Source organism: Pongo abelii, chromosome 13 (genome assembly GCF_028885655.2).
Source record: "Pongo abelii isolate AG06213 chromosome 13, NHGRI_mPonAbe1-v2.0_pri, whole genome shotgun sequence".
Lineage (NCBI taxonomy): Eukaryota > Metazoa > Chordata > Mammalia > Primates > Hominidae > Pongo > Pongo abelii.
The window spans coordinates 120622483-120694154 of record NC_071998.2 but is presented as its reverse complement, the minus strand read 5'-3'; the positions used below and the strand labels follow the sequence as shown (position 1 = coordinate 120694154).

The 71672-nt window shown below is 51.4% G+C and overlaps 1 long non-coding RNA gene and 1 other non-coding gene across 2 annotated transcripts; both read right to left on the bottom strand.

Moving 5' to 3' along the window:
• Nucleotides 1-29805: 29805 nt before the first annotated feature.
• On the bottom strand, nt 29806-49193 carry LOC112134969 (uncharacterized). The gene is made up of 3 exons (XR_008510152.2): nt 48529-49193; nt 46596-46721; nt 29806-29929 (listed from the first exon to the last, which is right to left on the bottom strand). It is a non-coding gene; the product is annotated as an uncharacterized LOC112134969 (long non-coding RNA).
• A 12768-nt stretch (nt 49194-61961) lies between these two features.
• LINC02913 (long intergenic non-protein coding RNA 2913) lies at nt 61962-64921 on the bottom strand. The gene has a single exon (XR_008510151.1). It is a non-coding gene; the product is annotated as a long intergenic non-protein coding RNA 2913 (transcript).
• Between the last annotated feature and the right edge of the window lie 6751 nt (nt 64922-71672).

The following is a 71672-nucleotide window of genomic DNA, read 5'->3' as shown; positions in this document are numbered from 1 at the left end:
CTTTCCTTTTCCTCAGGCGCTTCTCTGAAGGATGGAAAAATCGATGCCCGCAGAAGCACAGGTGCAGGGAAGGTACGGACAGTGCTGGGGAGAAGACCAAGGGCAGGGGAGAGCCAGACGCCGGGGTCCAGGCCGGCTGGGCTGCAGCTGGCTTTCTCACCTCCCGGAACCACCTCAGAGGCAGGCGTGGTCAGTCCGACCGCCAGCGCTGTTTTGTCTTTTAATATTTTGCCCTGATGACAAGAGCTGTATGTGCTCATTGTAGAAAATAAAAATCACTGAATCCATCCCCAGAGGTAACCTCCCTGCTAACATGCACAGTAAATCCTTCCAGCCTTTTTTTCTCTGCACACTGAATGTGGTTTTTATTTTTGCAAAAATGGTACGTGCTCGACTGCTTTTTCCACCCAACACTATGCCACCGACATCCTTCTGTGTAAAGACCTGTCGTCAGCATCTTGGTATCTGGAGGCTGCACCATGATCTGTCTTGTTGGATGGTAAAGGCATAGCACAAGCGTTAGGGTCAGAATCTTGGCCCCTTGCTATGTGATCTTGGACTGGTGGCTACACTCTCTGACCTCAGTGTGGTCCTCTTCTGGGAGATGGGGTTACTAAAGCCTGCCTTTTAGCACTGTGGTGAGAATTACGTGAGAAAACGGGCAAGAAGCACTCCTTTCATGTGGAGTCTGTCAAAAGCACACTATTGGCTGTGGCTATGATTATTTTTAATCTTTATGATTATACAGGTAAACCATTGTTTACTCAACCCGTCCTATTATTGAACATATAGGTTGTTTACTCAATTTGCTTTAAAGAAGAAGGCTGCGGTGAATGTCCTTGCTAAGGGATCTTTGACAAATTCTCAATTACTAATCTTGAGAAATTTCTAGAAGGAAAGAGATGCACGTTTTAGGGCCTGTGCTACATTCTGCCAAATTACCCTCCAAAATGTCCCGATGACACTCTGTATTGGCTTCCTAGGGCTGTCGGACAAATGACCACACACTCGATGGCTTAAAACAACAGAAATTCATTCTCTCACAGCTCTGGAGGCTCAAAGCCCAACATCAAGCTGTCGTCAAGGCTGCATTCCCTCCCAAGATTAGAGGGAAGAATGCTTCTTTGCATTTTCCAGCTTTTCTCAGGGCTGGTATTCCTGACTGGTGGACTCATCACTCCAATCTCCTCCTCTATCTGTCTGTCTGTCTTCTCCCCGAGTGTCTTATTCCAGGATAGCCTCCTCGTTTCAAGATCTTTAACTTGGCCAGGCAAGGTGGCTGACACGTGTAATCCCAGCACTTTGATAGGTGGGAGGATTGCTAGAGCTCAGGAGTTTGAGAACAGCCCGGACAACACAGTGAGCCATTTTTGGTGCCCCCATCTCTACAAAATATAGAAAAACTAGCTGGACATAGTGGCACACATCTGCTTTCCCAGCTACTCAGGAGGCTGAAGTGGGAGGATTGCTTTGGCCCAGGAGTTTGAGGCTGCAGTGAGCTATGATTGTATCACTGCACTCCAGCCTGGGTGACAGAGTGAGAACCTGACTCAAAAAAAAAAATCCTGGCTGGGCGTGGTGGCTCACACACTTTGGGAGGCTGAGGCAGGTGGATCACCTGAGGTCAGGAGTTTGAGATCAGCCTAGCCAACATGGTGAAACTCCATCTCTACTAAAAGTACAAAAAATTAGCCGGATGTGGCGGCGCACGCCTACAGTCCCAGCTACTCAGGAGGCTGAGACACGAGAATCACTTAAGCCCAGGAGATGAAGGTTGCAGTGAGCTGAGATCGTGCCATTGCACTCCAGCCTGGGCAAAAAGAGCAAAACTCCATCTCAAAATAAATAAATAAATAAATAATTCTTACCTTAATTACATTGACAAAATATACCTTTTTTCAAATAAGACAGCAGGCGCGGTGGCTCCTGCCTATAATCCCAGCACTTTGGGTGGCCAAGATGGGAGGATTGTTTGAGGTCAGGAGTTTGAGACCAAGGGAAGAGGGATTCTGTAGAACCCCTTTTCCTTCACCACACAGGATATTTTAATCTTTTTGAAATTTTTGGCCAGTTTGATAGGGTAAAAGGATAACTTGTTTTAACATGTATTTCTTTCGTTATTAGTGAAGATGAACCTACTCTCCTTTGCTTGTTGGCTTTTTTTATTTCTTATTTTGTGAATTACTAATTCATGTCCTTTGCATATGTCCCTGTTAGGTATTCATTGTCTTCTAATGGACATGTGAGAGCTCTTTGTAGATGCAGGATATTGAGCCTTTATCATCTCTTGTAAATATCTTCTTAATTGGTCACTTACTTTTTAGGGCTTTTTTTCATAGTTCTTCCATGTACATAACTTTTAAACTTTTTTGTAGCAAAGCTTCAGGAGGATTTTACCATCCATTGAATAATTAAACAGGCCTTTCCCATCACATTCTTTTCATCTAGCACTTTTGTAGTTCCACTTTTATATTTGAGTTTTCGTTTTGTCTGCAATTTATTTTAGTTATGGTGTATGTTAAGGCTAACGGCCTCCCTCCGCCCCCAGATATTGAACAGTTGTCTTAATATCGTTTAATAAATAGCTCATCTTTTCCCTACTGATTTTAAATGATGCCTTTATCATCTATTAAATTTGACTAACCTAACCTAGCAGACTGAGCTAATGTTGACACTGCTCCTGCTGAGGAATATGGACAAAATTTAACAACAACAACAACAAAAATAATTGATCTTGAAAGAAAAAATGGGAGATCACCCAGTACTGGAGTTTGGGAGGAGGCAACTGGAGCAAGAAGCCATTTTGTAGCTGAGAACCCAACAAAAAGGCAAGATCCTCGCTGAACAGGAGCTCACAGCTAAAAATGCAAACCGCAGGATGAACTGATCCTCAACAGGGAGTGTCAGCAGACAAAACAAGAAGAGGATTAGACAACCAAGAAATTGGGATAAGAGCACACTCCGAAAGAGACTACAAAACAAGTGTGCTTTAAATTATTAAAAGAAAAAAAATAAGAAAATGAAAAGACACCATGAAAAAAGAGGCAGCCAGGCTCAGTGGCCCACGCCTATAATTCCAGCACTTTGGGAGGCCAAGGCAGGCGGATCATTTGAGGTCAGGAGTTCAAGACCAGCCTGGCCAACATGACGAAACCCTGTCTCTATAAAAATATAAAAATTAGCCAGGCATGGTGGTAAGCGCCTGTAGTCCCAGTGGCCACTCAGGGGTCTGAGTTGGGAGGATGGCTTGAGCCTGGGAGGCAGAGGTTGCAGTGAGCCGAGATCACGCCACTGTACTCTAGCCTGGGTGATAGAGCCAGACCTTGTCTCAAAAAAAGAAAACAAAAGAAAAGAAAACAACACAAACAAAAATAAGAGGCAAAGTTGAAGGAAAAACAAAGATCTTCTTGAAAGGAAAACTGTAGCCACTGAAAATAAATTTCAATGGGTTGGTTAAATAGCAGATAAGACACAGCTGAAGAAGTGTTCATGAACTGAAAGACAGAACTGAGGAAATTACCCAGAATGTAGCCCACAAAGATAAAGAGGGCCAGGTGGAGTGACTTATGCCTATAATACCAGCACTTTGGGAAGTCAAGGCAGGAGGATCACTTGAGACCAGGAATTTGAGACCAACCTGGGCAACATAGCAAGACTCCCTGTCTCTACAAAAAAATTTTTTAAATTAGCTGCGTTTGGTGGCACATGCCTTTAGTCCTAGCTACTGGGGAGGCTTGAGGCAGGAGGATTGCTTGAGCCTAGAAGTTCAAGGTTACAGTGAGCTGTGATCGCACCACTGCACACCCACCTGGGCAACAGAGTGAAACACTGCCTCTAAAAATATATTTTTTAAAGAAACAAAGATAAAGAGAGAAATAATAAAAATAGAAACACATTGAAAAGAATAAAAGAGTCCAACGTATGGCTTAGAGAAGACCCGGAAAGAGATAGATTATGAGGAGGATGGAAAAGAGATCATATTCAGCATGACAATGTCTGAGAATATTCCAGAATTGATGAAAGACACAATTCCTCAAATTTAAGAAGTGCATCAGGCTGGGCACGGTGGCTCACACCTGTAATCCCAACACTTTGGGAGGATGAGGTGGGAAGATAGCTTGAGCCCAAGAGTTTGAGACCAGTCCTGGCAACATGGTGAGACCTCGTCTCTGCAAAAAATTAAAAAGTTAGCCAAGAGCAGTGGCAAAAAAAAAAAAATGTATCAACCACAAGAAGGATAAATAATAGTGAACCTACACCCAATTATCTATACCAAATATGTAATCCTAAAGACAAAGAAAATGACTTAAACCAGAAAAGAAGAAGAGATTACCTAACAGCATCCATAATAAAGACATATAATGGTGTTCTGAGTACTTTACACATTGACTCTTTAAGTCCTCAAAACAACACTATTAGTGTTATTTTAATTTTATTTTATTTATTGAGACAGGGTCTCACTCTATCACCCAGGCTGGAGTGCAGTGGCGTGATCACAGGTCACCACAGCCTTGACCACCCAGGTTCAGGTGATCCTTCCACCTCCTCCCAAGTAGCTGGGACCACTGGTGGCATGCACCACCAGGCCCGGCTAGTTTTTGTATTTTTTGTAGAGTTAGGGTTTCACCATGTTGGCCAGGCTGGTCTTGAACTCCTGACCTCAAGTGATCCACCTGCCTTGGCCTCCCAAAGTGCTGGGATTACAAGCTTGAGCCACCGCACCCAGCCAACTATTAATGTTATTATCCACATTTTAAAGATGAAAAAATCAAGGGACAAAAAGCTTAAGTAATCTTTATTAGTTAATGCTACTTAATTTTTGTTACAATAATGACCCCTGAAGAATTTGGCCAGGCGTGGTAGCTCATGCCTGTAATCCCAACACTTGTGGGGCATAGGCAGGCAGATTGCTTGAGCTCAGGAGTTCGAGACCAGCCTGGGCAACATGATGAAACCTCATCTCTACAGAAAATACAAAAATTAGCAGGGTGTGGTGACATACACCTGTGGTCCCAGCTACTTGGGAGGCTGAAGTGGGAGGATTGCTTGAGCCCAGAAGGTCGAGGCTGTAGGGATCTGTATTGCACCACTGCACTCTAGCCTGAGCCAACAGAATGAGATCCTGTCTGAAAAAAAAAAAAAAATCGGCCAGGCACAATGGCTCGTGCCTGTAATCCCAGCACTTTGGGAGGCTGAGGTGGGCGGATCACAAGGTCAGGAGTTTGAGACCAGCCTAGCCAATTTGGTAAAACCTATCTTTACTAAAAATACAAAAATTAGCTGGGCATGGTTGCGGGCGCCTGTAGTCCCAGCTACTTGGGAAGCTGAGGCAGGAGAATCACTTGAACCCAGGAGGCGGAGGTTGCAGTGAACCAAGATCGCAGCACTGTACCGCAGCCTAGGCGACAAAGCAAGATTCTGTCTCAAAAACAAAAACAAAACAAAACAAAAATCACACATCCCTATGACTGCTACTCAACCCCTTAAGAGGATACTCTTGCCACAGAGTGAGAAGCTGAGTCCTTTTCCACCCCCTTTGAATCTGGAATGGCCTTGAGATCTCACCAATGGAGGGTAGCAGAGATGATATTATGCCTCTTCCAAAGCCAGGCCTTAAGAAGCTGCAAGGCTTCTACCTTTGCTATCTTAGAACAAACAATTACACGACAAGAAGCCCAGTGTAGGCAGGGCACAGTGGCTCACACTTGTAATCCAAGCACTTTGGGAGGTCAAGGCAGGTGGATTGCTTGAGTCCAGGAGTTCAAGACCAGCCTGGGCAACATGGCAAGACATCGTCTCTACTAAAAATAAAATAAAATCATCAGTCAAACCTGGTAGCATACACCTGTGGTCCCAGCTATTTGGGAGGCTGAGGCGGGAGGATCACTTGAGCCCTAGAGGCAGAGGTTGCAGTGAACTGTGATTGCACCACCACACTCCAGCTTGGGCAACAGAGTGAGACCGTGTCTCAAAAAATAAAAAATAAATAAAAAATAAAAAGAAGCCCAGTGTAGATTCTGGTGGAAGGGAACCACCCATGAGATGGCCAATACCACCTGCCAGGCATAGCAGTGAGTTCATCTAGAACCTTCCACCCCAGGTGTTATGGGCTGAATTACATCATCTCCTGCCCCCCTGCCTCGCCACAAATTCACATGTTGAAGTCCTAACCCCGGTACTTCAGAATGTGATTTTATTTGGATCGAGGGCCTTTTTTTTTTTTTAGACGGAGTCTCACTCTGTCACTCAGGCTGGAGTGCAGTGGCATGATCTTGGCTCACTGCAACCTCTACTTCCCGGGTTCAAGCAATTCTCCTGCCTCAGCCTCCCGAGTAGCTGGGATTATAGATGCGTGCCACCATGCCCGGCTATTTTTTTGTATTTTTAGTAGAGATGGAGTTTCACCATGTTAGCCAGGATGGTCTCAATCTCCTGACCTTGTGATCCGCCCGCCTCGGCCTCCCGAAGTGCTGGGATTACAGGCGTGAGCCACCATGCCCAGCCGATTGAGGGCTTTTAAAGACATAATTAAGGTAAAACGAGGTCATATAGGTGGGCCCTAAGCTAATATGACTAATATTAGGGCCGGGCGCAGTGGCTCAGGCCTGTAATCCCAGCACTTTGGGAGGCTGAGGCGGGTGAATCACAAGGACGAGGTCAGGAGATCGAGACCATCCTGGCTAACACGGTGAAATCCCGTCTCCACTAAAAATACAAAAAATTAGCTGGGCATGGTGGCAGGTGCCTGTAGTCCCAGCTACTTGGGAGGCTGAGGCAGGAGAATGGTGTAAACCCGGGAGGTGGAGCTTGCAGTGAGCCGAGATGGCGCCACTGCACTCCAGCCTGGGTGACAGAGCAAGACTCTATCTCAAAAAAAAAAAAGAAGAAGAGATTAGGACACAGGCAAGCAGTGTGCAGACGCTGAAAGAAGGGGGCATCTGTAAGCCAAGGAAAGAAGAAACGAACCATGCCAATATCTTGACCTGGGACTTCTATCGTCTAGAATTGTGAGAAAATACCTTTCTGTTATTTATTTATTTATTTTATTTATATTGAGACAGAGTCTTGCTCTATCGCCCAGACTGCAGTGCAGTGGTACGATCACGGCTTATGGCAACCTCCACCTCCTGGGGCTCAAGTGATTCTCCCACCTCAGCTTCTTGAGTAGCTGGGACCATAGGTGCATGCCACCACTCCTGGCTAGGTTTTATTTTGTATTTTTGTAGAGACTGGGTTTCACCATGTTGCCCAGGCTGGTCTCAAACTCCTGGGCTTAAGCGATCTTCTTGCCTCAGCCTCCCAAAGTGCTGGGATTACAGGTGTGAGCCACCGTGCCCAGCAGCTTTCTGTTTTTAACCCACCCAGCCTGTGGTATCTTGTTAAGGCAGCCCTAGCAAACGAATATATCATTCAAACCCCAGGTGAGAGCAGCCACATGAAAGACCACAGGCAAGACTAGCAGAAGAACTGCCCAGCTGAGCCCAATCCAAATTGCAGAATTGTGTCTGTAGATAACCAGGCACAAATTCACAAAATGATGAATGGCAGGGCCAGGACTTGGACCCAGGCAGCTCAGGACTCCAGGACACATGGCTTCACCACTGGCACAAAGCCCACAAGGAAACAGCAAAGCCCATCAGCAATGACAGAGGACAAAAATGTAATGATCATCTCTTCAAGAGGACGAAAGAAAATATTTGTCAACCAAAACTGTCTTTCAGCTCAACTGTCTTTCAAGAGCAAGGGCAAAATAAAGACATTTCAGACAAAGACTGAGGAACTTTACCACTCACAGCTCTTTGCTGAAAGAGCTTTTGAAAGATGACCTAAGGAAGAAGGGAATCAACCCTGTACCAAGCACATTCTGCAAGAAGCAATGAATGGAGATATGGAAACATGGGTAAAATCTAAATAAGAGCTGGCCATAAAATCAGCAATCATAATGACCAATGGTGGATTAAAACAAGGTGGAACTGCTGGGCACAGTAGCACATGCCTGTAGTCCCAGCTCCTCAGGAGGCTGAGCAGGAGGATCATTTGAGGCCAGGAGCTCTGGGCTGAAGTGGCCTATGCCAGTTGGGTGCTGGCGCTAAGCTCTGCATCAATATGATGACCTCCCAAGAGGCCACCAGATTACCCAAAGAGGGGCGAACTGGCCCAGGTTGGAAACAGAGCAGGTAAAAATTCCTGTGCTAATCAGTATTGGGATGCAGTCTATGAATAGCTATTGCACTCCAGCCTGGGCAACATAGCAAGTCCCTGTTTCTAAAAAAAATAAAGAAAGAAAGAAAAAGTGGAACTAAATATTAGGCAATCATAATATGCTGTTTGGAAGGTGTGATTGGAGTTAAATCACTCCAAGATCTTGTACTATCTAGCAGGAGGGTGAAAAACAGTGATTTTGATTATAAGTCAATTTTTTTTTTTTAGACAGAGTTTTGCTCTGGTTGCCCAAGTTGGAGTGCAATGGCGTGATCTTGGCTGACTGCAACCTCCACCTCCCAGGCTCAAGCAATTCTTCTGCCTCAGGCTCCCGAGTAGCTGGGATTACAGGCATCCACCACCACGCCCGGCTAATTTTTTGTATTTTTAGTAGAGACGGGGTTTCTCCATGTTGGTCAGGCTGGTCTCCAACTCCTGACCTCAGGCGATCTGCCTGCCTTGGCCTCCCAAAGTGCTGGGATTACAGGTGTGAGCCACTGTGCCCAGCTAAAGATTATAAACAAATTTTATGCATGATAAAAACCTAAAGATAATCTCTAAAAGGCATAAATGGAATGTGTAACTTTCAAACCAATAAAGGGAAAAGGTGAGAAATAAAGAAACACAATCAATCTGATAGCAAAAAAGAGAAGGGAGGGAGAGGGGAAAGCTGTGGGTGTTTTGTATGTTGATTTTACAACTGACTACTTTGGTAGAACGCTTTCATTATTTAACAGTTTTTCATTTGCTTCCCTTGGATTTTCAAGTGGACAATTATAATATCCACAAGTAAGGATAATTTGTCTCCTTTTTAGCGGTTGTCCTTTAATTTGTGTTTCTTGTCTTATTGCATTGTCCAGAACTTTCAGAGCAATATAACATTATAGAGCATATATGAAGCATCCTTGCCACGTTCAAGACATTGCAAGAATGCTTCCAGTACTTTTTAAATTTTATTTTATTATTTATTTATTTATTTATTTTGAGATGGAGTCTCGCTCTGTCGCCCAGGCTGGAGTGCAGTGGTGCAATCTTGGCTCACTGCAACCTCCGCCTACCTGGTTCAAGCAATTCTTCTGCCTCAGCCTCCCGAGTAGCTGGGACTACAGGCATGTGCCACCACGCCCAGCTAATTTTTGTATTTTTAGTAGAGATGGGGTCTCACTATGTTGACGATCTCTTGATCTCATGATCCACCCACCTCAGCCTCCCAAAGTGCTGGGATTACAGGCGTGAGCCACCGCACCCGGCTGCTTCCAGTATTTTAATGTTAAATGAGATGTTGACTCTTGGCCTGAGATAGATGTTCTTTGTCATTGAATTATTCAGGATAAGCTAGATTGTGCTGCAGTAACAAATAATGTCAAAACCTCACGGCTTGAGAGAAGTTTATTTCCTGCTCATACCAAGTCGCCTGTGGCTCCAGGCGGACAGCTGTGATGGGGTCAGCACGGTACCTCTGCATAGCAGGTGGCCTTGTGCTTGCTGAGGCACGGGAAGTAGAGTTGGAGACTCATACCGGCAATTCAGTGCTTCTACTTAGAAGTGGCATACGTGACTTCCACTCACATTTTATTGGATAAAGCAAGTCACACAGCCCTGCCTAACCCCCACGGGAAGTGTGGGCCCAGCCTGGAAGGAGGAATGGAAAGGTTGGCGAACACACAGATGTTGCCACACTCATGGAATCTTACACTTGGGACCCTGAAAGACCCTAAAAGTCAACTCGAGAAGTCATTAGGCCTTGGCAGTCTGATTGGTAGCAGCGGAGGCTAAAGATGAGGGGAAGTTGTGCATTCACAGGCACTGGGGGCTTCTGTTGCTGTTGGAGTCTGGCTGTGCAGTTGTTTCCCTCTTTAATTCTGGGGCGGGGGGAGGGGTGGTCTCTGAATCCTCATAATGAATTTTCCCCTTTCCTGAACTCATTTGAGTAGATTTCTTTTACTTGTGACCCAAAGAGTCTCAATCAGGGTAATTTGCCGGTATTTTATTAAGGACTTGTGTCATGTTCCTAAGCAAGACTGGTCTGTAGTTTTGTGTTATCTGCCAACCTTTTAGGGTTATACTACATTCTGTTGTTGTTGTTGTTTGAGACAGAGTGTTGCTCTGTTGCCCAGGCTGGAGTGCAGTGGTGATCTCTCAGCTCACTGCAACATCCACCTCCTGGGTTCGAGTGCCTCCGCCTCCCGAGTAGCTGGGACTACAGGCGTGCACCACCACGCCTGGCTAATTTTTGTATTTTTTTTGTAGAGATGGGGTTTCTCCAAGTTGCCCAGGCTGGTCTCAAACTCCTGACCTCAGGTGATCCACACGCCTCAGCCTCCCAAAGTGCTGGGATTACAGGCGTGGGCCACCAACACCCAGCCACTACATTCTTAAGATGGCTGGGGAGGCTTTCCATCTTTCCTGTGTCCCAAAACATAACATTTGAAAGAACTTACTAGTAAAAGTGTCAGGACCCAACACTTTTCTAGGAAGTCTAGGAAGTAGCTCTTTCTCTACCTTTTCTTTTCTTTTTCTTTTTTAAAAATTTATTTAATTATTTTATTTTGAGATAGAGTCTTGCTCTGTTACCTAGGCCGTCCAGACTGGAGTGCAGTGGTGCAATCTCAGCTCACTGCGGCCTCGACCTCCCAGACTCAAGCAATTCTCTTACCTCAGCTTCCAGAGTAGCTGGGACTACAGGTGTGTGCCATCACACCTGGCTAATTTTGTTCATTTTTTGTAGAAATGGGATCTCACTATGTTTACAGGTTGGTCTCGAACTCCTGGACTCAAGGGATCCTCCCCCCTTGGCCTCTCAAAATATAGGGATTACAGGAATAAGCCACCAAGCCCAGCCCTACCTTTCCAATTTATCCTGCAGTAATAGGTTTTTTTGGTTTTCTCCTACTTGTGGAATCAGTTTTGGTTATATGTATTTTCTTATTAAAATATCTATTTGTTCATATTTCCACATTTATTATTACAGCTTTGCTTATTATAATTTAATTTTTAGAATTTCCTTTTTTGCCTTTATTGTTTTGCATTTGTTTCTCTCTGCTTATTTTCTTTGGATCTGCTAGAAGTTTACCTAATTTATTAGACTTTCAAAACACCAAGTCATATAATTATTTTTATTTCTAGCGTTTTTCTCTTTTCTAATATATTAGATTCTTCTTTTTATCTTTATCGATTCCTTCTTTCTCCTTTCTTTAGCTTTATTTTGTTCTTTTTTCTAATTTCTCCAGTTGAATCTTAATTTATTGACTTTCATAATTTCTTATTTAAGAAATTCATAACATTGACTATGAATTTCCTCCTTGTAACATTTTAGCCATTTTCCCATATGTTTGGATATGTGGTATTTGCAGTGTAACAGTTTGTCATGTAGGTTTTATTTAAAGTTATTTACGAAAGTGGTTTTTAATTTTCACATGGTTGGCTTTTTAATTTAAACTTTTGTTAATAATTTCTAGCTTAATTGCACTGTGGCTAAAGAATGAAGCTCTCACTGTATCTGCTTTGGGGGTTCTATTGAGTTTTTCTTTGTGGCCTAATATATGATCAATTTTTATAAATGTTTGATGGGCTCTGGCAAAGAAATGAGTACCTTTTATTTGTAGGGTACTAAGTTCAATTATTAAATCAATCTTATTCATTATATTATTCTGATCCTACATAAATTGTGGGGGAGGTACTATTTAAATATGTAAAAGAGGCTGGGTGCGGAGACTCACGCCTATACTCCCAGCAGTTTGGGAGGCTGAGGTGGGCAGATCATATGAAGAAGCCAGGAGTTCGAGACCAGCCTGGCCAACGTGGCGAAACCCGTCTCCACCAAAAATACAAAAACTAGCCGAGTGTAGTGGCACATGCCTGTAGTCCCAGCTACTCAGGAGACTGAGGCAGGAGAATTGCTTGAACCCAGGAGGCAGAGGTTGCAGTGAGCTGAGATCACGCCACTGCACTCCAGCCTGGGCAACAGAGTGAGACTCTGTCTCAAAAAAAAGACTAAATATGTCAAAGACAGACATGTGTTAAAGACTCTTCCTCGCACCACAGTTTTTTCTTTGACCTTGTATGTGTGTCTAAGATATCACTCTCCCTGGTTGGAGCCAGTGCTGTGTAGGACATAAAGTATCACGACAATCAGATATTTCCTGTGGCTTGTCCCCTCTATCAATACAAAGGACCTCGTGTCCCATCTCATGATTTTTGCCTGTGATTCTTTATCTGATATAAGTATTATTAGCTTTGCTTTTATTCAACTTGAATTTGCCTCACATACCTTTCTTCAGTCTTTTGTATTTTTAACCTCTTTATGTCCTTTGGTTTTCTGGGTTTTTTTTTGTTTTGTTTTGTTTTGTTTTTGAGACGGAGTCTCAGCCTGTCGCCCAGGCTGGAATGCAGTGGCGCGATCTCGGCTCACTGCAACCTCCGCCTCCCAGGTTCAAGCAATTTTGTGCCTCAGCCTCCCGAGTAGCTGGGATTACAGGTGCCTGCCACCATGCCCGGCTAGTTTTTGTATTTTTAGTAGAGACGGGGTTTCACCATCCTGGCCAGGCTGGTCTTGAACTCCTGACCTTGTGATCCACCCGTCTCGGCCTCCCAAAGTGCTGGGATTACAGGCGTGAGCCACAGCACCCGGCCTGATTTTATTTCTTGTAATCATCAAATAGTTAGAATTTGATCTAAGTTTTTGTTTTATCCAATCTGAGAGTCTTGGATATTTTCCTAGGAAAACACAATGCATTTACATTCATTATTAACATCGACACGCTGGATCTTATGATTCTGCGTCTCCTGATAGTGGCTTCCTTTTGTTTTCTGCATTTTGTTCTGCAGTTTTTTACTTTAGTCTTCCCCCAGATGTTTTGTTGTTGTTGTTATTGTTGTTGTTTTTGTTGTTGAGAGGGAGCCTCACTCTGTCACCCAGGCTGGAGTACAGTGGCCTGATTTCAGCTCACTGCAACCTCCACCTCCCGGGTTCAAGCAATTCTCCTGCCTCAGCCTCCCGAGTAGCTTGGACTACAGGCACATGCCACCACTCCCAGCTAATTTTGGTATTTTTAAAAGATGGGGTTTTATCATGTTGGCCAGGCTGTTCTTGAACTCCTGAACTCAAGTGATCTGCCTGCCTCGGCCTCCCAAAGTGCTGGGATCACAGGCATGAGCTACCGTGCCCAGCCCCCCTAGCCTTTTTTTAGCAGGTATTTCCTTTCTAATTTCACTAGAAGTCATCTTTACATTGTAGAAAGTCTCTCTTTGTTGCTGCCTGGTCATCTGACTAGAGCTGGAAACAGCACCTGCGGAGCTGCTCTTCTTTATGGTGGTGAACAGGTCCCGCCGCTCTCTGGTCTATGTTTACGTGATTTAAAGCCTTAGATCCAGATGGTTAAATCATGATTTTCACATTATATGATTTTATAGTTAAAAAATTTTTTTGACATTTTATGCAGTCTGGAAACAATATTTACAGTCATTAATTAGCCTCGCTGCTTTTTAACTGGTTCCAGTGCTAATAGCCAAGCTTTTTTCCCCCCTCTCTGGACAATATTCTCAAATAAGTTTTCCACGTCCAAGCTTTTTAAGCCACAGGGTTATCATTCTTCAATTCCCAGCTGAAGGAGACGTCCCTTTCTGTAATAAGTGTATTTTCCTCAAACTTCACAAACATGACTCCCTGATCAGTTAGCAAGTAATAGGACACAATCTAAACTACCCTGGCTTTTGTTCTATTCTAAATACAGATGCTCCTCGACTTTTTGTTGTTGTTGTTGTTGTTGTTGTTGTTGTTCTTTGGGACAGTCTCGCTCTGTCATCCAGGCTGGAGTACAGTGGTGCGATCTCAGCTCACTGCAACCTCCGCCTCCCAGGTTCAAGTGCAAGCGATTCTCCTGCCTCAGCTTCCGAAGTAGCTGGGATTACAGGCATGCACCACCATGCCCAGCTAATTTTAAAAATTATTTTTGTAGAGATGGTCTTGCTATGTTGCCTAGGCTGGTCTTGAACTCCTATGCTCATGCAATCCTCCCACCTTGGCATCCTGAGTAGCTGAGACCACAGGTGTGCGCCACCATGCCTAGCTAATTGGCATTATGGGGTCTTGTTATGTTGCCCAGGCTGAGATCAAGTGATCCTCCTGCCTAGACCTCCCAAAATGCTGAGATTATAGGCATGAGCCACTACGCACGGCCCCAAGATCTTTTGTAGTCCTCTTACATCTTGAAATTTTTCCCCCAAATGTCTGCATTCCATGCTAGACTGAAACCTCCTTGAAGGCAGGGTTTGTTTACCATAGTTATTTCCAGTGCCTGGCACACACTAGGTGCCCAGTAACTATTTGCTAAATGAACTGGTGACTGTTTACAGCCCTTGTGGTATGTATAGGGCTCAGATATGTTGTATTCAAGACTTTATTCTCCTCTGCCCACATTTCACTATACATTTTTGAAGCCTTCCTGATCACATGATTACTTTCATCTTTGTTTGGAGGTATGTTAAGAAAGAGTTTAATTCAATATATTACTTTTGTTTGTTTATTTGTTTTTTGTTTTGAGACAGAGCTGTGCTCTGTCACCCAGGCTGGAATGCAGTGGCACGATCTCAGCTCACTGCAACCTCCGCCTCCCGGGTTCAACCGATTCTCCTGCCTCAGCCTCCTGAGTAGCTGGGATTACAGGCGTGCACCACCACACCTGGCTAATTTTTGTCTTTTTAGTAGAGACGGGGTTTCGCCATGTTGGCCAGGCTGGTCTCAAACTCTTACCCTCAAGTGTTTCTCCCGCCTTGGCCTCCCAAAGCGCTGAGATTACAGGCGTGAGCCACTGTGCGCGTTATCAGGAGCACCTAGTCCTATTGTGCTTCACAGATACTGCATTTTTTACAAATTGCAGGTTTGTGGCAACTCTGCATCAAGCAGGTCGATCAGCACCATCTTCCCAGCAGCAAGTGCTCACTTCATGTCTATGTGTCACATCTTAATAATTCTCACAATGTTTCAAACTTCATTGTTATTATTATATCTGTTACAGTGATCTTTGCTGTTACTATTGTAATTGTTTCGGGGTGCCGCAAACCACGCCCTCTCTCCAGGCCTCACTATTCCCTGAAACAAAACAAAATTGAAATTAGACCAGTTCATAACCCTACAATGGCCTCTAAGCATTTGAGTGAGAGGAAGAGTCGAATGTTTCTCACTTTAAATCCAAAGCTAGAAATGATTCAGCTTAATGAAGAAGGCATGTTGGGCCGGCATGGTGGCTCATGCCTGTAATCCTAGCACTTTGGGAGGCTGAGGCGGGCAGATCACTTGAGGTCAGGAGTTCAAGACCAGCCTGGCCAAGATGGTGAAACCCGGTCTCTACTAAAAAGACAAAAATTAGCAGAGTGTGGTGGTGCACACCTGTAATCCCAGCTACTCAGCAGGCTGAGGCAGGAGAATTGATTGAACCCAGAAGGTGGAGGTTGCAGAGATCATGTCATTCCACTCAAGCCTGTGTGACAGTGTGAGACTCTGTCTCAGAAAAAAAAAAAAAAAAATACTGCCCATTGAACAATCCACCTGGTCACCCAAGATCTCTGACGGAGATGTTCAAGCAGATTAATGTTATTTTCGTGTCTTATAACACAACATCCATTCTGCAGCCCATGGATCAAGGAGGAATTTTAACTTTCAAGTCTTATTATTTAAGAACCACATTTCATAAGGCTATGGCTGCCCTAGCCAGTGATTTCTCTGATGGATCTCCGTAAATCCATTTGAAAAACTTCTGGAAAGGATTCACCATTCTGGATGTCATTAAGAACATTTGTGATTCATGGAAGAAGGTCAAATATCAACATTAACAGGAATTTGGAAGAAGTTGATTCCAGCCCTCATGGATGACTGAAAGGTTCAAGATTTCAGTGGAGGAAGTAACTGCGGATGTGGTAGAAATAGCAAGAGAACTAGAATTAGAAGTTGAACCTGAAGATGGGGCTGAATTGCTACAATCTCATGATCACACTTTAATGGATGAGGGGTTGTTTCTTATTGATGAGCAAAGAAAGTGGTTTCTTGAGATGGAATCTACACCTGGTTAAGATACTGTGAATATGGTTCAAATGACAGCAAAGGATTTAGAATATTCCATAAGCTTAGTTGATAAAACAGTGGCAAGGTTTGAGAGGATTGACTCCAATTTGTTTTTTTGTTTTTTTGTTTTTTAAGATGGAATTTCGCTCTGTTGCCCAGGTTGGAGTGCAGTGGCACGATCTTGGCTCACTGCAACCTCTGCCTCCCAGGTTCAGGCAATTCTCCTGCCTCAGCCTCCTGAGTAGCTGGGACTACAGGCACACATCACCACACCCAGCTAATTTTTGTATTTTTAGTAGAGACAGGGTTTCACCATGTTGGTCAGGGCAGTCTCAAACTCCTGAACTTGTAATCTGCCCGCCTCGGCCTCTCAAAGTGTTGGGATTATAGGCGTGAGCCACCGCGCCTGGCCGATTCCAATTCTGAAAGATGTTCTACCTTGGGTCACATGCTATCAAACATCATGGCACACTGCAGAGAAATCTTTTGTGAAAAAAAGAGTCCATCAATGTGGCAAACTTCATTGCTGCATTATTTTTAAGAAATTGCCACAACCACCTCAACCTTTGGCGACCACCACACTGATCAGTTAGCAGCCATCAACATCAAGGCAAGACATTCCATCAGCAAAAAAAAATATGACTCAGTGAAGGCTCAGATGATGGTTGGCATTTTTTAGCAATAAAGTATTTTTATTTTTATTTTATTTATTTTTTTTTTGAGACAGAGTCTTGCTTTGTCACCCAGGCTGGAGTGCAGTGGCACAATCTCGGCTCACTGCAAGCTCCGCCTCCTGGGTTCACGCCATTCTCCTGCCTCTGCCTCCCGAGTTGCTGGGACTACAGGCACCCGCCACCATGCCCGGCTAATTTTTTGTATTTTTAGTAGAGGCGGGTTTTCACCATGTTAGCCAGGATGGTCTCGATCTCCTGACCTTGTGACCCACCCGCCTCAGCCTACCAAAGTGCTGGGATTACAGGCGTGAGCCACCGCGCCCAGCTGCAATAAAGTATTTTTAAAATAAAGATATGTACTTTTTTAAAGACATAATGCTACTGTGCGCGTAATAGCCTCTAGTATATTATACATATAACTTTTTCTTTTTTGAGACAGAGTCTTGCTCTGTTGCCCAGGCTGGAGTGCAATGGCATGATCTCAGCTCACTGCAAGCTCTGCCTTCCAGACTCAACCAATACTCCTGCCTCAGCCTCCCAAGTAGCTGGGATTACCGGCACCCATCACCACGCCACGCTAATTTTTGTATTTTTAGTACAGTCAGGGTTTCACCACGTTGGCCAGGTTGGTCTCGAACTCCTGAACTCAAGTGGTCCACCTGCCTTGGCCTCCCAAAATTCTGGGATTACAGGTGTGAGCCACGGTGCCTGGACTGTACATATTACTTTGATATGCACTGGGAATGCAAAAATTCATATGGCTCACTTTATTGTAATATTTGCTTTACTGCCATGGTCTGGAACCAAACCCACCATATCTCCGAGGCATGCCTGTCACTCACTATCCTTCCTGGAGGCATTTACAACATTTTCGTTGTTTGCGTAATTCACGTTGTCTCAATAGACTTCTCTATTTATTTTGCCCAGAATGCAGTGAACTTTCGGATCTGCATATTCAGATCTTTTGGTTTTGAGGCATCAGAGAGTTTTCATTTTTCTATTCTAAATTATCTCATATTCTGGCCTTCTCTTCAAGAAGCCCAGTTCTGTATCTGCTGCCTCCTCATTCTCTCATCTTCATCCTAATCACCTTCTCTCTTGCTTCGTTTCCACCTCTTGATCACTGTCTTGCTTTTTAGACAGTGTCTCAAGCCTAGCGCCAGCATCACTGATGTGTTTTCTGCATTACGATCTCTGATTTTACTGCCTTCAGTGTGGATTTTAGTTCTGCTACTTTCTTTTTTTTTTTTCTTTTGAGATGGAGTCTCGCTCTGTCACTCAGGCTGGAGTGCAGTGGCCCGATCTTGGCTCACTGCAAGCTCCGTCTCCCAGGTTCACACCATTCTCCTGCCTCAGCCTCCCGAGTAGCTGGGACTACAGGCGCCCGCCACCACGCCTGGCTAATTTTTTTGTATTTTTAGTAGAGACGGGTTTTCACCGTGTTAGCCAGGATGGTCTCGATCTCCTGACCTTGTGATCCCCCCACCTCAGCTTCCCAAAGTGCTGGGATTACAGGCGTGAGCCACTGCGCCCGGCCTTCTTTCTTTTTTTGGGGTGGCGGGGGGCAGTGAGTTGGAGGGGCAGTCTTGCTCTATTCCCCAAGTTGGAGTGCAGCAGCATGATCTCAGTTTACTGAAACCTCTACCTCCTGGGTTCAAGCGATTCTCCTGCTTCAGCATCCCAAGTAGCTGGGATTACAGGTGTGTGTCACCACACCTGGCTAATTTTTGTATTTTTAGTACAGACCAAGTATCACCATGTTGGCCAGGCTGGTCTCGAACTCCTGACCTCAAGAGATCCACCCATCTCAGCCTCCCAAAGTGTTAGGATTACAGGCGTGAGCCACCACGTCTGGCCAGTTCTGCTACTGTCTTTCTTCCTTTCTTTGCAATCCTTCCTAACCCCATCGGTATGAGGTTCTTGGGCTGCTGCAACAAATTACTACATCCGGGAGGCTGACAACAACAGAAATTTATTCTCTCACAGTATTTATTGCAGGCCGGAAGTCTGAAATCAAGGTACTGGCAGGGTTGGTTCCTTCTGGGGGCTCTGAGGGTGAACCCATTCTTTGCTTCCCTCCTGGCTTCCAGTAGATGCCAGCAGTCCTTGGCTTTGCTTGGCTTAGCTGGGTGACTCTAGTCCCTGTCTCTATCTTCATTTCTCCTCTTCTGTCTGTGACCTTTCTTCTTAAAAGGACACTAAGTCATTGGATTGAGGGCCCACCCAGTTAATCCAGGATGATCTCAGCTTGAGATCCTTAACCTAATGGCACCTGCAAAGACCCCTTTTCCAAATAAGCTCACATTCACAGGTACCAGGAGTTCGGACTTGGACATGTCTCTTCGGGGACCACACTTCAGTCCGTGGCACCACTCACATCCTTTTTCATAGTTTTGTGCTGCCTCTGAACATCTGTCTGGGCTGAGTTTATGGTTTCCTGCTCTTGATTTGCAGAGGTTGTCTTTCCACCAAAGTTGCCACACAGTTTCCTTTTCTCTTTTTCTTTTTTGGAGGCAGAATCTCACTCTGTCACCCAGGCTGGAGTGCAGTGGCGCGATCTAGGCCCACTGCAACCTCCGCCTCCCGGGTTCAAGTGATTCTCTTGCCTCAGCCTCCTGAGTAGCTGAGATTACAGGCATGCGCCACCACGCCCGGCTAATTTTTTTGTTTTTTTGTTTGTTTGTTTTTGAGACGGAGTCTCGCTCTGTCACCCAGGCTGGAGTGCAGTGGTGCAATCTAGGCTCACTGCAAGCTCTCCCTCCCAGGTTTATGCCATTCTCCTGCCTCAGCCTCCCGAGCAGCTGGGACCACAGGTGCCTGCCACCATGCCCGGCTAATTTTTTGCATTTTTTAGTAGAGACAAGATTTCATCGTGTTAGCCAGGATGGTCTCGATCTCCTGACCTCGTGATCTGCCCGCCTCGGCCTCCCAGAGTGCTGGAATTACAGGCATTAGCCACCGTGCCCGGCCAACGCCCAGCTAATTTTTGTATTTTTAGTAGAGACAGGGTTTTGTCAGGGATTACAGGTGTGAGCCACCGCACCTGGCCTGCCACAGTTTCCTGACATCTTCTCCAGTTCCTTTCAGAAATTACTGTCGGCTGGGCATGGTGGCTCACATCTAGAATCCCAGAACTTTGGGAGGCCGAGGTGGGCAGATCACTTGAGGTCAGGAGTTCAAGACCAGCCTGGCCAACGTGGTGAAACCCTGTCTCTAATAAAAATACAGATTCCAGGTCTCTGAATGGGAGCAAATGATGGGGAAGGTCCTGGGCACCTTCCTACCGTCATTCTCTGGTCCCTGAGTCACAAGTTTCTTTCCAACATTGTCCTCTGCCGTGATCATTAGTAGGAGCTCCTCCCAGCTTCTGGTATGAGTTTGGCAGCCATCTCTGTTTCCAAACCAACTGAGGTTTCATCTTTTTCTCTGCCTTCCTGGATATTTAGTGGAAAAATAAGAACGGCTGTATCAGGGGTTTCTCCATAGATGCCATTTTATCCTGAAATCCACAAGTTCCTAGCTGTTGGGTTTTGTGTGTTTGTTGACTCAGACGTATTCATCCCCATATTCATTTAGTCCCAGAAAAGGAAGCCTTCACCGCTCTGCCTCATAGGGGATATTGGGAAATAAATCAGCCAATAATCCAGGGGAATTTTGGAAGGATGAAGGAGTGAGGGCAGGCTCAGGTCCCGGCCCTTCTTCCCTCTGCTGTGCAAAACCTATTTCCCCAGAGGTCTCTCCATCTCGGAAGCCTCAGTCTCGTGCTGTTGTACATATTTCTTTTTTTCTGTCAGTCTGTCTTTTCTTTTCTTTTTTTTTGAGTCTCGCTATGTTGCCCAGGCTGGAATGCAGTGGTGTCATCACAGCTCACTGCAACCTTGATCTCGTGGGCTCAAGTGATCCTCCTGCCTCAGCCTCCCAAGCAGTTGCGATTGTAGGTGTGTGCCACCGTGCCTGGCCACATACATTTCTTGAGCACCTGCTTTGCTCCAGGTTCTGGGGAAGAAACAGATCTGGGATTCCTGTCCTGATCGTGCGTGGCTTCCATCTCCTGGCTTTAGAGCATCGTCTCCACTTGTCATCACGGCTTGTGGTGGGTTTTTTAAATATAACCCTACTAGTCACCTGCTAGACTGGCAGCTCCACAAGAGCAAAGACAGCGTCTGTGTACTCTGGCTGCCCCAGCTGAGACCAAGCAGCACTGCCTGGAAAAGAGGTCATAGAAGCCGGGCTTCAAAGGGGTGGTTAGGAGTTCGGTGAAGACAAGGCAGGGTGGGGGCAGGAAAGAGGGGCAGCTTCTCTCTCTCTGGAGCCTCCTCAGCCCAAGCCTGACATTCTCCATTGACTTTGTTCTCACCATGGCTGCTGCTGCTACATGGAGAAAGTTCTCTCTAGATTGCTCTCTCTTTTTTTTTTTTTTTTTTTTTTTTTGAGACAGGGTCTCACTCTGTCGCCCAGGTTGGAGTTCAGTGGCATGATATCAGCTCACTGCAACCTCCGCCTCCCAGGTTCAAGCCACCCTTCCGGCTCAGCCTCCCGAGTAGCTGGGCCTACAGGCACACACCACTATGCTCGGCTTTTGTGTGTGTGTGTGTGTGTGTGTATTTTTAGTAGAGACAGCGTTTCACCATGTTACCCAGGCTGGTCTTGAACTCCTGACCTCAAGTGATCCACCTGCCTCAGCCTCCTAAAGTGATAGGATTACAGGTGTGAGCCACTGCGCCTGGCTTCTCTGGATCTCTTTAGAGGCTTGACAGCCCCAGGGGCGGGAAGGTGCTCTGAGGAGAATGAGGTCTGCAGTGCCTAGCCAGGCAAGCAAACGGATGTTTCCTAATGGGAAGGACAACCAGGCCATCTGGGCCTAAAAGCCAAGCTCTGAGAGCAGACACAGTCCCCTGCACTCCTCCAGGTGCCTTTTCTCGGGCTTCCCTCCTTTTCTTTACTTTTTTTTTTTTTTGGACAAGATTTTGCTCTGTTGCTCAGGCTGGAGTGCAGTGGCACAATCACAGCTCATTTCAGCCTTGAACTCCTGGGCTCAAATGGTCCTCCCGCCTCAGCCTCCTGAGTAGCTGGGATTACAAGCCTGAGCCACTGTGCCCAGCTAATGTCTGGGTTTTCTTGTTTGTTTGTTTTTGGTTGTTGTTGTTGTTGTTGTTTGGTAGAGATGGGATTTTGCTGTGTTATCCGGGCTGGTCTCAAACTCCTGGCCTCAAGCAATCCTCCCGCTTCAGCCTCTCAGAGTGCTGGGATTACAGGCGTGAGCCACCGTGCTGGTCTTTATTATATTATTGTTATATATTCTCTGTCTATATATAGTCTATATTATTATTATAAAAAAGACAAAAAATTATTTATGTTTTTAAGCAGACATAAGTGGTGCCCGTCCCACCATGGCAGCCTCTGGGTTGCCATTACTTTTCCAACAGGCACGTTCATGGCTGGGGCTCCTGGATGGGAACCAAAAGCCATTTGCTTCGGAGGCAAAGTTTGAGTCAGGCCCAGCTGGGTCTTCCCATCTTTTATTTGCCTAATCCTATTAATAATTAATGGTACCATAATGAGAATTACTTTTAATAGAATCTGCTGCCATCACTGCATTCTGTTCCTCGCCAAGGGCTTCCCCCAAAAGGATTCACGTTCACATGGCTGCGTTTCCTGCCATGGGTGCCAGGGAGCCAGGAGCTTCCCCGTCGATGTCCTTCACAGCCCCCTCTGCACCCCTGGGCCCGAGCCCCACTCCCCCATGACCTGGAGGCCCCTCTCACTCTTCTACCACGTCCTACCCACCTCCTTGGAGCCCCACTCCTGGTCCCCTGGAGGTTCGCACAGTAGAGTGAGGCTGTCCCAGCTGGCCCAGCCACACATGTGCTGTCATGCCTCGTCTGTCACCTGGACAAACTGGTCCCTCTGGTCAGGGACCAGGCAGACAGGAAGCTGTTGTGCGCACCCTCCAGGCAGGGGCCGACATTCCAGACAAAACAAAAAACAAAACAAAAAAAACGCCTTTGCAGGGCAAGGGGCAGGCAGAGGGTGGAAAGACAAAACAAAAAACAAAACAAAAAAAAACGCCTGTGCAGGGCAAGGGGCAGGGAGAGGGTGGAAAGGAAAGGGCCTGGCTAGGCCACGGTTTGGAGGACCTTGGGAGAATGTCATCCCTGTCCCCAGTCTCAGTTTCTGCATCCACAGAAGAGGGATGAAGATGGTCCCTACCCCTCCAGAATGTTCCTTTTTTTTTTTTTTTTTTTTTTTGAGACAGAGTTTCACTCTTTTTACCAAGGCTGGAGTGCAATGGTACAATTTCGGCTCACTGCAACCTCGGCCTCCCAGGTTCAAGCTATTGTCCTGCCTCAGCCTCCGGAATAGCTGAGATTACAGATGCCCACCACCACACCCGGCTAATTTTGTAGTTTTACAAACAGGATTTCACCATGTTGGCCAGGCTAGTCTCGAACTCCTGACCTCAGGTTATCCACCTGCCTTGGCCTCCCAAAGTGCTGGGATTACAGGCGTGAGCTACTGTGACTGGCCCGCTCCAGAATGTTCTGAGGAGAAGGGGAGCCAGTGGTGGGGAGGCCGAGAACCCAGGGAAGCTCCTTAATATTCACTCCAAGAAAATATCTGTGCTATGGCCAGGGTTTTAGCTATTAATGATTCTATCAATAAATATAATTTATCGGCAGTGTTTGTGATATCACAACTTGGAAACCACCTCTGTGTTCCACATGAGTGGATTGGCTGAAATAAGTCTTCAACACTGCACAGAGGAGTACTCAGCCGCCACTGGAAATGGGGCTGGAGGCCAGCTCCCCAAACCACACTGGGCCTCAGAGCTCCTGGAGATCCTGGGGAAGTATGGAGGCTGGGGTCTGGGACAGGGCTGTGATTCTGCACACATGCACACACACACGCACACACACACGCACACATACATACACACATACATGTGTGCGTGCCCACATGCACGCACACACATACATGCACACACGTACATGCACACACACATAAACACACGCACACGCATACACATACACACATACATGCCTGCACGCACACACCTGTACATACACACACACATGCACACACGTACACACACACCTGCATGCACACATGTACATACATGCACACGCACACATACATGCATACACACGCACGCGCATACACATACCCACACACATACTCACACACATGTCTAACCGGCAGCCAATTCAGGGAGCATTCTGAGGAACAAGAGGGTCGAGGGTTTGGGGTGACATGGAAGTTCACGTTCTGCTGGTGAATGGAAGAATCAGGTTACAAAACAAAGTATGTATGGGGGGGACCTGTGCTCTAGGGTCCCCTCCTGTGCTCAAAGTACAGCGAGCGAGCGCCACACATTCGTTAAAAAGTCTAGAGGCAGCCTGGAGAGATGGCTCACCCCTGTAATCCCAGCACTTTGGGAGGCCAAGGCGGGCGGATCAGCTGAGGTCAGGAGTTCGAGACCAGCCTGGGCAACATGGTGAAACCCCGTCTCTACTAAAAATACAAAAATTAGCTGGGCGTGGCAGCGTGCACCTGTAATCCCAGCTACTTGGGAGGCTGAGGCAGGAGAATTGCTTGAACACGGGAGGTGGAGGTTGCAGTGAGCTGAGATCATGCTACTGCACTCCAGCCTGGGTGACAGAGCACGACTCTGTCTCAAAAAATAAAAAAATAAAAAATAAAAATCTAGGAGCTAGAAGCTCAAATGCTCAATGTGGTGATAGATGGGTGATGAATTATAGATCATTTAAAATTTTCTCTTTGGTTTATCTTAATTTCAAAATTATCCACAATTAACATGTATTACTTTTGTAAATTAAGAAAATGTTTTTTGTTTTTTGTTTTTTTTTTTAAAGAACAAATGTTCTCTTCCTTTCCCTACAACACAATCAGGGTAATATTCAGCTTGAAAAGGCAGGGGAATTCTGAGAGACGAGGAGCAGGGTGGATTCTGGCTTTGCTCCAGAGCCTGTATGGAGGCCTGTGGGCTAGACGGGGCGGCCATGGGGCTGGGGCGGCCTCCTGCAGCCCTCGTGTGCCTGACGCCAAGCTAAGCCCTCTGGACCCGGCATGGTCCCATCCAGACCCCCACACCTCACAGATCCCTCAGAGTCAGGGAGCATCACCAGAAGGACTGGGATTAGTGCCACTTTGTGGCTGAAGGAACTTGAAGCTCTGGGAGGTGAGTGGCCTGCCCAGGCGGCCCAGCCCCGAGTTGGGGAGAGGTGGGGGGTGGAGGAGCAGGGGTGGAGGTGGGGGGCCTACTGGCGGGGGTGTCTGTACCAGCCACAAGGAAAGCCCTTTCTCTCTGAGGGACTTTTGTTTGCCACCAGTCAAAGTGGCCTCTCCAGAAAATCCAGAAAAACAGGTGATGAAGAGCTTTGAAAATTAGCTAGAGTGGCCAGGCACAGTGGCTCATGCCTGTAATCCTAGCACTTTGGGAGGCCATGGCGGGCGGATCACGAGATCAGGAGTTCGAGACCAGCCTGGCCAACATGGTGAAACCCCATGTCTACTAAAAATACAAAGAATTAGCTAGGTGTGGTGGCAGGCGCCTGTAATCCCAGCTACTCGGGAGGCTGAGGCAGGAGAATCGCTTGAACCTGGGAGGTGGAGGTTGCAGTGAGCCAAGATTATGCCATTGCACTCCAGCCTCAGTGACAGAGCAAGACCCCATCTTGAAAAGAAAAAAAAAGAAAGAAAGAAAAAAGAAAATTAGTTGGAGTGTTTATGTCCTGGGGAAGGAAATGGGGAGCCATGGAGTGTTCTGTGACAGTGAAATGATTCCAGCTGTGGAATCGCTGCTTGGAGCAGTGAGCTCCCAGACACAGGTCAGGAGGTGATTACAACGGGCCAGACTGGGCTGGATAATACAAAGTGACAACGATAGCTAGCATTTATTGAACTCCTGCGATGCCCAAAGATGCGACAAAAGTTTTTCACTCGGTCCTCACCCCAGCCTCAGGACGCTGCTGCTGCTGTTCTCCCCATTTTGCAGATGTGAGAACCGAGGCTCAGCTGGGATGTGGATGCAGGTCTGTGTGATGTCAGGGCAGGCGTTCTTACCACAATGCTACGCTGCAGAGAAAGGCGGGTGGGGAGGTGAAGGCACCCGGGGAGGCATGGCCGAGGCACCGGGGCGGGATGAGGGGACTGGGCCATCCTTCCACACTGGAGACCCACCTCCCAACCAGGCCTTGGGCCAAGCTAGAGGATTAGAGACAAACTAGACACAGACCCCTCCTGGACAGTCTCATGGGGGTGACAGACACGTAGCAAGGGCCTGGTGACAGAGCCTTGGGACTTATGGGAAAATATGGGAGGGGTTGGGGCAGCTCTCTGGAGGAGGGGAAGCCCAGGCTGAGTCCTAAAGAATGAACAGCTGATCTGATGACAACGGGGAGCATTTCAGGCAGCAGGGACAGCATGTGCAAGGGCCCAGAGGCCTGGAAAGTCACTTCATCTGGCTGGAGCAGAGGTGGGGGTGGAGAGGTGTGAGCCTACAGGAGTGGGCAGGAACCACGCCCCTGCAGCCTTCAGAGTCGAGGGATAGAGCTGACTCTGTAAGGGGAACTTAGGCCCCTGCAGGGCCATGAGCTGGGAGAGACACTTCATCACACCCACAGCCCCCGTGTGGGGTGCGGCCACCAGGAGCCATGCTGCAGCCCGGGCCTGGGAAGAGTCTGGAGCTACACTCCAGGCCAGGGAGGGAAGAGCAGCAGGGGGTCCGGCGCTGGGAGATGTGGGCAGATGTACCCTTTCTTGTGGAGGATGAGTGGCTGCAGGGTGTGGGAGGGGAGAGAGGTAGAGGAAGCAGGATGGCTGTGGCCACCTATGGGTGACAATTCCCAGGATGGAGGGTGGAGCTCAGGGGTGCCCTGGCTCTGTGGGGATGTCTGTGGGCCGCACTGAGGGGCTGGTTTAGAAAACCAGCCCAAGGGCCGGGCACAGTAGCTCACACTTGTAATCCCAGCACTTTGGGAGCCTGAAGCAGGTGGATCACTTGAGGTCAAAAGTTCGAGACCAGCCTGACCAACATGGCGAAACCCCGTCTCACTAAAAATACAAAAATTAGCTGGGCATGGTGGTGCTTGCCTGTAATTCCAGCTACTCGGGAGGTTGAGGCAGGAGAATCGCTTGAACCCAGGAGGTGGAGGGTGCAGTGAGCTGAGATCCTGCCACTGCACTCCAGCTTGGGCGACAAAGCGAGACTCTGTCTCAAAAAAAAGAAAAGAAAACCAGCCCAAGGACCCCCACTCTGCAGGTGCCCTGGATGGACCATGCCCAGTCTCGGCCCTCTCACCTGGAGGCTTGGCGCTCCCACCTGGGCCCTGCCACGGTGTCTGCAACCCCGTCCCCCCACCCAAGGGCTCTGGCTGGAATCCCAGATGGGTGGAGGCTGCTGGAGCTGCACCACGAGGCAGTGGTGGAGACAGCACATCCTGGAATCCTCCTTCCAGCCCCAAGAAGCAGCACAGGGGCCATTTTCAGAGGGAGAAACAGGCCTGGTGTCACGTGCCCAAGGACACACAGCTGGAGGGCATGGGATCCATCTGAAAGGCTCAGAGACTGTTCCCAGGGCTGCGTCACTGGTCCAGGCTGGGGAGGAGGGTGGTGGCAGGGTCCTTCCTGATTTCTGCTCTCAGGGAACCAGCTCTCCCCTGCCTGCCTCTGTTCGGAGACGTCAAGCCTGGGGACATGGCCTCCTCCTGGGGGGTGGTGCCAGTGGGGAGACGGAGGGAGAAGGGCCCCACAGGGGGTGGGGGCACAAACCAAACTGTGGCATTCACAGGCAGTGCTGCCCTGCTCGCTGGGGAAGGGCCTCACGCAGACAGCCTACCCTGCACAGTGGCACATGGGCAAACACTGTGCCCGGACTCAGCCACACGCAGCAGACATGGCCAACAACCGCAACACTGCACACTGGGGCCCGCTCAGCCAGGAGCCAGGACTGGGCCGTGCACAGACCTTTGTGGCTGAGACCTTTAGGCTGAGTGGGCTTAGGTCTCTGTCTCCTAATTCCACTCCCATTACCCGGTTTGCTCCTCACTGAATGTTATGCAGTAGGTGCTATTGGCATCCCGTTTTACAGACGAGGACGCTGAGGCCGAGAGGATGACATGAGCGGTGCTTGGAATGTGCTGGGCACAGGGCCTGCCTATCCCGGTAGATGTCCGGGAAAGACCAGCTACTCTCTTGCAAAGTGTTCTCACGCTCAACTGGTGAGAGGTGTCTTCACCATCCCCATGGGAGTGAGCGGGAAACTGAGGCTCTCCTGGGGCGGGGACTGGGGCATGGTCACACAGTCAGGCAGCAAGGCCCCTGCTCCTGCCCCCATCCACCTCCCACTCTGCCCAGACAGAAGGGAGTGCCAGGATGTGCCAGGATGCTGGAGGAAGGAAGCCCTTTTCTCAGAGCCAGCAGGCAAGAAGAGAGAGGGCTACGTGGTCAGAAGCTCTGGTCACCTGAAGTGGTGCCACCTGACCCTGCCTGCTTGGGAAGGTGGCCCTGGCTGGCAGATCTGGCCAGCCCCCCTACACACCCTGATGCCTGGGAAGGTGGGAGCCGCTGGAGATGAACTCCACTTCATACCTTATCTTTTTTCTTTTCTTTTTTTTCTTTTTTTTTTTTTTTTTGAGATGGAGTCTTGCTCTGTCGCCCAGGCTGGAGTGCAGTGGCATGATCTCGGCTCCCTGCAACTTCCGCCTCCCGGGTTCAAGCAATTCTCCTGCCTCACCCTTCCCAGTAGCTGGGACTACAGGCACACGTGACCATGCCCAGCTAATTTTTTGTATTTTAGTAGAGACGGAATTTCACCGTGTTGCCCAGGCTGGTCTTGAACTCCTGAGCTCAGGCAATCTGCCTGCCTCGGCCTCCCAAAGTGCTGGGATTACAGGTGTGAGCCACCGCGCCCGGCCCCACTTCAAACTTTATCATATCCACTCATGGTCCTCTGGAAGCTGGACCTGGAGGTTCTAGAACAATGCCACCCAAAGTGGAGTATGCAGAGGAGCCTCAGCACCCCAGCGTCCCAGGTCCAGCAGCCCCCACTGCAGATAGGACCTCCTAGCAGCCAAACCAAAATCAGTTCATAAAATCCATTTGGAAAATTGTGCAAACTCCTTTCCTAGGTTGGAGACCAACTGTCCACATCCGCAAACGCTCTGAGAAGCCCTGCAGGAAAGAACACTTTTGTTTAATCCTGCCTTTCCCGCAATGTATTTAATCATGAACTTCCATTTTTGCCGTGAAATATGTATTAGCATCTGTGGTGGATTAAACATGGCTACAAATTCCTCGATACCTCTCCATCATTGAGAGGTAGGATCTATGCCCCTTGCCTTCATTCAATCTGAGTAGGCTACATGACCGCTTTGATCAGTAGAGGATTGTGGAAGTGACATGGGACAGTTTGCCTCTTGCCTCTTGGAGCCCTGAGCTGTAACATAAGAAATCTGGGATACACTAGGAGAGAATATGAGCACCACGATGAGGCTGTTTTGGGCACCCAGCTCAGTGGAGCCTTTAGATGACTCCAGCTCCTGCTATTCTCTGAGGGCACCCGCAGGAGAGAATCCAAACATGAACCACCTTGCTGAGCCCAGTCAACCCCAGAATCATAAGAGAGTCCAATACATGATTATTTTGAGCCACTGTGTTTGGGGTGGCTTGTCACATGGCAGCAGATAACTGCTATTTGGGGTGTGCCTGGAGCACCCTTCTGCCTCCCTTTCCACTTGGGAAGGGAAGATCATAGAAAGTCTCCACTTTGAAGCCCTTTTCTATCAACCATCAAGACAGCTACCACTTGGGATCTGCCTGGGTTCACACTTACCAACTGTATGCATTCAGACAGTGCCAGGCACAGTGCCATGCGCCTATGGTCCCAGCTACTTGGGAGGCTGAGGTGGAAGGATGGCTTCAGCCCAGAGGTTTGAGGCTGCAGTGAGCTATGATCACACCACGGCACTCCAACCTGGGCGACAGAGCGAGAAATAATTCAGACAGGCATTTAGTCCTTTGGGTTTCAGTTCCCTAATGTGTAAAATGGGGAGAATAATGGTAACTATTGCATAAGGTTGTTGTGCAGATTCAATAGCAGGATAAAGCATACAGCAGGTGCGGAGTAGATGGCAGCCAATATTAGCTGCTCTATGCCTCCAGCAGCACATGGCCTAGTGCAGGGAGTGGGTCGTTTGCACCTCAGCTCCCCCAGGACCCGGCACACACCCCCTCGAGAGTGGGTCTCCTGTAGCTTCCTGCTCGCTGCACCCAAGCACAGCGTTTGTGACGTTGCTGGTGCTCAAGAGAGGTTTGGTAGAAAATAAAACAGTCAGAGAATTCTGAACTGTTCCACTTGGAAGCCTTCTCAGAAATTAAAGAACTGAGCCCTTGTATTTCTGTATTTATTTTGAGATGGAGTTTCACTCTTGTTGCCCAGACCGGAGTGCAATGGCACGATCTCATCTCACCGCAACCCCCGCCTCCCGTGTTCAAGCGATTCTCCTGCCTCAGCCTCCCGAGTAGCTGGGATTACAGGTGCCCACCACATGCCTGGCTAATTTTTGTATTTTTAGTAAAGACGGGTTTTCTCCATGTTGGTCAGGCTGGTCTCGAACTCCTGACCTCAGGTGGTCTACCCGCCTTGGCCTCCCAAAGTGCTGAGATTACAGGCATGAGCCACTGTACCTGGCCAGCCTCTTTATTTTTACTGAGGCCCAGAGAGGTAAAGGGCCTTACCTAAGGTCACACAGCTAGTTCTGGAGCAGAATCCCTGGCCTCAGCTCCCTTCCTGGTGCCTGGTCTGACACAGGGCTCTCTGAGTCTCGGGGCCTGGTCCTCGCTGACCCCTCTAGTCTTTTCTACTCCTTCCCTTCTCCTAGATCTGCCTGAGATGCTCCACAGCCTGATCTCTGGGTCTGCTCTGAGACCCTCGTTACCAACAGTGCAGCTGGACCGAGGGGCCTCCCCTGTGTCTCTATTCTTTCCTTTCTCCCCAGTACATGCGGTCAGCCAGGGCATGTGGACTGGACACTGTAGTGTGCCACACAGAGACACAAGCCACCCTGCCACCCAGAAGACCTTGTGGAAGCCCCAGACCAGCAGCAGGGAAAAGCTGGCAGGATGTTGCCAAGTACCCACACTGCCAGTGCAGAAGTGGGGGACAGCCTGACCCATAGAGCCCCGGAGAGTTTGGCTCAAACCCCACCCTTCTTCTCACTAGCTGGGGGACCTTGGGTGTGTTACCTAAACTCCCAGCCTCACCTTCCCCATCTGTAAAACAGGAGTAAGAACACGTCCACCAGGGGCAGGTAAGACACGGAGAGCCCGGGCACAGAGTCCAGCATGGGAATGGGCAGAGGCCGCTGGGTGGCCCCAAAGGGACAGGGCTGCCCTGTGCATCTGAACCAACTCCCCTCCTTCAAGACCCGACAAGCCCTCCCCACCACAACTTCCACTCTTTCTTCCTGTCAGTTCTTGGCTGGTTCGGGTTCTGAACACACTTGGGGGCCCTGGGGCCCTAAGGAGGTGGGGCATAGAACCTAGAACCTTTGGGGAGGGCCACAAAGTTCTGAAAACATCCTTCTCGCAGAAGGCAAGGCAGGCCTTGGGATTGGGGCCCACAGGCCACAGACATGAAATGCCAGTCTATGAAAAGCATGTTTGTAGGCTGGGCACATTGGCTCATGCCTGCAATCCCAGCGCTCTGGGAGGCCAAGGCAGTAGGATGGCTTGAGGCCAGGAGTTTGAGACCAGCCTGGGCAACATAGTGAGACCCCTGTCTCTACAAAAAAATTTAAAAGGATGAATTTGTTGTTTGTTGCACAGGGAAGTGTGTGTGTGTGTGTGTGTGTGTGTGTGTGTGTGTGTGAGATGTGCTTGCCCAGCATAGGGGGCTGGGGACAGGGAGGGAGTAGCCCTGCAGCTGTCCCCAGCCTTGGGAGAGCTCTGCAGGCGGGGCTCCCGCACGGGAGGCAGCCAGAGGATCTGGATTTGAGAGCAGAACTGCAGCAGGATTAGAGCTGGGAGCTTCAAACAGAACCGGCCTGGCTGCAGGCCTGGAGCCCGGGCTTAAAGGGGCTGCTGAAATTATAAATAGCCACCTTCCCTGTGACTCCCCAGTCCCTCCCGGAGAGGGCCCTCCCACCAGCCCCTTCATCAGCCTCCACTCCAGCCCCCAGCCCGCTTGGGAGGGAGGGAGGGGCGGGGCTGGGAGGGGTGCTGGTCAGAAGGCTGAGCAGACCTGCATGTTGGTTACAAACACCTGGTTTTGAGTTGCAGGAAGCATCTAGAGACCCTTCCAGCTGCTGACCCTGCAGACGCTGCCTGAGGACTCCTCCATCACTAACAAACAACCGCCCCACCCCAGCTCATGTGTTAGGCCTAGGGATGGCTTAAGAGGAGGGGCCGGCACGGGTCTAGCCAAGCAACCCTGCATCCATCTGGCCTCTCCCGGACTCAGTTCCCCACCCCAGGAGGAGAGAGGGACCAGGAGGAGCGATCAAAGGGGCATTTCGGGTTCTCCCACCTGAAGCCAGGACCTGTGCAGGGTCAGGCACTGAGCTAGGTGCTGCCAAGGATGGGGACAGCGCAGGCCCCGCTCACAAAAAAAACGGCCTGGGCGAGCAGATGCTGCCGAGCTTGTGAAATGGCTGGTGCCCCTCCCCGCTCCATCCCTTCTGTGCCCACCGGCCACTTCCCCTCTCAGCAGCTCCCGTTTCCCATCCGTGAGGTGGAGGGGTAGACAGGGACTACCAGGCCACCAGGAAGGACTGTCAGCCCCGCAGGCAGGTACTGCCACAGCCCCACTGCGCAGAGGGGACCCCGAGGCTCGGCGCTGTGCAGGGGCTTCCGGTCTTGGGGGCCACACGGCCAGGAAGAGGCCGAGCAGGGATTAGAACTCAGCTCTTTCCACACCCTGAGCGCTCAACCCCAGCCGCTCTGGGGGCCTGTGATTAGTGGAGTGACCCGCCGATTGATTAACTGATTGGCTGATTACCTGCCCGCCCCTCCTCCAGGCCGGCCTCCCAGGGAGCCCCCGCCCTCCCCCACTGCCCGGTCCACGTGCTTCAGAAGCCTCACCCAGGCGCCCCCAACCCGCGGCCAGGGCGAGGGGGTGGGGCAGGGGCGGGGCTCAACCCAATTCCCGCCCCGCCCCGCCGACGGGCTGTTGCCAGGGAAACGACCCCTCCCCCCATCCCCCGGGAGCCTACGGGGGCTCTTGCCGCCCCCGGACCCTCTGGCGGGAGCTGGGGTCCTCGGGTGGGAGAGACGGGGTCGCGGGGCAAGTGGGAGGAAGCAGATGGAGAGATGGGGGAGACAGCGAAAGAGACAGAAACCCACGGCGGGGGGGAGAGTCAAAAATCGCCCCCGTCCCGCCACCGAGAGAGACAGAGACAGAGACAGAGACAGAGACAGAGACGCACTCGGGGAGAGACCGAGGGAGAGACACAGGCGGGAGAGAGGAAGGAGAGGACCTGGGGGAGACAGAGACCGCCCGAGGGGGAAGGGACGGCAGAAGGAAGGCGGGGAGGGGAAGAGGGGCCCGAGTGGGAGCCGGAGAGGAGGGACCTGCGCCCCGAGGGCCCCAGAGGGAAAAGACCAGGGCCAGCAAGGGGGAGCCGGGAGGGGCGAACTTGTAAAAATAAATATTTATAAATTGAGAGTTTCCCAATTCTTTTTGCATTTCCGTAGTAAATTATGTATCTCGTATCTGCTTAGGGAGCCACCAAGGCGGGGGCGGGGGGGTTCTTTTTTGTGCTCCCCTCATCCTCCTCCCCATCCTCCCCCCCCCAGCCTTTTCCTCACCCACTCCACCCCACGCCCTCCCTAGCCTTCTCTTCCCCCTTATCTCCCTCCCTAATCCTCTCCTCCTGCCCCTTCTTCCCTCCTACCCTCTTCTCCCCTTACCCCAGCCCCCTCCTCCCTTCCTCCTCCGCCCTCTTCTGCCCCCTCTTCCCCCTTCCTTTTCCTCCCCCTTCTCCATCCTCCTAATTCATCCTCTCCCATCCCCCTCCCCCTCTTTCCTCCTCCTGCTTCCCCTCTCCTCCCCCTCCCCAGGTTGGAGCTGGGCACAAGGCAGACAAGAGGGGCCACCCTCACCCGGAGGTGCCCCCCACCCAGAGGTGACCGGCTCCCCACTCCCAGTACCTTCCCTGCCTTAAATAAGAATAATCACACGAGTCAGCGAGTCTAGGATTTAAAAAACGCTGTTGTCGCTGGCAGTTTGGCACCCCCAACCGGGACCACGGAAATCTTCCTCCAGAGGACAGGGGACGCTGGGGTTGCGGGGAAGGCGGGGCTGAGGAGGGCAGGAGAGGACTGCCGTCCCAGGAAGCCCTGGCCTGGAGGCTGAGGCCACCTCGGCTTCCTAGGGGGCCTGGACAAGCCCCTCAGCTGGCTGAGTCTCGGTTTCCCCCTCTGTGGGATGGGGCCGGGGTTGGTTCCCTGCTCTCTAGGGCCAAACTTGCTCTGTTTGGGCATCTTTGCCAGAGTTTGGGAGGTTTCCAGGCCCCTCTGACAGTCCCCACAGCACCTCAGACACAAAGGAGGAGCTGAGAAAGAAATATACGTATATACATATATATATACAAGGATGCCGCGGGGGTTCCTAAAACTGGGGTGAGGAGCCGGGGAAAGCGTGCCCCGTCCCCAGTCATAGCCTGTCAGGTCAAGGGGCCACACCCACTAGCAGTCTGTGGCCTGGCTTCGAGGAGCCTCAGTTTCCTTATCTGCAAACTGGGCCCGGTGAGGCCTCCCTCCCCTTGACCAAGGACCAGGATCCTGGCCCCTGCAAACTGCCACGCCCTGTACATAGGATCGCTTGAGCCCAGGAGGTCGAGGCTACAGTGAGCCGGGATTGTGCCACTGCACACCAGCTTGGGTGACAGGGAGACCCTGTCTCAAAAAAAAGAATGGCAAGCACCACTGATCAGGTACTTACTGGCACCAGGGGCAGTGCATGGGGCCTGACAGCTCCTCTTATCCTCCCCACACCCGGCTCCGATCCAGGGCCCTACGGTTGCCCCATACAGCATAGGCTCAGAAGGAGGGCTTGTCCCAGGTCAAGTGGCCAGACACACTGAGCAGGGCTCTGGCCAGGTCTGGCCTGTGCCACACGGAGGGGCGTCTTCATGCCTTGTGGGAAGGGGGAAAGGTGGGCCGCCTGGCTTAGCGACCTCAGGCCCTGCAGGACCCTCAGAAGCACCCGAGATGAGACGCGTCTTTCTTCTAAGCCAGCGCAGTGAGGAATGCATTGGAAAATGACTCCCCTTACCCCCCGTTTATCTGCTGCCAGCACCTCTTGTGGCCAGGGGGTCTTCCAACTGTTTCATAGACCCTAGGGGGCATCTGGTGGGGAATGGAGAGGGCCAGGTGGGGTCTCACAGCCCCTACCCCTGCATCCTTCTGTATCGATCACTTGGGTCAGATTCATTTCAAGAAGAAGAACAAGATTGCAATGGGAAGGCGGGTGTGAAATATAGCTTGGACCCCACCGCTGTCAAGACTTAGGAGCCACTGGGATGAGAACTGTGGCTTCCTGAAGTCCCCCAACTTCTGTAACTCAGCTCTTCCCAGGCCACCACCCCCAGGGCAAGCAGACAGAGGAAAGCAGTGCTGCCACGCGAGGAGGCCTGGGCATCGAGTTCTGTCTTTCATCCAAGCCCACCACGTGGGCACTACTGTGCCTCTAGGGTGGATGAGGAAACAGGGGCTCAGAGACCTTAAGTGACTTGCCCAAGGTCACACAGCCAGTCAGTATAAGACTCAACTAGGACACTCTCCAGTCCGTCTGATTCCAAAACCCAAGCTTCTGCACCACCCACCCTCCCCTGAAGAAGCCACAGGGTCACCCTGACGGTGTCACAGGAACAGGTCTGAGGAATGACTAAGGGAGGCCACCATAGTGCCACGCAGGGCAAAGCTGCCCCTGCTGTGGAAACTGCCACACCCTCCACCACTCACCCCTGCCACCCCTCACTGGGCATGACAGCAACATCTGCCACTCCCCAGTGGATGATGTCCCAATTTGCCAGAGCCCTGTGCCTCCAAGAGGCCCCAGAGCAGGGTTGCATGGGTTCCAGGTGCCTGTTGTCCTTACAGAAATATCTACACCTGCGTCCAGTTGGGTCCTAGAGCCGCCACCACCACACTGCCACCTGGGGTCATGCCTCCTCCCTGAGAAGCAAGGCCAAGCTCTTTCTTCCCTGCAGGTGAAGGTCCTCCCAGGAAGCTCCTGACATCCCAGGGGTCGACCAACCATCTACGTCACTAGAGAGGCGCAGGCAAATGGGACCACCCAGGCCCAAGCTGGGGCCCGCTCTGCGCTTAGAAAAAGTCAATTGTTGCTGATGGTGGGTGGGGGTTAGAGATAGAACCACAAAGCAGACAGAGGCCAACTTGGCTTTGTGTGAACTCAACACACAAACTGGAGTGTCTGGAAGGTAGGGGAGTGGAACCTTGGGGAGTGAATGGAACTTTCTTTGGGAGTGGGGGAATCATTAGCACCTGCCTAGCGGGCACCAAGCCCTGCTTCCTGGAGCTGGAGTGGTGGCTTCCAACCTGGCAATGCGGGAGGGGTGCTGGGACGCTGTTTGTTTATGCCCTGGGAGGGGAGGGGATGGAGATTTTCAGGCCCTCAGATCCACTCCAGTGACTTACACACCCCACCTTCAGCAAGAAAAGGAGAGGTTTTCATTGTTATTAGAGGGGATGGGGCAAAATGTGTACACTCTGCAGAAGGACGACCACCTAGACGTTAACCAGAGTCATCTCTGGGTGAAGCATGTTGGTGACTTTTACCTTCTTTCTTGTAGTTTCCAGTGTTGCTTGAACTCATCAATTTATGGTACAATAAGGGTGTATTGTTTTTTCAGAAACAATAGTGACATTGCCCAACCAAGAAAGAATTTTTTTTTTTTTTTGAGCCAGAGTCTCACTCTGTTGCCCAGGCTGGAGCACAGTGGCGTAATCTCAGCTCACTGCAACCTCTGCCTCCTGGATTCAAGCAATTCTCTGTCTCAGCCTCCCGAGTAGCTGGGATTACAGGCACTCGCCACCACGCCAGGCTAATTTTTGTATTTTTAGTAGAGACAGGGTTTCACCATCTTGGCCAGGCTGGTCTTGAACTCCTGACCTCGTGATCCACCCTCCTCAGCCTCCCAAAGTGTTGGGATTACAGCCACCGTGCCCGGACAAAAATTTTAAAATCAAGAAGAAAATTGTATAAATACCAAGATGCTCTTGCAGAAAGATGAGGCAGATATGAAAAGCACAAAAGAAAAACGTGCAGACGGGTGGTTGCGCAACCAGAGCAGCCAAGAGCTAGACCCAGTGGAGTCTCCAGCAGCAGCGATGAGTTTCAGAAACTTGTGGAGAGCAAGCTCTGGGGGAACACAAGTGCCTCTGGGAGACGCCAGTCAAGAAAGGATCCCTGAGGATCACAGCAGGGGGCTGGGATCTCGGAACCCAAGAGGACTCAGGCCTGGCTGGGAACTGGGGGTCACATGCTGCTTGCTGGGCAGCCGGGGGCCAATGACTCACCCTCCCTAGAGCACAGTGCCGTCTCTATACTGGGGATGGCACAGCTACCAGTGTTAGTACTGGGATCATAGAGTTCAGATGGGCAGGGCAGCTTCTCCCCAGTGTCCCATCTGAAAATCCCCTGGGATGGAGAACTTGCCCCAGTCCCTGGGACTCCAGCTCCCGTTCCATCAGCAGTTCTTAAAAGCTTCTCGTGGCTGGGAGGCAGCACTTGCCTCCTGGAAAGCCATCAGGTTGCTAAATGCACCCACCCTTTGACCAAGCGATTCTACTTTTAGGAAGTTATACCACGGACGCATTCACACGGCAACAAGGGGAAATGCGGAAAGAAACTCATTGCATCGTGTTTTTAATAACAGAGCTTTGGAAATGCCTTAAACACCCATCCGGGGAACTGATGATGAACGTGAAGAGTGCACAGTGCAAGAGTATTCAACTGGTAAAAATACCTGCCTGAGGCCGGGTGCGGTGGCTCACACCTGTAATCCCTGCACTTTGGGAGGCCGAGGCAGGTGGATCGCTTGAGGTCAGGAGTTCAAGACCAGCCTGGCCAACATGGCAAAACCTGGTCTCTACAAATAATAATAATAATAATAATATGTATATATACACACACAAAAATTAGCTGGGGGTGGTGGTGCATGTCTATAATACCAGCTACTTGGGAGGCTGAGGCAGGGGAATTGCTTGAACCTGGGAAGTGGAGGTTGCAGTGAGCCAAGATCGTGCCACCGCACTCCAGCCTGGACGAGAGAGCCTGCCTGCTAGGGCCCGTCCCCGGGATTCTTCAAAGACAGAAAAAGAACAGGAAGCCTTCATTTGTATTTTGAAAGGGGCACCTCGATTCACACCCTGACTGTGAGTAGAAACGTCTGGTGCTCACCTATAGCCAGTTTTCGTCTCTTTCTTAGGACCCGCCACCTTTGCGGTTGCATGAGGCCCCCTGGCTAGTGAGCCGCGGGAGGAAGTGATGTGATGCTCTTTACCATGACTCAGTGATCTGGAGATGGGGGTGCCACGAGCAGGAGGCAGCCTGGATTTTTAAGCCTCCCTTCATAGGGAGGGCAGTTACCCCGAAGAATCACCTGGAGGGTGGGCGCGGTGGCTCACACCTGTAATCCCAGCACTTTGGGAGGCCGAGGTGGGCAGATGACTTGAAGTCAGCAGTTCGGGACCAGCCTGGCCAACATGGTGAAACCCCGTCTCTACTAAAAATGTAAGAATTAGCTGGGCGTGACGGCACACGCCTGTCCCAGCTACTCGGGAGGCTGAGGCAGGAGAATCACTTGAACCCGGGAGGCGGAGGCTGCAGTGAGCTGAGATTATGCCACTGCACTCCGGCCTGGGCAACAGAGAGAGACTCTGTTTCCAAAAAAAAAAATAAAAGAATTGCCTGGACACACAGCAGACTTTGCTGGATGCGAAACAAACCTTGACCATTTTAAGTCACTCAGATGCAGGGTTCATTTGTTACCACAGCAGAGGGAGCCCTGCTGACCAATACAGCTGCACACCCAGGCACAGGTGAAGCCTGGCCCAGGTCGTGAGGGGACTCTTGGAAAACCACATTCCAGTTCAGGAGATGCTGAGAGATCTTGGCATGTCCTTTGACTCTTCTAGGCCCCTGTTTCCCCATGTGGATGGCGGGGTAAGGGACTTTTTCTCCTTTGACTAAGGTCTATGCTGCTTAAATCCCTAACCCCAGAGGCTCAAGGAAGCCCTGCCAGTCCTATAGGGGCAGCTGGGTGCTCACTGCACATTGGCCGCTGGGAAGAGCACCTCAGAGTCATCATGGAACCCTCACAGTGGCTCCAGGAGGGAGGTGCCATCACCATCCCATTTCCCCATGAGAAAACTGAGCCTCAGAGAGGCAAGGTTACTTGCCCAGGAACACTGGCATCTGAGATTCTTGACTGCTCTAATGCCAATCACCGTCTGGTATTTTTATTTCTTACAAAAGCAACTCACTTAAGGCCGGGAGTTGGTTCACGCCTGTAATCCCAGCGCTTTCGGAGGCCCAGACAGGAGGATGGCTTGAGGCCAGGAGTTCTAGACCAGCCTGAGCAACATAGTGAGACCCTGTGTCCACAAACAAGTAAAAAACTAGCTGGATGTGGTAGCTACTCCGGAGGCTGAGGTGAGAGGATCGCTTGAGCCCAGGAGTTCAAGGCTGCAGTGAGCTGTGGTCCCTCCACAACACTTCAGCCTGAATGACAGACTGAGACCCTGTCTCAAAAAAGAAAAAAGAAAAAAAACTTAAAAGGAAGCCAACTGTCAATAACATAAGAGAACCGGGAATAAATTTTTTTTTAAATACACATAAAATGTGCCATCTTAACCATTTTTAAGTGTATAGTTCAGTAGTGTTAAGTACATTCACGCTATTGTGCAACCGTCACCACCATCCACCCACAGAACTCTTTTCATCCTGTAAAACTTAAACTCTGTACCCGTGAAATACTAACTCCTTCTCCCTGGCCATCACCATTCCACTCTCTGTCTCTATGAATGTGACTTCTGTAGAGCCTCACGTAAGTGGAATCCTATTGTATTTGTCCTTTTGTGACAGGCTATTTTACTTAGCGTAATGTCTTCAAGGTTCATCCATGTTATAGCGTGTGTCAGAATTTCCTTTTTATGGCTAAATAATATTCCATTGTACGCATGTATCAAATTTGGTTTATTCCTGCATTCAAGGACACTTGAGCTGCTTCCACCTTCTGGCTATTGTGAGTGATGTTGCTATGAAGATGGGAGCATGAATATGTCTTCGAGGCCTTGCTTTCAACGCGTTTGGGTACATACCCAGAAGTGGAAATGCTAGATCATATGGTAATTCTATTTTTAATTTTTTTGAGGAACTGCCATGCTGTTTTCCACAGCGGCTGCACCATTTTCATTCCTACCAGCAATGCTTGAGAGTTCCAATTTCTCCACCTCCTCCCCACCAGCCCTTGTTCTTTCTGGTTCCTGATAGTAGCCATCCTCGTGGGTGGGAGGGGACATCTCATCCTGGTTTTCATCTGCATTTCCCTAACGATTAAGGAGGGGATAAGGGCTTTTTCTTTTTTCTTTTCTTTCTTTTTTTTTCTGTTCTTTTTTTTTCTTTTCTTTTTTTTTTTTTTTTTTTTTTTTTTGAGACAGAGTCTTACTCTGTTGCCCAGGCTGCAGTGCAGTGGTGCAATCTCGGTTCACTGCAACCTCCACCTCCCGGGTTCAAGCAATTCTCCTGCCTCAGCCTCCTGAGTAGTGGGATTACGGGTGCATACCACCACACCTGACTAGTTTTTGTATTTTGGGTAGAGATGGGATTTCACCTTGTTGACCAGGCTGGTCTTGAACTCCTGACCTCAATTGATCTGCCTGCCTTGGCCTCCCAAAAGTGCTAGAATTACAGTCATAAGCCACCTTGCCCAGCCTGATGAGGGTTTTTTCAATGCCGCTGGTGGGTCTACAGCAGTGCAGTCACCTGGTTCTGCTTCCACAGGAGGAAACGAGGGTCCCAGTGCCACCCCCCTCCCGGGGATGTTGTGGGAGTCCTCGACCCCCAAACAAGCTAGCGGGGCTGCGTCTGCAGCGTGACCTGTGCCCCAGTGAACAGGCTGGGGGCCCAACTTCTCCGGAACCTCAGCCTCCGCCGATGTTGCAACCTCTACTTCCCCTGCTGGGCCTCAGCAGGAACTGAGCTGGGCTTTTCCAGCTCCGGCCAATCCTGTGACCTGCAGTCCCCACCCAGCCTGGAACTCAGAGCAGAGAGGAGTCAGCACCACAGGGAGGCAGGTGACAGGGTTGTCTGCATGTCCCTCGGCTTCCGCATCCAGACAAAGGGCAGCTCTGTGTACAGTGTGTACGGGACATACAGGACGAGCATGTGGACTGTGTGGCCAGACAGATGCGGTCTGAGTCCCATTTCTGCCATTTGCCACTGGTGTGACCTGGATAAGTCACTTCCCCTCCCCAGCCCTCACTTCGATCTGTGAAATGGTGCTTGGCACGCGGTAAGAACTCAGTGCCTCCTACGATTATCAACACCATCCTTCTCCTTATCACCATCAACATCCACCAGGATGACCAGGTCATGCCTGTGTCCAACCATCCATGGCTCCCACTGCCTGCCAGAGACAGCCCGTCACACTCTCATGGCTGCTGGCCACCGCCCAGACTGACCCCTGCCCACATCTCCATCCTCCTCTCCCTCTCGCTCATCACATTCGGGGCTGCCCTCCTGTCCCTCAAACTCGAAGATCTCCCTCCAGCCACAGGGCCTTTGCATATGCTGTTCCCTGCCTGGAGTGTGCTTTCCCCACCCCATCCTGCTCCCCCACTTCATCAGTTACCTCCTAAAAGACCTCTAATCATGAAATTATTGGAAAACTGTCCGTCTCCCTACATCATTCTGTGAGGCCAGGATCATGCCTGCTTTGCTTCCCACTAAAAACAAGGTTGGTCCAGGTGCCCCCCAAATATTAGCCAAATGGAATTATTCCTTTCCAGAAAAACCCTGATTTGGGAAACTCAGGTTCCTTCCACAAAAACAAGCTATTCCCCACATAACTAAATAAGCTTTAACTTTCATACCTTTGGAAGGTTTTTTTCCCTTCATTAAGTGAACCAACCTGAGAAAGCCCTCAGCTACATCCTGTGTCCTCATTTTTCAGCTCAGAAAAATATGGTCACTGCACTTGGAGCAGCTGCTCCCAACGCCTGCCACGCCTTCTCCCAGCCCAGCCTCTGGCTGCCCCTTCCTCAGGACTCAAGGGAGGTTTTGGGCTGCTCTCTGGGTGACCCCTTGATTGGGAATAAACACCCACCCTGAGGGACAGAGGACCCAGGGGGAGGTGCAGATGTGTTTCAGCCCCAACAACAAGGTCTTCGAGAGCCACAGTGAACCCTGCTCAGCGTCAGGGCCTGACCCAGCTGGGTGACACTCAGCACCACAGCCAGCTGGGGGTCGAGGGTGTGGACCCCAGGAGGGCCATGGGCAGGAGGCCCAGCAAGACTGTGTGGCCCAAACCCATGCCTGCGTCCATCCTTCCATCCCCTTGCATACATATATACACACACACATATATACACACACATACATACACACATATATACACACATACATATATATACATACATACATATATACACATACATACATATATACACATACATATATACACACATACATATATACACACATACATACATACATATATACACACATACATATATACACATGTATACATATATACACATACATATATACACACATACATATATACACACATACATATATACATACACACATACATACACACATATATACACATATATACACACATACATACATGCATATATATACACATATACACACATGCATACATATATACACACATGCATACATATATACACACATACATATATACACACATACATATATACACACATACATATACACACATACCTACATATATACACACACATACATACATATATACACACATACATATACACACATACATACATATATACACGTACATATATACACACATACATTTATACACACATACATATATACACACATACATATATACACATACATACATATATACACACATATATACACACACATACATATACACACATACATATATACATACATACACACATACATACACACATACATACATATATATACACACATACATATATATCTATCTATCTATATATTTTTTTGGGACAAGTCTTGCTCTGTTGCCCCCAAGCTGGAGTGCAGTGGCACGATCTTGGCTCACTGCAACCTCCGCCTCCCAAGTTCAAGTGATTCTCCTGCCTCAGCCTCCCAAGCAGCTGGGGTTACAGGCGTGCACCACTGCCCCCAGCTAATTTTTGTATATATATTTTTTTTTAGTAGAGACGGGGTTCATCACTAAACCTGTTGGCCAGGCTGGTCCTGAACTCCTGACCTCAGGTGCTCTGCCCACCTCAGCCTCCCAGAGTGCTGGGATTACAGGCGTGAGCCACCTCGCCCAGCCTCCTTGCTTATCTATTTCAACAGTTATTTAGTGAGCACCTACTATGTGCTCAACCCAGTTTTTGGGAAGCCTAGTGAAGACCCCAGGTCCCGCCCTCCTGACCAAGCAATTTACACAAACCCCATACTTACTTCTGGAGAGGAGACCTAGGGCTCTGCATTCATCCCCAGGCTCACCACCCAACGCATTCTCTAGGCTCAGGGTCTCTGGGTAGGGGCTGGCTCTACAGGATGCTCCAGAGGGCCCCGTGGGGAGGGTGTATTCAGAGAGGGGTAGTGCAGGCGTCCACTCCAGATGGTCCTCGGGGAAAGAACTTTCTCCACACGGTCATGTGAGCAGGCTCCAGGCAGCAGTCACGCATCAGCATCACTGTTGCTACTGTGGTTGGGGCCAGCTCAGGCACGGTGACACCAAGACAAAGGCCTGCAGGAAGGACGCGCTATCCCCAAACATAGGCGAGTCGAGGGAGGACTTAGGGTCACTGTCGGCTGGACTTCACGGACACCGAGGGTGAGCTCCGGGTGAAGGAGCCATGCCCCGGCCACAGTGAGGACCAGGAAACCTCCCCTGGGGCTGGAGGCGGGGGTCCCAGATGAGCACCTGCTATTTGGGTTTTCACGGGGATCACCTTCCTGGGGGTGACAGCAGCCAAACAAAGCACACAGCCAGGTGGCCTCGAGGGGAAGGCCCGGGAGCCTGGATCAGGAAGCGCGTGAGAGGCGGGTGGGCCAGGGGCTGGGGAATGCTGCAGGGAAGGAGGGAGCGGTGAGGACGGCCGCCACACGTCAGGAGGGCTGGCGTCTGGGGCCCAGCACCCGGCAAATCTTGAAAGAGAGGAAGAGGAGCGGGCGTGAGGCCAGAGGGGACCCCAGGGCCACTGCGGGGACGTGAGTTCTGGGAGGTGCCGGCCTGAGGGGCCATCCTGTCTGCCGTTCCCCGGGGAGGCTTGGGTGGGCAGAGACATTCCCCACGGGTGACATTCCCCATGGGTTTCCAAGGGAGAGCCCCCTGTGGGACTGGAGAGCCCAGGGGACTGCAGAGACTAGAGACAGATGACACCAGGAAGACACCAAGGCCTGGACCAGGGCAGCCAGAAGGGCCCTCAGCGCTGGTCCCTGCAGCTCCTCCTAAGCCAGATCTGCCAGGGGAGCTCAGAAATGCCTGTTGCAGAGCCTCGGTTCATGCGCCCCTCCCAACCTGCCCGGCACATCCAGGCACACACACACCTGTCCACAAACACACCCTCACACACACACACACAAACTCACACATACACAACTCACACCAACTCACACGCACACAACTCACACGCACACCAACTCACATACACACCAACACATACACAACTCACACACCAACTCACATATGTGCTCACACATACACAACTCACACACCAATTCACACGCACACCAACTCACATACACACCAACTCACATATGCGCTCGCACGTACACAACTCACATACATGCCAACTCACATGCCAACTCACACACGGACTCACACACATACCAACTCACATGCACACCAACTCACACATACACAACTCACACACCAACTCACACATACATAACTCACACCAACTCACATGCCAACTCACACACCAACTCACATGTACACCAATACACACACATACACAAGTCACTTACACACCAACTCACATACACACCAACTCACACAAACACAACTCATACCAACTCATACACACCAACTCACACATACACAACTCACACACCAACTCATACACACCAACTCACACATACACAACTCACATCAACTTGCATACACACCAACTCACACATACACAACTCACACACTGACTCACATACACACCAACTCACACGCATACCAACTCACACACAAGTAACTCACACCAACACACACCAACTCACACATACACAACTCACACTAACACACCAACTCACACACAGCAACTCACGTACACACCAACACACACTAACTCAAATACACACCAACTCACACTCACACCCTTACACATACACAACTCACACACCAACTCACACACACACACCCTCACCCTCAACACAACCTCACACATATACAACACACACACACCAACTCACAACCACACACTTTCACACACACCCTCACACACCCTCACTCACACACACCAACTCCCATGCACACATCCTCCCTCATACACAACTCACAGACCCACGCACACACCCTCACCCCTACCCAACACAACCTCACACATACACAACTCACACACCAACTCACATGCACACACCCACACACCAACTCACACGCACACACCCTCACTCCCAACGCAACCTCACAACTCACACACACCAACTCACACACCCTCACACCAACTCACACGCACACACCCTCACCCCCAACACAACCTCACACATACACAACTCACACACACCAATGCACATATACACATCCTCACACACATTTACATACACCCCTGCTCACAGACACTCTCTCTCTGGCTCTCACACACACACACACACCCTACCCCCCACTAGGGCTCAAGGACCCCTCCAGTGTCCTCAGGGCACTGGCCCAGGGGGCGGCAAGGAGGGGGATTCCCACATAGCAGCCCCCAGAGCCTAGGTTCTGCCCCCAGAGAAGCTCAAGTCCAGACACCAGAAGGACCTCCCTTCATCCTGAAGACATTTACATGAGGAGAGCCACTTCCCCGAGTGACTCAACATGCACAGATCTGGAGGGACACACACGCACACGCAGAGGGCTTCTCTAGACAGCTGTGTGCACCCCTCACTTCCGGCTCAGGATTCCCAGGCTCCAGCCCGGCCCCAGCAATCCAAGTCCTTCCCATCTATGCAAAGCTCAGGGGTGCCTCTGGCTTGTGGGGGCCTCATGGAGCCATATCCTGTTCCCTCATTCCAGAGGCTTTCCCTGACTAGTGGGGCAGCTCTGGGGCCAGGGGAGAGCCGGGAGGGCCCCAGCCTGAACCACGGGAAGTGGAAACCCTCAGGGAAATTCACACTGCAGCTGCCTGCCAGCCAAGGACAACACACATTCATACATGCGCACTGACACGTGTACACACTGACACGTGTGTACATACAGCCCCATACTCACCCTGACACGTAGGTACACACTTGTCAGAGGCGTTCGAACCAGAGCGACTCCATTTTGAGTGAGGGCTGGAAAACGAGGCTGGGACCCGCTGGGCTGCATTACAAGAAAGGTAGGTATTCCGAGCCCCTAGAGGTTTATGGTTAAGGGAACAAATTAATAATGTTTACTAAAACAGACCCGTACTTAGGAGTGTCCAGATATCCCCATATCTGAAGAGCAAAGGCATTCCTAATTTTGCTTTAAAGATAATAATATCGATTCTTGCAAAATATAGTAATTAAGAAAATTAATCCTTTATCACAAACCCTTGTAGCAGAGCAAATCTCTCCATATATACAAGCATTGCACCTAGGGTGGATGCGTTCCTCGTTCCTTCTCTTACTTTCGGGAACATCCTACTCTGTCTACGGAGTAGTTGTCTTTTTACCACTATCCTTTTTTTTTTTTTTTTTTTTTTGAGACGGAGTCTTGCTCTGCCAAGGCTGGAGTGGCGCGATCTCAGCTCACTGCAACCTCTCCCTCCCAGGTTCAAGCGATTCTCCTGCCTCAGCTTCCCAAGTAGCTGAGACTACAAGCATATGCCACTACACCCAGCTATTTTTTTTTTTTTTTTTTTTTTTTTTTTTTTTTGTATTTTTAGTAGAGACAGGGTTTCACTATATGTTGGCCAGGCTGGTCTCAAATTCCTGACCTCAGATGATCTGCCCTCCTTGGCCTCCTAGAGTGCTGGGATTACAGGCGTGAGCCACCGTGCCCAATCCCTTGTACTTTCTTAATAAACTTCCTTTTGCTTTTCACTGTGGACTCATCCTGAATTCTTTCTTGCACGAGATCCAAGAACCCTCTCTTGGGGTCTGGATCAGGACCCCTTTCCTGTAACACACTAATACATACACACTGAAACTCACACGCGCACTAATATACACTCCCCTACTCCCACTGGTGCACACACACCAGCACACTCACAATGACACGACACACCCAAGCACACACGGACACAGGCGCACACACACGGACACAGCAGTGTGTAACTCTGGGTCTCAAGTGGGTCTGAGTGGTCTGCTCCACAGTGGGTCTCTCTTGAGGCTGGAGCCTCCTCTCAGAAATGTTTCTGCCCCCAGCTGCCATGGGGCCTAAAATCCTGACAAATTAGGAAAGATTCCTTTAAAACCAGCACCTCGGATTTTAGGCTTAAGCAATATTTGGAAAATGTGAGGCTCAGTCCCCCAGCTCGCTGGGCTGTGGGCCTGTCACCTGGCGCGCGTGGGGGCAGGCAGGAGGAGGGGGCTGGCTCGTGGTATGGGGCGAGTCCGGGCAGATTTGGGGCACAGGCAGACACGCGGACGCCCCACCGCTGAGAGCCAGACAGACAGCAGAGGGCCGTGGGGGTCAAAGACAGGGCTCTGGAGGGACCCAATCCCCACCCACTCTCTCTGCAACCCTCCCCAAAGGACTTCACTCCCGCAAACCTCAGTTTCCCCATCTGCACAATGGGTGTGAACCCGGGACCCACTTCATGGGCTAATGTGAAACTTATATGACACCGTACCAATTAAGTTATAAGCCCTGGAAGCCCAAGAAAAGAAAGCGGTGGTGCGATGGGGGAAAAACCACCATCCCCGGCTTCCCGCGTGTAATGGGGCCGAAAATAACCAGCATTTTCCTTTTCTCTGCGGCTGAAGCCCACGCTTCCCAGAGGACCGGGCCTGCTTATCAGGAGCAGAGCGGCTCGCTCGGCTGTCTCCGCCAGAAGGTGACTGTGGGGGCCCCGCTCCCCTCCAGCCTCCAGCCCGACTCCCACCAGGAACACACCGGCTCCTCTCCCCCCGCCCCTTTCAGGTTTCCGCCCCACCCCCAGCCCACAAACAATTTTGCATATATTTAAATCTCCTCTGCGAGTTCCCCCTCCCCCGAAAAAAGAGAAAGAAATTACAAAGGCCGTCATTTGTCTCCGTCCCCGCACCCCATCTATCAGGGCCCGGAGCCCGTCGCCTCGAATGAGGCGCGCGCCCGGGACGGCCGCTTTAATGGGGCGCCGCGTGTGACTGCGCAGCCGGCCGGCATTTGCATACATATTAAACGGAGCAGTAAAAAATGCAGACATGCAAACCATTTGGACGGGCTCCTCGGCGTAGAGCCTGCCAGGAAATCAATCTTCTGGTTTCTTAAAGGCAGCCTGCTCGGGAGGAGGTGGCGATGCCACACAGCCCGCAGGCCGTGGGAGGGGGCCATCGTCTGTCCATCTGCCTGCGAGAGCAGTCGTGGGGGTCCTTCCCGGCCGTGGAGGAGCCACCTTCTGGGAGCCAGGGTCCGGGGAGTGAGTGTGGTGGGTCCTGGCCCAGCCGGCTGTGTGCCCTGGAGTAAGAGGGGTCCCCTCTCTGAGCCCCCCCTCACTGGGTGCTGAAAATATTTCCTTTCCCTTTTGCTACTCTGGGGCTTAAAGGATAACACCCAAGATCACTGGGCCCCTCTATGCAGAGCCTGGGTCTCCAAGCCAGGTGCGGAGAAGGATGGCCAAGAACACAGGCTCTGGAGGCAGGCGGCCTAAATTCAAAGTCAGGCTCCACTCCCCATGAGCTGTGTGATCTTGGGCAAATGCATCAACCTCACTGTTTCCCGTAAAAGGGGATCAATATGGCTCCCTCTTCGGTATGTTGCTGGATTGAAATAGGTCAGCCTTGTAAAGCACTTAGCTCATTGCCTGGCATGTAGTAAGCGCTCAATAAATAGTGGTAGAACAGTGTGTAGGAGGGCCCTTGGTGTTATTGGTATGTTTTTCTTGGTGAATATCCCTCTTTGTATCTGCATGGTGTGGCAAGCCACTCCTCCCATAGCCTCCTTACCTGTTAAATGAGGTGTTTTGATTTTCACGGGAACTGCTAGCTGTGTTCTAGAGGGCACTGGGTCCCTGCTGTGTGCTCCCACCCACCCACTGATTCCAGCCAGGTGTGGCCAAGCTGGCGCCTCTGAGGGCTGCCCACAGCCTGTCTTAGGCAAAGCCCAGAGCAGGGATAGGGGCATACCCCCAAACTGACCATACATCTGTGGGGCCAGGAAAAGGCAACTGGCCCTGAGTCTCAGCCGAGTGAGACTGGGGCCTCTCTGAATTCCACGGCACAGATGAGGAAACCGAGGCTCAGAGAGGTGTGGCAAAGCCAGGAAGCTTGAAAGTGGTACCGCTGGGATTCAAGCCAGGTGTGCCCAACTGCAAGGCCACCTCCCCAGAGGTCCCTCAGAGAGGAAATACTGCCAGCAGAGGGAGGAGCTCATCCCACACTGTCAGGAGACACAGCTTCCCCCCAAAGGAGGTGGGTGCTTGTGGAGAAAGAGCTGAGTTTTGCGTCTGAGCCCAAGTGAATATTTGGTACTCATGAAGGTCCTTCCTTTTTTTTTTTTTTTTTTTTTTGAGACGGAGTTTTGCTCTTGTTGCCCAGGCTGGAGTGCAATGGCGTGATCTCAGCTCACTGCAACCTCCAACTCCTGGGTTCAAGCGATTCTCCTGCCTCAGCCTCCAGAGTAGCTGGGATTACAGGCGCCTGCCACCACGCCCAGCTAATTTTTTGTATTTTTAGTAGAAACGGGGTTTCACCATGTTGGCCAAGCTGGTCTTGAACTCCTGACCTTGGGTGATCCACCCACCTCAGCCTGGGATTACAGGCATGAGCCACCGTGCCGGTTCGGTCCTTCCTTGAAAAGACCCAGAGGAAGAGGGCAGAGAGGGTTTTCGAGAACCAGCTCAAGTTTGGCCTTCATTCATTTACTGCATACTCCCAGAAGCGAGGAACAGAGGTGATCAAGGTCCCTAAGACCTGGCCGAGCAGTGGGCAGTGCTGGGGAGTTAATGGCAGGATGGAGGGGTGCACCTAGACCAGTGGGTGCACTGTCCTCTCTGAGACCCTGGGGATTAGGTGAAGAGGCCAAGCCAGGGCATTGGGGTGGGGGGCTTTGCCTTCCGTTGGGAGAGGGTCCCCTGTGGTTCAAAGCTTCCCAGCTGAGTGGCAATGTGACCTCCCTGCTGTGTGTGGGAGTTGCAGCCTAGAGTTATGGGAACTAAAGAGGCCAGACCCAGAGCTGTGGCCCAATTCACTGGTGTCTCGCTGTGTGACTTTGGAAAAGGCCCCGCTTCTCTGGGCTGGGGTGGCTGAGCCAACTGCACCCCTGCTCTGTCTCTCAGGGAGCCCCTCTCTTTCACACTTGACCTCCAGGCTGTCTGGGCCTCTGTCCCTCCACCTCCCTCGGCAGCCGAGTGCAGGCCGCCCCCACTGCCCGGCAGGCAGCCCAGCCAGGGTGGAGGAAGCCGGCAGGGCGGGAAAAGGCGGGAGGGGTCCGAGTTACAGGAACCAGCAGGGCCATTGCTCAACTAGGGAGCCTGGCCGCGGGCCTGCCTCGGCCCCCACCTCCAGCAGCCCGCCCTCCTCCTAGCTCTGCATTGCAAACATTCCTCGCCAACCTCGGGTTGCAGCAGCCCCGGAAGGGGGAACTGCAGCAGACACAGCACGAGGCCGCCAGAAACACTTAACCCCTTCACTCCTTCCAGGCAGAGCCTTCAGGCAGAGGAAGGAGGGAGCTGGGTGGCGGCCACCGCAGTCCTTCCCAGGCTCTGGGTGACCGGGTCAGGTGATTTGCTGGCAGGCCCGGCCACTGATTACCAACCTGGATCAACAGGTTGCGCGTTCATGACTCACCCAACAGACATTTCCGGAGCTCCCCCTGGGTGCTGGCAGCAGGCATGAAAATCCAAGAGTGGCCCCAGCATCAGGGGTGGGATGCGGGTCTCACGAGCAGACGGTTGTTTTAGATCATTACAGTGATGAGAGCAACCAAGACATGAAGGGTGAGCCTGAGCACAAACTAAAGTGGCTCAACTTGTCAGGGAGGGCTTCTTGGAGGAAGCGACACTTAGGGAGCCCTGTGACAGCAGAGGGAGAGAGTTCCAGGCAGAGGAGGCAGCAAGTGTGAGGCTCTAGAGAGAAGAGAGATGCTGGCATGTTTCAATCTGTGTTTCTGGAGGAGAGAGAGGAAGGGGAGGAAAGCCCCAGGTGGGAGAGCTTGGCCCATGCCAGGTCCCAGAAGGCCTTGAGGCCACTCCCAGCATGAACCATCATCTGAGGTCAGTGAGGAGCCGGTGAAGGGCTTACGTGTGGATGACATGGTCAAGTTTAGCTCTAAGCCCTAAGACGCCTTGAATAAAAAACAGAAACTTGGGCCGAGCGCGGTGGCTCACGCCTGTAATCCTAGCACTTTGGGAGGCTGAGTCGGGTGGATCACGAGGTCAGGATATCGAGACCAGCCTGGCCAACATGGTGAAACCCCGTCTCTACTAAAAATACAAAAATTAGCTTGGTGTGGTGGCGCGCACCTGTAGTCCCAGCTACTTGGGAGGCTGAGGCAGGAGAATTGCTTGAACCCAGGAGGTGGAGGTTGCAGTGAGCCGAGATTGCGCCACTGCACTCCAGCCTGGGCGACAGTGCAAGACTCCGTCTCAAAAAAAAAAAAGCTTGGGCTCAGTGGCTCACACCTGTAATCCCAGCACTTTGGGAGGCCAAGGTGGGTGGATCACCTGAGGTCGGGAGTTCAAGACCAGGTTGACCAACATGGAGAAACCCTGTCTCTACTAAAAATACAAAATTAGCCAGGCATGGTGGCACATGCCTGTAATCCCAGCTACTCGGGAGGCTGAGGCAGGAGAATCGCTTGAACCTGGGAGGCAGAGGCTGCGGGGAGCAGAGATCGTGCCATTGCACTCCAGCTTGGGCAACAAGAACGAAACTCGTCTAAAAACAAAAACAAACAACAACAACAAAAAAAACAAAAACAGAACCTTACTGGAAAGAGGCCGCTAACATATTTTCATGTACAAACCTAATGGACTCTAAGACCAGAACACCTGAACCACACCAAAGTGCCACCAACAGGACACGTTTCAGATGGCAGCTGGGCCTGGTACTAGGTTCTCCTGCAGCCCACATGCCCATTCTGCCATCCCAGGCCACAAGAATCTGCAGGCTCAGGTTGGTTCTTCCTCCTGGGTTGGGGTCAGCACCTCCCATCTCCCAGACACCACTCCTGCATACAACTGGAGTTCAATAAATGCAGCAATTAATCAGAGTGTTGAAGTTGGGAGGGGCTGAGAGATCATCTAGGCCCACAGCCTCCTTGCTTTTTTATTTTATTTTATTTTTGAGATGGAGTTTCACTCTCGTTGAAGACTCAGAGAGGGAATCCCTGGCAGGGGGCCTGGAATTTACAGCCAAGATGCCCACAGAGCATGTCCGGAGAGGAGGCCAGCACACCCAGCTGCCCAGAACCTTGGTACCCACAGGAAAGACCCCAAAATCTCCCCCACCAAAGCTCCCTTCCTTTCCCTACCTCTCATAGGGCCTGTTCTCTCTATACCTGGTCTATTTGTTGGGACAGCAAATGTAGCCGGAGTTCCTCTAAGTCCTGCTCAACCTGGTGAGACTTCCGAAGGAAAACATGCCCAGAATCCTCCCTCTGTTGAAAATCATGCCCCAACAGGACAGGAAGGGGCCGGGCAGTCTCTATGCCTGCACATGCCCCCAGCAGAAGAAAGGGCTGAGTTCCTCTCAGCCTCCTCGGGGATCACCCTGCGGGAGGCCCCAGCAATTACCACGGTCTGTTTTGTGGCTCAGGGTCCACTGTGTGTCACTGGATCCTTCCAGGCAATGGAATTTCTAGAAAGGTTCCTTCAGCCTGGGACACCACCACCTCGGTGACCCGCCACCAACTGTGCCATGTGAAACACCTTACAGGCCTTGTGTTGGGCCAAGGATTCACTCTCTGAATCCTCATCACAAGTAGTGAAGTTTGCTGTTATCATCCCATTTCGCAGATGGGAAACTGAGGTCCGTGAAGTCACTTGCCTGGATCACACAGCTCAAGACCAGTATGGGTCGGCCTGGGACACAGGCATTTTGGGGCTCGCCACCAGGTGTTCCACGTGTCACCACTAGGCCTCCCAACCAGGGAGCCCTGCCGCTGCCCCAGCCTGGAGACGTGACACTTCTCCCAGCAAGGAGGCTCCAGTGAAACCAGGGATTCCCCAGGCTCACCCTGACTCCTCATCTTGTTAACGTATTTAATCTTCATCCTGTACGTGAAATAAATATTTCAGCTCATCTATTTATTATTTGTTTATCGTGGGCATTTATCCATCCTAAGTTTACTCTCTGCTCAAATCTTCTCCGCACGGGTTCACTCAGGTTACCGATTTTGTCTCAACTTCCATCAGGCAGAGCCGCGTGTGTTGCCGTAGCCAACATCACAAAAAAATCTCATTTCATGCATTTCATAGGCATGAGTGGCCTGACTTGAAAATATCAGTGGAACCTGCTGCATGGGGGCAGCGGTTGCATACCACTCGGAGGCCCATAAGGTACCTGGTACAGAGTAAGCACCCAGGAAGGGAGGCTGGGTTATTAGTACCGCTGTTTGCCAGGGCTTGGTGTGGCTGATAAATTCTTGGTCTCTTCCCCTTCTCTTCATATCACAGGTTAGCAGGTTCACTTCCCAATGTTACTCATGTCTACAAAATGGTAAGAAAAAGCAACTGTGCGAATGAGGCAAGTTACATGTCCTGGTACCAAAGTGATGGTTACTAAGGCAGTCGGCCTCCAACATGGTCTCCAAACGATTCACACCTCCTGGCATTCCTACATTTCCACAATGAATCAGGCTGGCCTGCATAACCAATAGGATACTGAGGAAATGACTGCATGTGCTGTTCAAGGCTAGGTCATAAAAGGTACTGCAGCTTTAGTCTCACTCTCTTGCATCACTCATTCTGAGAAGCCAGCCGCCATATTGTGGGGAAACTCAGGCAGCCTGCTGAAGTCTCCATGGCATGGAGCTGAAGCCTTTTTGTCAGCCATGTCAATGAGCCATTTAGGAAACAGATCCTCTATCCTCAGTCAAGCCTTCAGATGACCGCAGCCCCAGCTGACATCTTGATGGCAACCTTAAGACAGACCAGCCAGCTAAGCCACATCTGAATTCCTGACCCACAAAAACTGAGATACTAAAACGCCTGTTTTAAGCCACTAAGTTTGGGATAATTTGTACTCCACAGTAGGTAAGGAACTAATACAGAAACAGAGAGACCTTTTAGTTATGAGAGCCTTCCACGGACTATGTTCCCAAAGTGTGTTCCTTGGAATGCTGATCCCAGGCTTTGCTCTGGAAAACCAAGGTCAGTTGAATGGAGGCAGACTGGATTCCAGTCTCCTGTTCAAGATTCCCATGCTCCTTGGCATATTAAAGTAGACCCCTCCAGGCGAGGAAGCTGTTCCCTTAACATAGCACTTCTCAGGGGCCTTTGACTGTGGAACTCTGGTGTCAGAGCCTCAGAGCACGCTTTGGGACACGGAGCCAAACTGTCATGGCAACTGATTCCTTGAATACTTTAAACAATTGTGCCCAATATAAAACTAAAAATAGGCCAGGCCCAGTGGCTCATGCCTGTAATCCCAGGCACTTTGGGAGACTGAGGCAAGAGAATCACTTGAGGCCAGCCTGGCTGGGCAACATGGTAAAACCACTTCTCTAACAACAACAACAAAAGCCAGGCATGGTGGCACATACCTGTCGTCCAAGCTACTCGGGAGGCTAAGGCGGGAAGATTGCTTGAGCCCAGGAGTTCAAGGTTCCTGGGTGACAAAGTGAGACCCTATCTTTAAAATTAAAGGCTGCGGTGAGCTAAGATCATGCCACTATACTCCAGTTTGAACAACAGAACAAGACCCTGTCTCTAAATAAATAAATAAAAATAAAAATAACGAAAAATACTCACAGCCTAATACCCAGAGTCTGACCGGGCATGGTGGCTCATGTCTGTAATCCCAGCACTTTGGGAAGTCGAGGCGGGAGAAACATTTGGGGTCAGGAGTTCGAGACCAGCCCAGCCAACGTGGCAAAACCCTGTCTCTACTAAAAATACAAAAATTAGCTGGGCGTGGTGGCAGGCAACTGTAATCCCAGCTACTCAAGAGGCTGAAGCAGGAGAATCGCTTGAACCTGGGAGGCAGAGGTTGCAGTGAGCCGAGATGGCGCCATTGTACTCCAGCCTGGGCAACAGAGAGAGACTCCGTCTCAAAAATTAATAATAATAATAATAATAATAATATCCAGTGTCTGACCTACAGCATAAGATATAAGGATGAGATGGCTGCTCCGCCATGATGGGCCCCTAGCTCCTGGCTCCTTTTCTGGCTGAGGGGCTGGTTTGCCCTGGGCCACCTCTGGTCCCTCCCATCTTCTTCTTCTTCTTCTTCTTCTTCTTCTTCTATTATTATTATTATTATTATTATTATTATTATTATTATTATTATTTTGAGACTCAGTCTTGCACTGTTCCCTGGGCTGGAGTGCAGTGGCGCGATCTCGGCTCACTGCAACCTCTGCCTCCTGGGTTCAAGCGATTCTCCTGCCTCAGCCTCCCAAGTAGCTGGGATTACAGGCACCTGCCACCACGCCCAGCTAATATTTTTTTTTTTTGGTATTTTTAGTAGAGACGGGGTTTCACTATGTTGGCCAGGCTGGTCTCAAACTCCTGACCACGTGATCTGCCCTCGGCCTCGGCCTCCCAAAGTGCTGGGATCACAGGCGTGAGCCACCACGCCCGGCCTCCTCCCATCTTACAATGAGTGGTGTTGGGCCAGGGTCTGGCCAGGGACCTCAGCCCATTTGGGGAGAACTTGGGATTCAGACTTTGAATCCCAACCCCTAGTGCTAGCTCCCATCAGCTCTGCCACACAAGGACACGTGGGACACATGGGTTGGGCTGCACTCTTGAGCCCCCACCCCTTCGTGGTTGCTGCATCCGGAACACCAAGGCCTCGGAGCTGGGTATTTCTCAGTGGGAATGAAACCATGGTCTTAAAACACAAGCCACTGGAAAATAGCATTTGATATAGAAAAATTCATTTTACAAGCAACTTTTTAAGAGCGGATCCACCCCCTTCAGCAACGGAAGGCTGTGCTCAGAAAACCACATTCTTTCAGGTCCCTGGGGCTGCGTGGGGGTGGGAATAGAAATCTGTCTACACGCTACAAGGCAGAGGTCTTTTCTTTTGTTAAAAACATAATTTTACCCTCATGTTGCTTCGCATTTCCTGGCACACGCATTCTGGGGCTCTCGGGCCTTTCTGGAGGCATCTCTGCAGACACCAAGCGGCCTGCCCACTTCCCTCCAGCCAGAGGCTCAGGCATGGGCACTGAGGGTGAAAAGAATTCGTGACACCCTTACTACAAAGAATGTGGTCCCAGCTGGCACAGCCTCCATCTCACCTGGGAGCCCCTGGCCAGGCCTGCTCCCTCAGAACCTGCATCTGAATGAGACCCCACAGCGAGTCAAGGCACATTAAGGTTGGGGAACGCTTGGATGCACCCTGGTTGCAGGGTGCCCTCGGCCTGCCTCCTAAGGGGCGGCCACACCTGCCTCCCACCCTCCCCTTCCGGGGCCTCTGTCCTATCACAGACCACTTCTCAGAGGGGCTCCAGCAGAATTTCCCAAGACCCATTTCCATGTTTATTCTATACCACAGCATCCCTCTCTCATCACAGAAATCCAGCAAGATGATCATTGCATGACATGGTGGGAAGTCAGGAGACCTGAAAGAGAGGTGACAGCGACATGAAAGACACTTGGCCCTTACAGAACCCTCCCAACCCAGGAGGAAGACCCTGGGACCCAAGGGCTCAGAGAGGGGAAGTCATCTCCCCAAGGTCAGCCTACTAAATGGCAGAGTCAGGGTGATCCCACAGCCACTGAGTTGTCCCGGGATACCCTGCTGTCCAGGGGAAGTGGGAGTGGCTACGGGGATGGTCAGAACTGCACCTCCGTCCAACTGGCTTAGCCCAGCAGTTCCCAATTAGGGGTTCCGTGGAGCAAGCCTTCAAAGGCTCTCTGGTGCGGGGGCTGGCTCCGTGCTATTCACAGCCTCTCCCAGTCCCTGACGGTCACTGCACCTTTACTGCAGGCCAGGCCGCCCCAGGCTTCCTCCACCACATTTCTTTGCTTTGGGTGGGATGGTGTCAGCCCACTGTGCCTGTTCAGTCTGCTGGGAGCTGATGGGAGTTAACAGGCATCATCTCTGTCCTTCAGTAACCCAAAATGAGAACGCTTATGTTACTTAACAAATGCAGTTTGCTTGTTGGGCAAACATGGGCCTTGGGGCAAATAACAGAAGAAGGGACTTTCCCAGTGGGAACAGAGAGAGGAATTAGTTGAGAAATTTGAGGTGCAGAAGGGAAGGTATTTGTCTGGATTATTTTTCAGTGGTGGCACCTGCTCTCTTATCTTTTTTTTTTTTTTTTTTTGAGATAGAGTCTTGTTCTTGTCACCCATGCTGGAGTGCAATGGCATGATCTCTGCTCACTGCAACCTCCACCTCCCAGGTTCAGGTGATTCTCCTGCCTCAGCCTCCTGAGTAGCTGGGATTACAGGTGCCTGCCACCACACCCGGCTAATTTTTGTATTTTTAGTAGAGACAGGGTTTCACCATGTTGTCCGGGCTGGTCTCAAACTCCCAACCCCAAATGTTTCTCCCGCCTCAGCCTCTCAAAGTGCTGGGATTGCAGGCATGAGTCACTGTGCCCGGCCTTTTTTTTTTTTTTTTTTTGAGATGGAGTCATTACCCTGTTGCCCAGGCTGGAATACAATTGCGTGATCCCTGCTCACTGCAACCTCCGCCTCCCGGGTTCAGGCAATTCTCCTGCCTCAGCCTCCTGTGTAGCTGGGATTACAGGCACCCGCCACCACACCCGGCTAATTTTTGTATTTTTAGTAGAGATGGGGTTTTGCCATGTTGTCCGGGCTGGTCTCGAACTCCTGAACCCAAATGTTTCTCCCATCTTGGCCTCCCAAAGTGCTGGGATTACAGGCATGAGCCACCGCACCTGGCCTTTTTTTTTTTTTTTTTTTTTGAGACGGAGTCTTACCCTTTTGCCCAGGCTGAAGTACAATGGCGCGATCTCCGTTCAATGCAACCTCCACCTCCTGGATTCAAACGATTCTCCTGCCTCAGCCTCCTGAGTAGCTGGGATTACAGGCATGTGCTACCACGCCCGGCTAATTTTTTTTGTATCTTTAGTAGAGACAGGGTTTCACCATGTTGGCCAGGCTGGTCTCAAACTCCTGACCTCGTGATCCGCCCATCTCAGCCTCCGAAAGTGCTGGGATTACAGGCGTGAGCCACCACGCCCAGCCCATCTTTTCTTTAAAATGAAGTCTTTGTTTCCCCACTCCCACCCAGCCCTGCTGGCGATGTGGGTGGCCACAGGCTGCCCTGTGAGGCCCAGGATGGGAAGGGGCACCTCGTGCACTCATCCTGGGTTTTCACTGGATGCTCCTCGCCCCACGTTCTCTTGCAAGCTGTCCTCGAGGACATGTGGGCTCTTGTCTGCAGGTTTCAGGGGAGCCTGGCAGAATCCAGCCGCAGACACACTTGAATTTCTTGTAGAAACCTGCACCAAGCGTGGGGGTGCGGCCAGCCCAGAAGCATTCCAGGGAGTGGGGTCTCTGTGGGGCTTCCACCTCAGCTGCTTCCCTGGCTCCTCCCAGGCAGACCTCTTCCCTCCCCTACCCCTCTCACTTCCACCCCACAACCACAAGAGACTGGAGGCCTTGGAGATACTGGTCAGGAGAGTGCAAAGGTTAAAGGTGAGAGCTGGAAGGTCAGATGGATACAGCAGGTGCTGCTATCAACTGGCAACTTCAGCTCCCAGCCTCTGCCCCAGACACATTTCCTCCATCTGCTAGCAGCCTGGAGGAGGTAGGGTCCCCAGAGCCCATGACGACCGGAATGCGTCTTCTCCATTCTGGACTGGAAGCCACTTCTGGGCACAGCACAGCATTGCCCGGGAGGGACACAAGGGCTTATTCTTTTTTTTTTTTTTTTTTTTTTTTTTGAGACAGGATCTTGCTGTGTTGCCCAGGCTGGAGTGCAGTGGCACAATCAAGGCTCACCGCAGCCTCAACCTCCTGGGCTCAAGTGATCTTCCTACCTCAGCCTCCAAGTAGCTGGGACTACAGGTGCGCACCAGCATGTTCCGCCAATCATCTTACTCTTTGTAGACACAGGGTCTCACCACGTTGCCCAGGCTGGTCTCAAACTCCTGGGCTCAAGCAATCCTCCTGCCTCAGCCTCCTTAAGTGTTGGGATTACAGGTGTAAGCCTGGCCCACAAAGGGTACTTAGAAATGGTTTTTACGTGTCTAGTAGCTGGACACCCAGGTTCAGAGGTCTCCAGGACCATGGACCAGGACATTCTTGGGAAGGGAAAGCCAATTGGGTTTCAAATACGGCTTAAAAAGGAGTCCACTTTGAGATGTAAAAGATGCACCATCCATCCACAATGAAGGACCTGAATTCTGATGGGGACACACCGCCAGGAGACTTTTTTTTTGAGACGGAGTCTCGCTCCATTGCCCAGGCTGGAGTGCAGCGGTGTGATCTCAGCTCAATGCAACCTCTGCCTCCCAGGTTCAAGCGATTCTCCTGCCTCAGCCTCCCGAGTAGCTGGGATTACAGGCATCCGCCACCACACCCGGCTAATTTTTTGTATTTTTAGTAGAGACGGGGTTTCCCCATGTTGGCCAGGCTGGTCTTGAACTCCTGGCCTCAAGTGATCCACCCACCTCAGCCTCCCAAAGTGCTGGGATCACAGGCGTGAGCCACTGCACCTGGCCAAGAAAACTATTTTTAAGCAAGGTCCGTGGGGGGTCTTTTCGGTGATTTTGTACGGGATGGATCAGTTCTGCAGCCCTGGGTGGCCCCTCTTAGGCCCATGTGTTCACAGTCTGTGGATGTGTCCCCCTCTCCTGGGAGACGTAAGCGACTCCAGGGCAGGGACCATGTGTGGTTCACGCTTGTTCCCAGAAAGTTCCCCGAGTGCCCAGCTGCCAGAACTCAAAGTCTGTCTGGGGTTGGGGATGTGTCTCCCCCACCAAGCTGAGCCTTGCTGAAGACCAGGACTCCATCCTACTCACTGGAGCACCTGGGGCTCAGGCCCACAGCTGGGCTACTGACTTTTCTCACTGTGGGACCTTCAGCTGGGCCTCTTAGCTCCCTGTGCATCTTCCTCATCTGGGAAGTGGCAATTTCATCTAGTTGCACCTCATGGGGTGGAGGTGAGGATGACCTGGGCAGTGAAGAGGCTGGCATGTCCCAGCGCACAGACCTGCCCACAAGTGGGGCCTTGCTGTCTGGCACTCCCCATGCAACGCTGGGCACAAGGAAGGTGCTGGTACTCCCTGGAGTTCAGGCAGATGTTTTTCCAAAATAACATTTCTTTCTTTCTTTCTTTCCTTTTTTTTTTTTTTTTTTTGAGACAGAGTTTTGCGATTGTTGCCCAGGCTGGAATGCAATGGTGCGATCTTGGCTCACCACAACCTCCACCTCCTGGGTTCCAGCCATTCTCCTGCTTCAGCCTCCCCAGCAGCTGGGATTACAGGCACGCGCCACCATGCCCGGCTAATTTTGTATTTTTAGTAGAGACGAGGTTTCTCCATGTTGGTCAGGCTGGTCTCAAACTCCCAACCTCAGGTGACCCACCCGCCTTGGCCTCCCAAAGTGTTGGGATTATAGGTGTGAGCCACCATGCCCAGCAACAACATTTCTTAAAGTACAGGGATAACGATGGTGTGTTTTTGGTGGGAGATGTGAGGGTTTGCTTTTGTTTTTTGTTTTTAAGGGAAAGCTTGACATTTCTCTTCTTTATCCCATTCCCCAGCAGACTAACACCAGCCAAGCTCCTGCTGCCGGGCCAAGCACTATACCGGGCCACATATTAAGGAACAGGAATTCAGGACATTTGGAAACCAACTTCCAAAGGGTCCAGGGTAAGGAGAGAGAGATGACCTCCTGGGACCCCACCCTCCTGCCTGAGCCCAGAACCCTAGAAGCCAGTCCCAGCTGCAGACACGTGCCCACGCCAGCCTCCCACACACGGTGCTCTCTGAGTCCAGGCATGCTCATGGTCTTTTGAGGAGAGAGACTGATTGTGTTAGGGACCTTGCACCTACAAAATCCATCAGCCTGTACATGGTCGGACATTCGCTCAGGACAAACAAAAACCAGCAAACTCTAATATCCACGTGCAGGGCCTCTCCGGCAGTGAGTGACAGCAGTTTTGGTCTTTTGGCCAGACATCAAGCAAGACACCTTCCATGCAGGAACTCAACCTGTCCTCATTTCACAAGTGAGGAATCCAAGGTTCAGAGAGGTCCAATGAGACTCCCAAGGCCACTCAGTGGCAGGGCCAAGCTCTAACCTTGAGAGTCTCTGATTATAACCCCGGTCTTACCAGGACACCTGCTTAAACCCCTCTGAACCAGGGGTCCCCCAGGAGATAAGCAACAGGTATCAAGTGCACATATGAATACCCAGGCCGGTCGTCACATAGTAAGGTTATATGTACTGAGAAAACTTCTCAGAGTGGGAATCAAAGTGACAAAGATGGAAAATTTGAATCAGGTCATGCAAAACCAAGTGACTCTAGAAGAATGCAGCTTCTCTGAGACTGAGCTAACTCTGGCCAACTTTTGCCTGATTCCCAGATAAGCAAGGAAAAGGTTGGGGGGCAGATAGCAGTTCAGAGGCCTCACTGGTTTTAGTATAAGGGCCTGAGAATGGGCGGAGGCGGGGGAAGACTCAGGCTCTGAGGCTCTCTTGGGGTGGGGGTATCTTAAGCAGCTGTGTGAGGTGGGAGCCAGAAGTGGACTCTTGAGCCAGACAAATCTGATGTTTCTTCCAAGCAAGCCATGTGACCTCTCTGACCCTCAGTCTCTTCATCTGAAATGTGTCCAGCAAAGCTTTATTGACTAGCTGCTCCATGCGGGGCTGATGCTGGGTGCCAGGGACTCAGCAATGAATGGGAACCAGATTGGAGCCCTCACCAAGCTCACTCCTAACGGGGAGACAGCGAATTTGGAGATGAGCAGGTTCTGACATCAGCTGTAAGGAAATAACGCAGGGATGAAATAATCCCTTTCTCGGGTGGGGCTCAGGGTGGGCATCCGAGTCAAGGCTGAGTCCAGCACGGACCCCGGGTGAGTGCTCAGTCGGCGGAAGCTGCTTTTGAGGCTGCAGAAGTTCTATTACCATAACCTGAGTAAAATGGGGCAGCCTTGGGGGCCAGTCTCATCACGGTGTGACGCTCAAAAAAACACCAGTCTGACATCCCCAAATCACTGAAAAGCAGTTTAAATCTTCCCGAAATCTTTCAAAGAGACACCAAAGGGGAAATCCTTTGCGTACCACACACAAAAGACGTTTTCAAGCCTCTCTGCCGGGAGGTCTCATGGTAGTTGCCTCCAGAATATCTCCCTTCCCGCTCCCTCCTTTTTATCCTTATCAGAGAGGTGGGAGCGCTGGGCCTGGCCCCAGGAGACAGGGGACTGCGCTGGATCCAGCCTCAGTCCTCCCTAGCTGTGGGCTCCTGGGTGCATTGCTTAACTACTCTGTGCCTCAGTTTCTTCATCTGCAAATTATAGATAACAATCGCACCACCTGCAAGAGGCTCTTGTGGGAATTCTAGGAAAAAATCCCCATGAAGGCAGGCACACAGCTAGACTATTGACGTGTGAGCTACTAATATGATTTCTCTCTGCCTCCCTCACCCACCTTTCCTTTGCACCCCACTCCAGTTAGGAGCTCTGGGCAGTGACTCCTATAGGTCAGTATGTGTTTTCTAGGTCCCACCGCTCAGCAGCAGCTCCAGCCACTGTCCCAGACAGCACAGGGAAAAGGCCAGGGCTGGACAGGCAGAACTGGGAACTTTCTTAGGAGGGGACAACAGGGCCTGGGACCATGTTTACCCCTGCCCCTCTAAGGCTGCATCCTCTCTTAGGTGGGACACACAAAGGGCAGTGTCCCCCGGGCATCAGTGCTCTGAGGGCAGAGCCAAGCGAATGTCCCCTTAGGGCCTGCCGATGTGCTGGGGAAACGTCGTTCCCCACCTATGAGGCTGCTGCTTGCTCCAAGCCTGGGTGCCATGGCCAAGATGGCTCTACCTGGCTGCCAGGGTCACACAGCAGAGGATTCAGATGTCTCACTTCCTGAGGGGCTCCAGGCCAGGCCCTGGCAACACAGCTGTGAACAGCCATGTGGTTCCTGCCCTCATGGAGCTCACAGCCCTGTGTGCAAAGCAGGCAATCAGGGCCTGAGCATGGGGTGCGAAACCCAGAGTGGGCAGAAGAGGACGGGCTGGGCACCAGAGAGGACTTCCCAGAGGAAGAGGCACTGAAGGGAAGGGCTCGTGTGGGAAGAAAGGGGGTTCCAGGCAGAGGCCACAGCCTGGGCAAGGGCCTGGGAGAGAAAAGTGGTGGGTTCAAGGAGCTGCAGGCTTCCTCGCCCACCTCCCCCCACAGGTGAGGTTTATCGCTCAAGGCCTCATACGCCATCTCATGTGGTCCCTGCTGCCACCTGGAGAGGTCAGAGGGCAGGAACTCTTACTCCCAATTCACACTGGGACAATTCCCATCTGGACTAGTATCCCCATCGCCTGACTCCTGGCTCAGGTGAAAGAGTCAACATGCAAGGCTGGGCCCGCAGCAACCCTGGCATTTGACCAGCAGCCAGGTGGGCCCAATTTTCATCACCTGCCTTTAACAGATGAAGAAATGGAGGCTTAGGGAGAGCACAACACCCCTCAACTGCCGCAGTTTTTGTCTGTCTGGGGGCCCTAGGACAAGCCTGAGGTGCAGAAAAGCCCTCCCTGGGTGGGGCAAGAAACAGAGCTGGGAACAGGGGTGACTTGGGGTGAAGGAAGGAGGGGAGCGGGGATGGGTTTTGGAAATCCACACCGGGCAGGGAAAGGCGAAGGAATGTGGGTGAGACGGGGTGCGCCGGTCCCGGAGGGGCCCAGGGCCTCAGGCAGCCCCCTCCCTCCTTGCCTCCCAGGTGAGACCCTAACTTCGCGGAAGACGACACCCCCCTCAGCTGGGCGGGGAGAAGGGCCACCGCCTCCTGGCCACCCAATCAGAGACATTCCCAGTCTGATGGCGGAGGCCGCCAGGGCCAAGGGCTCCCAGGGCCTTCCCCGGGGAACCCCCGAGACCTGACCCGGACTCGGAGGCCCACCGCCCATCGCCTGCCCCCAGCCTCATTAGCACCGACACCCGTCGTCCTCCCCTCGGTTTCCGATGGCTCCAGAATTTAAAGGTTAAATCCTAACCTCGTCTCAGCAGTTTCTCCCGGCTTTGCCTACCCAGCGCCAGTTGCTGGTAATTATATGCATCTCCGAGCAGCCAATCAGCTGTCAGACTGACAGATACTGATCTTTTCGTTTTATTTTTAGCTCTGTGCTTCCCCCTCTAGTTGCAAAAAAAAATTCTGTTTGTTCTGTGTGCTGCTGCCTCGCTCCCAGCCCTGCAGCCGGCTCTCATCTCCGCCAGCCAGGCGGGAGCAGGCAGCCGCCGGGGCTGGAGCCTGCGGTCCCCGCCCGAAAGCGGGGAACAGAACGTGCCTGCCGCCCCCGAGCTGCGGACCGCCCTGCCCAGGGCAGCCCCCGCGGCTGCCATGGGGAAGGGAGGAGACCGGGGCGCTGTGGGCACCTTGGATGCAAACACCCGAAGAGCTGTGCTCAGTCTTGGGGGCCACGCATGGGAGGAAGCAAGCCCGTACTTGCGGGCTGGGGGCTTGGAAAGACACACCCAGAGACAGCGAGAGACAGAGAAACATACACAGGCAGAGACAAGCTAGACTAAGGGCGGAGGAGAAAAAGACAAGCACGTTCGCCCCTGGAAGCCCTCGTCCCCCATCCCCCAGAACCGAACAGAAGGGGTCAGGAATGGCCTCAGCCCCGCCCTGGAGGGGGACTCAGAGGGGAGTTTCCAGCCCCGGGGCCCCGCAGAGCTCGGACCCGGAACCTGGGCCGCCCCTCCCAGGTCTGGTGCCTCATCTGCCACGCAAGGGCGAGTGAAGTGCTCTTCAGGGTCATTTGCGAGTTGTTCTGGAAGGTTCTGTGGGCCTTCCTGGAGGCTGGCAGGTGTAGGGGCCTGGCCGGAGGGAGGCCCCTATTCATACAGCTTCTCTGGAGGGAGAGACAGCAACTGAGGGCCAGGAAAGCTCTTAGGTCCCAGTGAGTCTCCCAGACAGTGGAGGGGTCTGATCCAGGGGGGCCGGCGCTGAAGAGTGATGGGAATGATTGTGAAGTTTCCTTCCATCCTCGCGGCTCTCTACAATTTGCAAAGTGTTCCCTTTGCCCCAGTGGCCTCTCTTTCTGCCCCACAGTTAGCTCCAGAATGGAGGGAAATAGGGGTCTGGGAGGCCTGGCGAGGCTCACCTGTTTTCTGATGGGCCCTGGGGCCGGCATCGGGGGAGTGTGGCTTCATGGTTCCGGCTTTGAGGCACAACTCACCTGGTTCAAGCCCCAGGGTTGCTGTTTACCAGCTCTGTGACCCTGAGTAAATGGCTGGAGCTCTCTTGGCCCCAGTGTCCCCATTGGGAAGGTGGGCCCCCACCCCACCGCGCACCCCACAGAGTGGCTTGGGGCCAGAAGTCACTCTGTCTGGGTGCTCCTCCTGGCCCCGGCCTCCACGGGCCCGGCACACTTGTGAGCAGGTATTATTAGCTTCTCCGTTTTGCGGATGGGGAAACTGAGGTTCATGTGACTCGTAATTGGCAGAACTGGGACTAGAAACACCCCCCCACTTTTGGCTTCCTTTTCTCTGACACCACAGATGGCGCGCTGAGAAAAAAGAGAAGAGCAGGAGAAGGGAATTAGGAGCCCGAGAGAGATGGAGGGAGGCAGAAGCGCCGTGATCAATTACTTGGGCTATAAATTTCTGCTGTTTTGCAAAGTGAGCACACAACCTCCGAGAGGCAGAGCTCCCTGGGCAGGCTCTGGAGAAACCAAACAGAGCCAAGCCCCGCAGCAGGCGCTTTTGATGGTGGGAACCGGAGAGGGAGAGGAGTCGAGCTCAAGGGTGGGTGGGACAAGCTGGGGGTACAGCAGAGGGGGCCAGGGGAGGGCCAGAGGCGAGGAAGGAAACCCAAGTGTCAGTGAGCTTGGGAGCTGTGGGAGCCCCCTGGGAAGGGGGCGGCCTCGTGCCTCCCCGGCATTCTGTCCCACTGCTGGGGGGTGGGAGAACCAGGTCTGGGCACAAGATCGTGGGCCCCCTGCCACTGCATTCGAAGCTGGTACAGGGCGGGGGCGACGGGGGGCAGGAGGCCCTTTGAACCTCACCTTCCTCATCTGCCAAATGGGGATACTGACGACATCCATCCCCAGGGATTGGTATCTAGGGTATAAGTGGCTTAGCCTGGGGCCTGGCACACAGCAAGGAGAGTTGTTGTTGTTGTAAATTTTTTGGAAGATTACCAAGGGCAGAAGTGTTTGGTAACTGGTGGTTTGGAGACCAACTTAATTATTTAAAAGGTGGAAAGTGGTCCCCCCTGGGAGGAAGGGTGATGGAAAGAGTTTCCCACAGTGGGGATAGGTTGGGCAGGGCATTAGACCTGTCTCTTGGTCTCCCAGCCATGGAGGGGCTGTGGACAGGGGCCAGGATGCTGTGTGTAGCTGGGAAAAGAGGCCAGAGCCAGCTGCCCAGGCTCTGACTCCTGGACTCCACCTTCCTGGAGCCCTGCAGTGGCTCACTTAGGAAATGAGCTGGAAGCAGAGGCCGGCTTCTGTCTTGGAATCCAAGTGCCCCAGGGAACATGGGATCCTGGGAGCAACCCCCTCAGGGCCTTCCACACTGTGGAACTGCAAAGAATGTAGCGTTCCAGAAGCGGCCCCTGTGTGCTCAAACTTCTACTGTGCAGGAGGAAGTTCCCAGTGAGCCAGCCCTGGCCCTGCCCACAGGGAGCAATTTGTCAGGGAGAAGGGAAAAAAATAGATACGCCTGACCCCTGAACCTTGGTCTTTCAACCCCAGACAATGGTCAAAGTAAATGGGAGGCTGCAGAATGGAAGAAGAAGGCCACAGACTACAGACACGAGGAAGGAGGAAAGCAGGGGTGGGAACCTGAGGGCAAGTGGTGAAGCCCAGAGTCACCGTAAATCAGAGCCCCAGAGAAGATGCCCTGAGGTTCAGGCAGGCGCTAGGCTCAGGGCCGGAGGCAGACACTCTCCAGCTTCAGAGATCCCAGGCCAAAGGCACTGAAGGAGCTCTCTATTTTAAAGGAGCCCTAAGATGGATTCCTTTTCAGTGGAAAAGGACTTCCCCTGGATGGGGATGATGAAAACGTTGACTTAGTCATAACAAATGTAAGAAACAGCCCCCGAAGAGAAGTTTATTTCTTGCTTGCATTACAGTCTCCTGGGGGCTGGTGGAGGGAGGGGCAAGGGCTCTGCTCCATGTGGTCACTCAGGGGCCCAGGCCTCTTCACCCTGTGACCCTGTCATCACCTAAGGCCTTAACCTCCTCTGCTGTAACCAGGTCGAAGAAGAAAGAGGGAGCGTGGAGGATAGCATGGAAGGATGTTTGTGGACCAAGCTAAACCAGGGCAGAGGAGACACATCATTTCAGCTCCCGTTGCACAGGCCAGAGCTGGGTCACGTGGCCACTCCTACCTGCAAGGGAGGCTGGGAAATATAGTCCAGCTGCATGCCCAGGAGGAAGCCAATGAACCAGGGTTTGGTGAAAACATAGCAATCTCTACCTCAAATGCTGTCCTCTTCAGGTGGATGAGTTGACATGAAGCGACGCTAACAAAGTGCCCACTGTACCTGGCCTCTGACCTGTGTGCCAAAGCTGCTAATCTGGAAACCCAGAGGCTGGTCGCCTTAGGGTCAGGACAGGCCTCTGAAGGCTGCTCCTCTACCTCCTCTGGAAACTGTACCTTAAAGCATGCCAGCCTGGGCAACATGGCGAGACCTCGTCTCTACTAAAACAACACAACAACAAAAATTAGCCAGGTATGGTGCCTGGCACCTATAGTCCCAGCTACTCGGGAGGCTGAGATGGGAGAATCGCTTGAGCCCGGAAGGTCAAGGCTGCAGGGGTCTGTGATCACACCACTGCACTCCAGCCTGGGTGACAGAGTAAGGTTCTGCCTCAAAAAATAATAAAAGTAAAAATAAAGTGTGCAGAGAAGGAACAAGGGGAGTAGAGGAAGGTTTTTTGGTCTAAGGAAAGCAGCTAAAGCCTTTATCAGATTCCCAAAAATTTGAAGCAAAGGGGCTTAAAGAGAAGTGGACCACTGCCTATTAAAGCAACAGCCTTGGTACTAGGACATTGGTCCTTATGAGCCCAACTACACAGAAGCTGAGGATTCCCCAGCTGTCATCCCCTCTCCCCAACCAGGCATGCCCCATAGACCTCCAGGGTCAGGGCAGGGAAGGCCACCACCGATCCTCAGCAGCAAACACACCAGTCCAAGTCAGCCATGATGACCAAAGCAGCCACAGGGCCATGGGGCGTCAGCATGGGAGGCGAGTTCAGCCGTGCAGATGGAGAAACTGAGGCCCAGAGAGGGGCCATCTTGCCCAGGATCATGCAGTGAGTCAGGGCAGAGTCGGGTGGCATTCAGTGTCTAACCAGTCAGGTTTCTGTGGTTATAAGCAAGAGAAATGGACTTTGTTTGACTTGAGCAGGAAGGGGCTTTATCATCAGACCAGGAGGGAGCTCAGAGAACGGAAGCAAAGGCCAGAGATCCAGGCGGGCCTCGGTGAGGATGGGATGAAACCAGGGCATCTTCCAGAGCAAGGAAAGACTCAGTGACCACCCCAGGGGTTGGCCATCAAGAATGAGGCCAGATGAGCATCTATCTTCAGGGTAGGAGGGCTGGCGACCAAGATAGGGCTCCAGGCCTGCTGTGGCTTGAATGTGTCCCCCAAATTTCATGTGTCATAGAGAACTTAATCTCCAATGGGGCAGTATTGAGAGGTGGGAGCTTTAAGATGTGATTGGAGCCTGAGGGTTCTGCCCTCAGGAATGGATTAATGCATTCGTGGATTTCAATGGATTAACGGGTCATCATGGGAGGGAAACTGGTGGCTTTATAAGAAGAAGAAGAGAGGCTTGAGCCAGCTCATGGGCCACTCTGCCCCCTTGCCATGTGATGCCCGGCACTGCCTGGAGACTCCGCACAGATCCCCACCAGCAAAAAGGGTGTCACCAAATGTGTTCCCTCGACTTGGGACTTCTCAGCTGCCATAACTATAAGAAATACATTCCTTTTCTTTATATATTACCCAGTTTCAGGTATTCTGTTATAAGCAACAGAAAACAGACAAAGACGAGGCCCATCCCTTGGCCAGGCAGGACAGGGGCATCTGGGCTGACAGCCCACTCCCCAGGCTACACACTTCGGGGGAGGTCCCCATGAGGCAACTGGGGGTCTCTTGCCAGAAAAGGGGGGCTTGGGTGCTGGGCTGGCCAAAACAGCAGATGTCCACCCTGGCCTCCTGCACCGGGGTTGTGCGATCAAAACAAAACAAGCACGGGGCTGGATTCCTGCAGCCGAGAGCTACAGGCTAACCAGGGAGTCCGGCCCAGAGCACAGCCGAGAATCAGGGAAAACAGAGGCTCTCTGCAAGCTCGCTCTGCGAACCTGGGACCCGGATTCCAGGCTCTACGGCTCCCCCAGGAGACTGGCAGCTCCCTGAGGGCAGTAAGGGAGGCTCCTGGCCCCACTCCAAGCTGGGCTCATGTGGGGCTCGCTGAGACCAGTCTGTGGAGATTTCACAAGCCAAGGATTCACACTGAAGGAGGAGCTGAGGCCAAGGGCTGGGGGTCCAGGTGGAATTTATCCCAGGGGGCTGGGAGGTGGAGCGGGGAGAAAGTCCAGGAAGTCCAGCAGGGCCTGACTCAGGAGCTCAGCACTGGTTTCACTCCCACCTCCCCACCCCACCCCAACCCCGGCTCTGGAGGGAGGCCAGTGGCTGATACTCAGTGTTCATGCTGGCAGGAGCGAGAAACCAGAGAGAAAGGAGGGATGGTGCGACAGTCAGTTTCCTGTGTCCACTCAGGGGAGGCTGCAGTCCCCACCTCTTGAATCAAACATGAATCTCTGTGTTGCCAGGAAGGTATTTTGCAGATGCGATTAAAGTCCATGATTGCCAGCCGGGGGCGGTGGCTCATGCCTATAATCCCAGCACTTTGGGAGGCTGAGGCGGGTGAATCACTTGAGGTCAGGAGTTCGAAACAAGTCTGGCCAACATGGTGAAACCCCATCTCTACTAAAAATACAAAACTTTGCCAGACATAGTGGCCCGTGCCTGTAATCCCAGCTACTCGGGAGGCTGAGGCACGAGAATCACTTGAACCCGGGAGACGGAGTTTCCAGTGAGCTGAGATGGTGCCATTGCACTCCAGCCTGGGTAACAGAACAAGAGCCTGTCTCAAAATAAATAAATAGTCCATGATTGGTTGACTTTAAGAATGGAGATTGTCGGCCGGGTGTGGTGGCTTATGCCTGTAATCCCAGCACTTTGGGAGGCCAAGGCGGGCGGATCACGAGGTCAGGAGATCGAGACCATCCTAGCTAACACAGTGAAACCCCGTCTCTACTAAAAATACAAAAACATTAGCCGGGCATGGTGGCGGGTGCCTGTAGTCCCAGCTACTCAGGAGGCTGAGGCAGGAGAATGGCGTGAACCCGGAATGCGGAGCTTGCAGTGAGCCAAGATCGCACCACTGCACTCTAGCCTGGGTGAGAGAGCAAGACTCCATCCAAAAAAAAAAAAAAAGAAAGAAAGAAAGGGAGATTGTCTCAGATACTCTGGGTGGGCCTGACTCAATCTGGTGAAAGGCCTTAAGAACAGGGCTGGGGCTTCACTGCCTGTGGATGGCAGCGTGTGCCCAGGTGGAGATTTCCAACTGCCCTTTCCGACAGCCTACCCTCTAGATTTCAGACATGCTTCTCCAGCCCCCACAATTGCATGAGCCAATTATTTGCAATAAATCTCCCACTATCGACCTCTTACTGCTTCTGTTTCTCTAGCAGAACCCTGACCAGCACAGCTGGCAGGAGGACAGTGGGGAAGTGGGCTGGGAGGTTCTGAGGACCCTCTCTAGGTAGGAGCATCACACCTGCACAAACAAGCAATAACTAGGTCCTGTCCCTCACGCAGCTGGGAAGCAAGGACAGTGCCACCCGCAGGGGCCGTGC